Source organism: Parasteatoda tepidariorum, chromosome 3 (assembly GCF_982258835.1).
Source record: "Parasteatoda tepidariorum strain Cologne lab strain chromosome 3, Ptep-v5.0, whole genome shotgun sequence".
Classification (NCBI taxonomy): domain Eukaryota; kingdom Metazoa; phylum Arthropoda; class Arachnida; order Araneae; family Theridiidae; genus Parasteatoda; species Parasteatoda tepidariorum.
This window is the reverse complement of record NC_141757.1, coordinates 13219978-13292066: the sequence shown is the minus strand read 5'-3', so window position 1 is coordinate 13292066 and position 72089 is coordinate 13219978. Positions and strand designations below refer to the sequence as shown.

The following is a 72089-nucleotide window of genomic DNA, read 5'->3' as shown; positions in this document are numbered from 1 at the left end:
TATAATTTCTTTGAAAACACAATTATAGATTTGGCATCTTGGAGCAATTACTGAAAGGCTGTCAAATGACTTAACTTTTGACAGGTCAACATAAAGTTTCCCATGACTAAAAACTTGTTTAGTCAATACTAAACTGATTTTCTCAAAAGTCTGATCTTGTGACTTATTTACAGTCATGGAGAAGGCCAGCCTAATTAATTCCTAATTGAGTTTAAATTAAATATTATCGTGTTTTTAGGGCATGAAACTGAAGTGAACAACCTGATAATGCTCACTCTGGTTATTGTTTCCTTTTTTAAAAGCGCTATATGTTGAGCCACTTCATGTGACATTTGCCATGTGACATTTTTAGCAGTAATCATTGGCCGATTTTCTAACGTTGCCATTCGGGGAGTTGTAATGAGGCTTTTTTTTTGGTGCCGTGTAAGAGAAATATATATATAGATACATTATTTTGAAGTTATACTTCTTATGCGACTTCCAACAAGGTTGCGTTAAATGTTTAAAACTGCATTTTTATTGGCCGGGAAATCACGTGGTAGGATCCAGTTTTCCCTCATTCATTTTCATATTGTTTCTGTTCTCACTAGCATAAAAATAATAAAAGTCATAAAAGTATTGTTTTTCTATAAATATTTTAGTTTGATTAGATACACATATAATTTAATAGGGTAGTATTTTTTATTTTCAAACTTAGTGGATAACAATTGTAAAAAATGAGTGAAACCAATCCCACGGACAATGCGACGGATTAAAGGTTATGTCAAGGTACGTCTTTTGTGAATATCAATTGATTGTTAGGTTTTCTCTTTTCTAATTGCCATTTATATTTCACCAAATGCAGCCATGAGATATTAATAAATGCAGATATTAAATTATTTATTGCAAAATCTTTCTTGCCGCTATCCACAACAGGTTCACAAGCTCTGGCAGACGTTACTGGTGAAGAAATTGTTTATTGTGAGCGGCCTGTGATCCTTGCAGGAGATTTTAATGTGAATTTCTAATTACCTGAAGTTGAAACATTATTAACCTTCCTTAAAGACAAATTTGGATTGGAAATGATAAATGGTAGAAATGATCCAACAACCAAAGGGGGGACTACCATTGATGCAGTTTTTGCAAGAAATATTGAAAAAATAGAACTCAAACATTTCGTATCTTACTTTAGCTATCATAATCCCATTGTAAATGTTATAGATTTGGATATTTCTCCACTCGAAAATGATAATTAAAAGATGCGATCAATTGTGAATTGTAAGCATTGTTAATAAAGTTTGTCTAAAAGAAATATGAAGAAAATAGAAAAGAAATAGAAAAGAAAAGAAATAGAAGAATATGATTTCACTAAAAATAAATTTCTATCCCTTCCTATTTTCATTTCCACATTGCGAAGTTTAACTTCTTACGCGCGGAGGGACTCCACGCACTATTTATTTTTTCCTCTGTTACTTTGATAAAATCACTCAAATTCATTCACACTCGGTCACTTAAAATCTCATTCAATTAAAAACTGAATATAAAGTACACCAGATGCTGCGCTTGTATTTAAAATATTCAAGTTACAGTAATTTATTTTCCGAGAAGATACGTCAAAACCATAGCGCCATCAAGTCCCTTCCTTCTATAAGCTAATAGATCAATCGATTTTCTGTTAGAATTTTTTTTAATACGAATCGAATAAACGAATAATAAAAAAAAGAAGATATATTGATCGAGTACACTGTTAGGGCACTTCATGCATAAACTTGCGAATGCGTTATGATCGAAATGAAAACATTAGACCATTAGACCTAGTGTTGCATGTGCCAGTAAAGAAAGATAATGATGGCCAAGTTAAAGAATGGTTCTCTTTCCCCCTGGTGTGTATGCATCATTAAAGGACGATTCCAAAGAAGGAATCGCGTGATACATTTTTCTTGTAAGACAAAGAAGAAGAAAAAAAATCCATTCCAGGTATTTAAAGTTTAAATTAAAGGGCAAAATGTACATGCAACGACCATTTGCACGAAAATGAATTGAGGAAATGAGTTAGTTTAACATTTAGATGAAATTAATAAGACTATTAAATAAGATACAGTAATATCGATAAACGGAGACATAAGCTCTAATAGCACTTTTATACGGAGATGGGGGTTTGAAATTTTAACAAGGAATTTTTTTTTTCGAGACCTTGATATGTTTAAGAATTACAAACCTTTCAACAAATGCTTAAAATAAAATGTTTGTTTAACATTCATCCAAGACTTAAAAAAATAAATATTTATTTATTTTCATTTTCAAATACGGGTTTGAGTGGTTTATACAGAAAATGGTGCATAAATCTAAGACAAGATAGACAGTGAGAAGAACTTATAGTATGAAATAAAGAAAGACAAGATACATCCGATCAAAGATACATCCGTGGCTTCGCCGCCATTTAAACCAACTACAGTAGAGTCCCGATTATCCGAGTTATTGTGGACCACGACTAACTCGGATAACTGAAAAACTCGGTTAAAACGAAGAGTATAAAAAAAAGAAAGAAAAAGAGTTGGTATAAATGTAATAAATTTAAGAAATATAAAATTTATACGAGTATACCACATACAATTCCTATTATTATTAGAAAACTTACTTGAAAAAACTTAAAAAGTATACTTTGCGAGAATTAAAGAGTTTTTACCTCAAAGCCGGGTTAAGCAGCGCTTAATTATTTTAGCCGTAAACCCAAAAAATTGGGTCGGCTGCTCGACAACGGTTATAGCGAGCTGTAGTATCTCAGGGGATAGTTCTCCTTCCAATGAAATTTTCTGGGTTCTCATCCCACCGAGGGTTGGACGATACTTATTCCGCACCCGGCTCAAACTGACCACAATGCTGACGTAAAAATATCGTCAGCGGTAGACGGATCATGGGTTGGAGTCCCCGTACAGTCAGGCTTATCGTGGGAGGTTTTCGTGGTTTTCCTCTCCATGTAGCGTAAATGCGGGTTAGTTCCACCAAAGAGCCCTCCACGAAGGCAAATTTCTCCCAATCCAGGAGTTCTTCTGTCTTCTGGATTGAGTTCAAAATTACAAGGCTACAGAATTGAGCAGCGGTAGTCGTAAATTCGAAAATTGTGTCGGTTGTTCAACGCCGTTATGAAATAAAATAAAATACAATATTACAAATGAAGTTTTTCGGGTCCGTAAAGTTGACATTGCAAAATAAAAACAAGTTATTTGAAGAATATCCACAATATATCTTGCAGTTGAATAGTTGATGAAGTATAAGGAGAAAAAGTGATGATTATGCCATAGAAACAGATGTTATTTACACTCTATTTTGGTATTTAGAAAGGGAGCCGGTCACTGCAGCAGTAGAAAGCGGCTATGGGTCTTATTGAGCTGTCTTCTCTCACAGTTTCGAAAAGAAAAATTGCGCTGAAGTTGGCGGTTGGGTGCCTTAACAAATAAGATAGTAAAAGAACAAAAAGTCAATACGAGGGTTGCTATTTATATTTCTGGCCTAATAATGAAAAAACAAATATGTAGGATCGAAATTGGTTTCATTGTTTTTCAAAATATTCTCCATGATGATCAATACACTTTTGCATGCGTTTGAACCAATTTTCAAAGCACTTTTTCCAGTCCGATTGAGGTAACTCCAAAACATGCGTTGTGAATGCATCAACCACTTCTTCGGAGGCCGAAAATCGTTGTCCACGTAATTTATTTTTGATGTGTGGGAATAAGAAGAAGTCATTGGGTGCCAAATCACGGCTGTACGGCGGATGACCCATCAGTTCGATCTTTCGCTCCGTCAGAAATGCCTTTGTTTGAGTCGATGTGTGAGAGCTCGCATTGTCATGATGAAGAATGATTCGTCTATTCTTCTGCTTTTTTCGAATTTCTCTGATGACTTCTGGCAAACAAATGGTCGTGTACCATTCAGAATTGACCGTCCTGCGTTGCTCTAACGCCACTGTGGCCACATGACCGTTAATGCCGAAGAAACAGGCAATCATTTGTTTCGATGTGCTTCTTTCTCGAACAACTTTTGTTGGTTTTGCCTCGAATTGGAAGACCCATACAGTTGATTGCTGTTTTGTTTCCGGCTCATATGCATAGATCCATGATTCGTCACCTGTGTAGATGTTATACACAGCCTTTGATGTACCTTGAACGTATTTTTCCAACATTTCCTTGCACCAATCGACACGAGCCTTTTTTTAGCGTTTGACAGATTATGCGGGATCCAACGCGAACTAATTTTTTTTACGCTCAAATGTTCATGCAATATTTTATTGATGCTAGTCATACTAATGTCCAAAGACGCCTCTATCTCACGGTATGTCACATGACGATCTTGCTTTATCAGTTCACGCACAGCATCGATCTTTTCTGGCATAACAACGGATTTTGGACGACCTGCACGGGATTCGTCCTGGATCGAACATCGACCACGATTAAATTCGTTATACCAATTTTTTACAGTGCTGTAGGATGGCGCTTTATCGCTGAGTAAAGAATTAAGTTCATCGAAGCTCTCTTGTCTTGACAATCCACGTCGAAAGTTATGAAAAATAATGGCACGAAAATGTTCACGATTCAATTCCATTTTTTGAAAGAGAAGAGCTTTTCAATTTACTGTCAACAACACAAATGAAGCTATAATGGTAAATCGACTGCTGAATTTATGTTTAAAAATATCAAACTTTCGATTAAAATCGTCTGTGGTCGCCTAGCAACACTTACTGTTGCCAAGGCCAGAAATATAAATAGTAACCCTCGTATATTGATCAATAGGATCAATTTTGAGGTCTTTGAAAATTTCTTTGTTACGGATAAACCATTGAGCCTTGGTGAGTTAACGCAAAGATTTTGTTTTGGTTAGTTAGTTAAGTTAGTTTGGTTAGTTAGATATTAAGTTGGACCCAAGCAGAGGATTCATATGGTCTGATCACATACAGTTTGTCTAAAATAAGAACTCCTCCAGACATTCGTCTGAACCTGTGGCGGTGACTATGGTAACGAGGTATGACTATTTCAAGAAGGGGTGTGGAGTCCCTGTTTTGGAGGGGTTTCGGCTCGGGTTGGCGAGAGAAAGGAAATCTCTTCGGTTTATTGTGTTAGTTTTAGAGTGAAGTTCCCCTCCTTAAAATGAGCCCTTCTTGTTTCCATAGCACCAGACGGCCTCAAACCTTGCGGCGAGAGGAGCTTAGACAGACTATAAACAGGTATTGTATACGTTTTAGTTTCAATTGCATATTGGAGTTGTAAAGTATGCCTGCAGTTGCTTGTGCTTTGTTTATAATATTCTGTACATGATCATTGCAGTTGAGAGTTTATCCAAGGTATTTGATTTTGTTGACTATTGAGATGGTTTCATTGAAGAGTTCTAATTGGTTCTGTGGTAGGATATTGAGGGTTCTCTTCTTATGTATTATAAGGAGCTGTGATTTCTGACAGTTGACCTGAAATTTCCAAGCTAGACATTATTCTTCTACCTCGTAATAATTTTTGCTTCTATAACCTGCTCTTGTATATAAGATTGAGTGAAGCAAATATTCACAAAGACCTCATGGTTCCGACCCTATCACAATATATTCATAAATAAAATGCTGATTTCTTCGACAAGGCAAACAAATTTAATGCAACTTTAACCAGATATTTAACTTTGAAAACTAAAAAAAATGTATAAAATACAGACCAATAGCCGCTCACTTTACATCCGACGCCTCATATCACAATCATCGAAATAAATAAAAGCTTTATCAAATTTCTTATCACAGATCCGATCCACCTATTACATCAGTTTCAACAACTACAATATTGAAAGTTCTATCAAGTGTTTCCCCACGTTGACCATCAACCAGCATCCAAAACTCAAGTCATACATAATTTAGAGCAAGTTGCTCCGCTTCATTTTCATTATTATTATTTATTCAAGCAAAGTGCTTGAATTCAAGCAAGTGCTTGAGTCAAGCAAAGTGCTTGAATTGGCAGCAACCACGTTGCCTGCTAACCTCAACGAAGCCAAACAAAATGACAAATACTACACGATGAATGGGATAGTGGTCGCTTCGCGGCCCAGTAGCCCAGATCCAAAACCAAGACAAGACAAAACAAGACAAGGCAAGGCAGCTGTGTCTAGATCGCGATTCGTCAAGTCTTCTGATTAATCCCCATTAGTAATTACATTTGAAATATACTGCAGATATTATTGGTTTGAAGAATTTATTGATCTAAGATCGAATTTCAAAATGCCGAACATAAACTTTTAAACTAAGGGTTACTTTAAAATCATTAACTGGAATTCCTGTGTTCTCCAATCCTGTAAGATTTAAGTGAAGATGATATTAAATCACTCTATCGATTCTGGCATTATGCATATTGGATGAATACCAAAGCTTTGAACAAAATGCAGAGATGCCAACTGCTTCGGACACGCCAAAATAATTTTTTAAAAAAACGGTAAATAACTACAAAGTAAATTTTGCAAATATTTGACTATTTTTGATTGCTTTTTAAAAGGTATAGCATGACATATGTACTTTACTTACTTTATTTATAAAAAATTGGGCACCTGGGCCGCGCAGCGGCCCCTATCCCATACATCTAGAAATTTACATAAGTTTAAAGTGATAACATTTTGAATTTAGCAGTCGATGTGGTAGCTAATACAAAATTACAAGCACTTTGCTTGGGTAAATAAACATTTGAATATCGAAACTAAAATTGACACATATAAATATAAACATGATTTGAAATATATATATATAGGTTGACATATTTAAATATAATTGATATAACATTTGAATATCGGATCTAAATTGACACATATAAATATAAACATAATTGGAAATATATATACGTAGGTTGACATAAATAAATATAGTAAATATAGCATTTGAATATCGAATCTAAATTGACACCTGTTGACATATTTAAATCTAAACATAATTTGTATTACATATACATAGGTTGACATGAATAAGTATAAACAGAAATAGATAAATATTAAATTTCTACATTTAACTGGCACACGTTTAATTAAGATATATATCGAAAGTCTAGAATTTAGAGTTCAATGTTGAAATGAAAAATTCGGAAATGAGAAATAAAATGTCACTGAACTAGAGCGGTCTACCCAAGGATCCTTTGCAAAAGACGAATCACTTCTTCATTTTTTAGTAGGTCTTTCAGCTCTTTCACTAGTGATACAAGTCTGTGAGCCAATTTAGCTGGTGTGGAAGGAACAGCACAAGGGCCCTTCCTGCTGGGGCGGGCTTTGCATCCCGTGTAGTTTGCGGTGTGAATTTCTCCACAGTTGCAGCACTTTGGTGGTGTGAGTCTATCCTTACGACATTCGAAGGATCGGTGGTTATCAGCGCATTTCACGCATCTGGGAGGTGCATTGCATGTCCGTTGAGCGTGGCCATATTCCTGACAATTAAAACACTGCAGCGGTCCCCGACCGCCACGAAAACGTTCTACTCGGACTGGAATCCGCTGCATGTCTGTGATGGTGAAAATTTGCCGGTGATTCTCCGTTACTCTAAGGATTGTAAGAAAAAGTGGGAGGAGCCTGTAGGTCCCGCCGACTCTTCTTTTAAACTGTATTACGTTGTGGGTTTCGATGTTTAATTTCCCTAATTCAATGGAAATATCCTCTGTTTTGAAGTCAAGTGGTAGTCCACGGATTAAAACTTTTGTAAACTTGTTATGTAGAACTTTCACTGAAGTTGTGGGTGGATCTGGAGCTTTGTTGAAATACTGTTTGCATTCTGATGGTGCTAAGATAGTGGAGGTCTCTAGCAGTGAAGAAGAGCAGCTATTTGTAGTCGTGATTGCGTAATTATCTTTAGCTTTTTTGACATCAGCTGGCTTTTTCTTCTTTTTCCTTTTCTTTGTAGGAGGTTCTGTGTTGCTTTTGTAAATACTTTCTGAGTCAGAGGTCTGTTCCGTATACTGGTCTCCGTCGTTGATTTCCATATCTGGGGCGTCAGCTGAAGTAGTCGGCGTTTCAGGCGTAATTTGTTGAGGTACCGGAATTGAATTGGCCGAATAATATGGTCTTACAGCTCCTTCGGGCACTTTAAAATCGCTGAGCGTGCAATAACTTCCTCTTTTGGACCAGCAATGGAAGTGTCCATATTCATCTTCAAAAATTTCACCGGGCTTAGCATCTGGCTTTATGTAGTTGGGATATATCACCGGTATTACAATTCTCTTGATGAGCGTGTGAGTAATCTTGCCGCCACGTCCACAGCGCCGAGATAGCATTTTTGCAGTAATTAAAATGAAATGGTCAAATCTAAACTTTACCTCCTTTGCTACATCCAAACATAATTGCAAGAGAATGAAATACGTATTACTCACTCGAAAAGGAAAATGGTCGATCAGCAGTCAGCATGAAATGGTCCGAAATCTTGAATGCAAGGTCCATGAATCCCGGTCGATGAGCGAATGACAAGGCAGGTCGAAGTGATATCTGTCCAATCTTGCATGACGTCAGCGAATCCAACTCCCTCAACACCCATCATTTACCGCATGACATATGTACGATAAAGTGGTGAATTATATAAGCCTACGAATTATTTAGAAATAGTGGTGGATAAAAATACTATCTGAATCTATTAAACCAAGAATCGCAATTGATAAACTACCACATATTTGCTGTCCGGAGTAAGTTGGCATCTCTGAAAATTTATTAACATGGAACTTTGAACGGATAAATCCGAGCAACACTAAAATCTAGATAAGAGATAAGTTAAGTTTCATTTCTTCAGATGTGTGTTGGATATTTAAAAAAAAGACCTTTAACAACGCATTAAGCCAAAGAATCCTACTCCATTGAAAATCTTTGTATATTAGTGCAATTATAGTGTAAATACCAGGTCGAAAAATTTGATGGTTAATTTCTTAGGGCAGTGTTTCCCAAAGTGTGGTACGCGTGCCACCAGGGGTGCGGGAACAGTTTAGCGGGGGTACGCATTCTCATGCGAACTATCTTGCAACAAGCGAAAATTTGAAAACTTTTTATTTGCAAACAAAGCTAGCCATGAAAATTTACGATTACGTAATTTTCTATTAGCTATTTTTTGCAGAGTGAACAGTTAATAATTAGTGATGTCAACAGCCAGTTGTGATTTTTAACTTTTGTGCAATTTTTTTTTAGTAAAAAATACATTCATTTTTTTATTAGTGGTACACAGCGTTACAAAAAATTTAGAAAGGGTACACAAAAGTCATAAGTTTGGGAAACACTGCCTTAGGGTGTAGGCGGCACTCGACGTGAAACCACGCGATGAGGTTCAGGGTTGTTCTGATTTAACAAAATAAGATAAGAAGTAGGGGAGAGTCGGGTAGCCCCGCTCACTTAAGGAGTATTGCTTATATTTCTGTATAATATTGAGTAATAATCAATATTTTGGTATGTTTCTATTGTTTAATCATCTAATTAAATAATGCAAAGAGAATAAACCAAAAAAAGAATAGTTTAACTTTAAAAAATAGAAATTTAAAAAAATATGTTTTTCAGCTCTTTTCAAAATGTGTCGGGTAGCCCCGCCCAGTTACAAAAATTATGTTTTTTGGCTGTTTTTTCAGGTGTAAATGAAAATGACCAATGTATTGACAATAGATAAACCTAATTTATCATTTTTAGCACAAAATTGTTTTATTTATTACATATTTATATACTTTCAGTGAATTCTATCATTTAATAACAACAAATGTCATACTTTTTATTATTATTAATGTATATTAATATATTATAATATTAATACTTATAACATTCAAATTTGAAGCAATAAAATAATAATCTTTGCAACCGTACATTTATCGACGAAATAAAATTGAGCTGTACCCGACATTCATGTGAGCGAGACTACCCGAAATCATATTTTTTTCGTAAATTTGTAATTACTCGAACAATTTTTCACATATAAACTTCTTTCTTTGTGCAAATTAAACTTAAGACTACATACTTTAATGCTGTATGTATAGAAAAAAATATTTTTTTAGTATTAAAATGAAGTTTAATCGAAACATTCAACCATTACCATGTTACCAGCTGCATAAATACTTGAAACTTTGAAAATAATCTTTTTTTAATATAACAATTTGTGTCTGATGGCCCATTGACTTGAAAAAATATTCTATACATATGAAATTGACAGTGGGCGGGGGTACCCGACACTCCCCTATACAGCAAAAATTTCGAAAAAACTCGTAAACTTTTGTTTTTTAAAAAACTTGAATGTAAAAAAATTAAATTATTGATCATAATTTAGTTAATTTAGAATAATTATGCTTATTTTAAAAGTTTTAGCCAACTTAAATTCATGTTTTTTTTCTCAGGTTTTCATTAAATTTGAGTACGATGCGTGAAGGGATGATATCAATTTTAAACTTTTTTATGCCTTTTTTTTTATTTTTTTATGTCTTTTAGTAATATTTATTTATCCAAAAACAAATAGACAAACTCTTTCAAAATTTGATTAAAAACAATGGATACCCAACTAAAGTAATTAAATTCGTCATAAAATCATTGAGTTAATTGCATATTATTGTAAATAAATTTACTAAAAATTTTCTTTGTTAATTTATATAATTTCTCCATGTGCAAATCCATTTCGAACAAATCCGTGGCTAAAATTATTTACTAAAAAATTTCTTTATTAATTTATAAAATTTCTCCATGTGCAAATCCGTGGCTAAAATTATTTACTAAAAAATTTTTAAAGTAGGAACGCACTTTAATACAAAATATAATACAAAATATAAATAAGAACGCACTTTAATACAAAATCCCTCTATTTACGCTTTTACCTCAATTTGCGCACCTTGTTTCTTATTTTGCAATCTGGCAATATTGTTACGAAAATATTTTAAATCATTCTTGAAAAATTTCCCTTTCATGTAAGTTCATTTTAATTCACTACTCGCTTTATAGATTTCATTTCATATTTTATTCTGTATGTTCTTTATATTTTATTTTCTGTTTTTACGTGATATTTTTATTTATTGTGTTCTATTTTATTTGTTGTAATTTTTTTTGTGAAATCTTTTTTTGAGTGCTCCTCACACTTTTGTATTGATATATTTTACTTTGGCTATATTGATACAATATTAGAAAGCACTCCTTTTTGCGGGCATAATCGTGTGAGCTGATAAAAATATTATATCTTTTTTTCTCTCCGGATTTTCATTAATTTCTTTTCCTTTTTTCGGATTTTTTTCCGGTTTCCTATTATTTTTATTTCCTCCCCCCCTTTTTTTCATATATATATATATATATATATATATATATATATATATATATATATATATATATATATATATATATATATATATATATATATATATATATATATATATATATATATATATATATATATATATATATATATATATATATATATATATCTATATATATATATATATATATATATATATATATATATATATATATATATACAAAAAGGCTCTCAAAAAATCCACCAAAATTTTTAAAGTGGGAATAAAATTTATATGATAATAAATATTCTTTGCTTTAATATAATTGATCATAGAATTTTCATGATGATTTAAAAGATTTGGGAATTTATTGCGCATATACAATTCTGACATGAATTATGAATATTATCAAAAATGAATATTATCAAAATGAATATTATCAAAATTGAAGTGGCTGTGAGATTAGGAAAACTTAAATTTTTTTGATGAGCAGTTTATTATTACTTTGATATTTTTGGCGAACCTTTGGGAGGAAAAAAATACTTGCAAATTAATGGAATTGCATCTTGTTGCTATGATTGATGAACTGAATTACTAAAAGTAAAATAAAATTAACGTGTTTAAATTTCACATCTGCCCCAACTTTTATTGAAAGCTGGAATGATTTACGCCAGTGGCAAGAAAATGCTAACTAATGGAAAGTGAAAGAATTTTGCAACAACTTTTGTATTATCATGGAAATAGCACATAAGCATTTCACGTTTTCAAAAACTTGTTTTTACACGTCTCGCGTACTATGTGTTAATATAATATATTTTCAACTTCATTACAATAAAATTAACATAATTTTATTTTTGAAATACCATGCGATCTCTGTTTTACAATCATTTCTGATGTATAAATATAAATTTCCAAAAGCTCACTTAGTTGTCTTTTATTGTAAGTAAAAAGCGTTAATTTTTATTTTCGTAAAAAATAAAAATCAGCTCTTCAAAAATAAATTAATTAAGAACAGTTAAGTGTTTAAAATACCTAACACTCTCAAAAATCTGAACGTACTTAACAAAATACAGATCAATCTAGAAACTCAAAACAATTTTTACATTTCCTCTGTACTTTCTGTTATTGATGTAAACAGCGGGGGGCGCTGAAGTAGCTCCCACAATGCACTGCGAGCGCAGGGAAAAATCAATTACGGCGCACTGTCAACTAACAAGATGGCTGTGGATTTTGTAGCTACGTATAAAATATTAGTTTTAGGAGATAGTAATGTGGGTAAAACTTGTATAGTTCATAGATTTTGTGATGAAACTTACTATGATACATATATTTCCACAATAGGTAAGCTTAAATAGTTTATGAGCATGAGCATCTATTTAAAACATTGCATGCATAATGACATTGGAATACTGAGAATACTGGACAACGCAGTCCAGTGTGAAAACAAAAACAATCTTTCCTTCATAATGTTCGTTTTTATTATTTTTCTTAAACAATTTTAGATATATACTAAAAAATTAATAATTCTCAATCTTAATTCTGCTTCAAATAAAATGGAAATTTAATTAAAAATTATAATTTATATTCATTAAATGAAGCTTGTTTTCTTGCAGCTTATAAACCATGCATGCCAAAGTGTTATCCTTATATTTTTTTTTTTCAAATGGAGAAAAATGAATTGATCAAAAAAATATGTTTATATGGTATCATGATTATAATTGTTAATGATTGGAATGAAGTTTTTGTTCATTTTTCGAACAAGCACTCAGAAGCTGTAGTATCTTTAATGAAAATGTAAATCAGATCTGTTACTTATACAGAAAAATTAAAAAACTGATAGTTAAAGCTACCGTTTCTTTCCGAAAGAAGTAAACTTTGTTATATTTCTGTCACTACCACTACTTAGCAACAATTATGATGCATATAATTATCTGTCTGTATTCTTTCAAAGCTAGACCATTGCAATAATAATTGTAAATAATGAATAGTTTAGCTCTCTTGGAAAGTAAAACGTAGAAATAAAATACTCAGACTACCACTTTTTTTTACAAACAATAGACAGTCGTGCTTAAATATTACGAAAAAATTTTTACAAAATTATTGCGTTTAAATGGAATAAATAATGGTATGTTTTAATGAACTATGAAGTTCATATTATACAAAAATGAATAATAAATATTATATGTTTTAAAAATATGCAAGTCTGTTGCACACATTTTTTTTCACTATAAATGATAGTAAAAAAGAAAAGAAAACAGGGCGATATACATGCTATGTTTTACAGATACAATTACGTAATGTAGAGATTACAATTTGCTCTGGCTTGTAGGCATATTGTTTCTAAAGGTAGCATAATTTACGTTTTAATGTGTGATTTTTCAATTAGTAAATTTAATAATATGTCACACTTGTCAACTTCTCCGTTCTTCTGAGAAATTTTTATCTATTGATAAAAATTTTTCCAAAACAAAATTCAAATTAAATGTAGCTACCAAACAAATTGTAAAAATAAAATCTTCCAAGAAAATTTGGAAGAAAAGGCGGCCACAGGCGACTAAAAATCTAAAACTAAATTCATTTTTACTTATTTATTTATTATTCAAACTTAACTACCACTATGACTTGTATTTCAAATTATTCATATTCAGAGCAAAGCATTCTTTACATTTATTTTTAATGAAAAAGTATGTCATAAAAAGTTGTTAATTATAATTTCTTTTTATAAAATTTAAAATTTTTTGTCTCCACTTTTTGCATATTTAGCCACCCGTGTCAACCCCGGAAAGAATTGGCTGGTATGATATGTTATTTTGACCACCATTATGTAGAAAAAAGTAAAAAGCTCCTACGAAAACGATCCAATCAGATACTCACAATATTTGATGCTGTTGCGATTTTCTAAAAACTCTTTTTTTTTTTTTTTTTAACGAACAGAATTTTTTCAAATCTGCGTTAGAGCTTAAGCATTCGCCTGTATGACCTTATATATGTCTTTTTCAACTTTTCTTTTGTGTTTACTCTGTATTTTGTCTGTCCTTGCCGCGAAGTGCTTGAGTTCTAAAATTTGGACATTGACTATGAGGAGCTATTTTTGTTCCCAATCCGAAAAATCATTTAAAAATTTTAATTATTCTCTTTTTCTTCGCTTTCGCTTGACATTAGTAATTTCATTAATAAAATTGCAAACGATTCTGTTTAACATTTTATCGCACGTTCTTTGGTGTTTACTTATTTTTTACAAGTTCAGTCATCAACGTGAATGTCGTGTGGATCGACGTATTGTGCGCCAGAAAAAAAAAATGGAGCACCCCGAATAACTTTTGATCCTAATGATCGGATCTTCACGGTCTAGGACTCAATCTTAACGATTCGTGAGGGTGACCTTAGATATGCACATTAATTAGTGCAGACGATATTCTAAGTTACGAATTCAGACGCAAAAAACTACTTTCTCTGAATAACGGTCTAGGACTCAATCTTAATGATTCGAGATGGTGAATTCAAATATGCACATTAATTAGTGCAGACGATATTTTAAATTACAAATTCAGACGCAAAAAACTACTTTTTCTGAATAATGGTCTAGGACTCAACCTTAATGATTCGAGAGAGTGACTTCAAATATGTACATAAATTAGTGCAGACGATATTTTAAGTTCGGATTTCCCCCAAAATGTACATCCTTCCGCAGTCTGTGAAATATGGTTTCCACAGTTTGATCAGAGGAGCGATCCAAAGTTTGAAACCCTTAATGTTAATTTTACTTTATACGTATTCCACCATATCTCAAAAATTTTTAAGCGAAGTGAAAATTTTTTGCACATATTCATAAAATTCGTTTGTCGATAATTGCACGGAAAAATTTAATTTTAGTAACTTTTTATTATTTTATTTAGTAATAGTCGAAAAATTTGAAAATAGTTAATGAAAAATCGACTTTTAAATGCACGGCTTTCTTAAAACTCTTTAAGGCTCTTTTTAAGGAACAGCTGTTTAAGAATTTTACAATTGTGAGCAAAAAATAATGAAATTCACTGATTAATTCGTATACTTGAGGCCAACCCCTCGAACTATTAAGATAGAGTCTTAGTTCGTCAATATCCATTCCCTTAATTGTAAAGGTATTCTTATTATTTATTTTATTTTTATTTATTTACTAGCTGAATATCAGTAATAAAATAATGAATAAAATAAATAAAATAATAAGTAAATCAGTGCGGGGCAACACTACGAAATCATACTCTAAACTGAATGGCATATACATTTTTAAGGTAAATAATAAATTAGAGAAAATAACCTAAAGCGATTTTATGAACATGGGTATGTTTAATATAGCAGAATTGTTTTAGTAAGAATCTTTTTGAAAATAACCAAAAACAAAAAGTTTTACGAAAATAAGTGGTTTAGCAGAACAACAGATGTCACTTTTTCGATGTTTTTACGTTCCCTGTAAAAAATAATCCAATCAGTCACAGTTTATGTGAATGTCTTAAACATTTGCGATGGAAAAAAATTTGTATCTCAGGTTTGATAATCTCTTGTTATGACTGTTTAATTGAATGCTAAAACGAAAAACTATCTGTGACACTTGATGAAAGCTAATTCTGCTTATCTTTGTCTTACAATAAAGCCTTCAATTATTTCAATATTAGCATTTACCTGCAAAATATTACAAAATAATTTTTATGCATTCATATTTATTAATTAATTATTATTAATTATTATTAATTAATTATACAGGGTGTTCCGTAATGATCATCCTTAACACCTCACGAAATTTCTTGCGTTCCCTAATCTGTTGTAGGTAAGACTGATCGATTTCTGGATTAAATAGTTGTTGCTGTTGTTGTTGTAGTTCATTTACGTCGCACTAGAGCTGCAAAATGGGCAGTTGGCGACGGTCTGGGAAACATTCCTGACGATGATTCGAAGACATGCCATCACAATTTTGATCCTCTGCAGAGGGGATGGCACTCCCGCTTCGATAGCCCAACGACCTGCGCGAAGTCGAGCACTTTACTGTAGAACAGTTTAACGAGGACCAATACCGTACACCCTCGGTCCCGACGCAGACGGATCGAAGTGGTCACCCACCCGCACACTGACCGCAGCCAGTGATGCTTGACTTCGGTGATCTGCTGGGAACCGTGTCTTAACGATCATTCCACTACGTGACCCGGATTAAATAGAAAAGAGTTGGAAGTCGATAATAAGTCTTATTTTTTGGGTGGGTTGTTCAACTACGGTTATAAAATTAAATACGACTTACCTGGGCTGCGGAGGCTCAGGGGATAGAGCGTTCACCTTACAATGGCGTAACCTGATAGGTTTCTAGGTTTTCCTCTCTTTGTAGCATAAATGCCGGTTAGTTCCATCTAAAAGTCTTTCGTGAAGTCCATTATATCCCAACTCTTGATCTGGGAGTTCCCTTATCTTCTGGGTTGGGCTCAAAATTACAGGACTAAAGAGTTGAACATTGATAGTTGTAAACTAAGAATTGGGTCTGCATTTTAATGCCGGTTCAAAATAAAATAAAAACGTTCAAAATAAGATACTAATGTTCAAAATAAAATAAAACACGCACCTCCAATTTTCATCAAGTAATCAAATTGTTTTTATGTTAGTGATATTGATAGATTTCAATAGCACTATTGTATTTGTTTGAATTGAAATTCGCCACACCTAATATCCATTTTTTAAATTACATGTTTGACACCGGTTATGAAAATTCATATTAAAAATGGTGGTTACAGAACACCTAGGATAAGAATTTTATAATATTTTTTTTTCTTAACAAAAGGCATTCGAGTAAATAATCAATATTAATTATTAATGAACTTCGAATTATATTTAATTGAATAAAAACGTGATTCGCTTCAAAAATATATAAATAGGAAATAAATAAACTTATTTTTTTTTTTGAAGAGTGTGAAGTTTTAAATCAAGTAATATCTTACCCCTTCACTTTCTTGGGATTAATTTCGTATCATATATTTTAATTAAAAGAATCTATACCTGCTAAAAAAACAAACTTAAGTTGAAGGATCTAGAAGAAGTTCAATAACTTCTGTGTAATAAAGTTCATTGATTTTCGTTTCGTTGGTAAATGATTGGCGCAGAGATAAATGATCCAGTTCTCATTTTTGCAGAAGATGAAACCACCATTTATTAAATTCGTTCTTGCATTTTCATCTTGGATAGTGCAAGAAACTTTTAGTTTGGGAAGAAAAAACTGCAGCGCCACCTATATCTACGATTCTTCTTTACTTTATGGGTTCCTTTCAAAAAAAAAAAAAATGAAATTTTTCTGAAATTGGTTGTTGACACCAACCCAAACATATACAAAATAAAGTCCGATTCGTTATTTCAGAAGCATTTTTTTTTAAAGTTTCTCTAGAAAGAGTTACCTAATAACTTTTAGAAACTTTTAAATATTCAATGTTGATACACTTTGGTGGAAGGTGGAATTAGTGATTTTATTTTTCGACCCATTTAACCCAGTAGTATACCACGCGATATAGAGGACGGAAATCACTCCATCATAGAACGTTAAAGGTTGCTTATCTCTGACCGATTGTGTTTAGCTTCTGTTTCGGTTTTAACCGGGCAGAAATAAGCAACCATTAATGTTCTACGGTGACGTCACTTCCGTCCCCTATATCGCGTGAAATGCTGCTTAACCCGTTTAGGATCGTGAGCTCGCGATTTTCCCTTCCATGGTATCATATATAAAAACGAGCCTTTCGTACTGTAACGGCCCAAACTCATACGGGCGGGCTTGTCTCAATTCGGTACTCTTGTATTACGTTTCGTATTAGTACAAAGACGTTCTCTTTAGAAACGTGCGGAACTGGGGATGTGCTTCTTTTTCCTTTCCGAGGGTCAAGCATGGGAAAGAGAGATTCTTTATATCAAAGAAAAAATGTGGAAGCACACGTGTATTGGCATTCATTTTGCTGACACAAGAAAACACCATTACATCAACTTATTGCTAACAGAAAATACATAAAATTTTATTGCGACTAGTTTTTTTTTTAGTTTTATTTACGTCGTACTAGAGCTGCACAATGGACTATTAGCGACGGTATGGGAAACATCCCTGAGGATGATCCGGGTGGCTAACACCTGTAAAATTTGTTGTATTGATGAGCATTTAACATTGTTTTTCCAATCTCTGTCGCCAGGGAAAATAAAAATGCTACATTTTAAATGCTTTACACAATGCGATGATTTTAAATTATATACATATATATAGTCTTGCCGTGAAGAATTATCTGTGCCTTAGAACGGACAAATATCTTAAATATTTTAAAAGCTATTAAACTTTTTTTAAAAATCACCAATTTTTCCATCTATAGTCTGTTCAACGAGAACTGATAGTGAAAGTAAACAAAGCGGCGTGCTATTTGGCGCAATACAGTTGTCTACTTGGCACCGGAATAATGACAAATAGCGCCAACAGTCAAGCAAAAACTCTTATTTTTTAGAGGGTGTTTGTTTTGCCGTGGTATCTTTTTGCAGGTGTGTCATGAGCAATATGGAAAATAAAGTTATGGATTTAAGTCCTCCTAAAAATCGGCAGCAGAAATCTTTTCATAAGTAAAGCTGAGAAGGAAATAATATTGAACATCTATAAAACAAAAGTGCATTCAAAACCAGATGTTCCAATCATTGATGTGGCTGACCATGCGGCTTCTGCATCGGGAGTTAGCACAGCTTCTGTTTTCAGAATTTTTAAAGAATATAAAAGGGATGGTATATTACATTCACCGAAGAGGACTAAATCTCGTAAAACTTTTTTGGATAACATTGACGATTTTGACAAAAATGCTGTAAGAAGAAAAGTTCATGATTTTTTCCGCCGTAACGAAATTCCGACAATAAACAAAGATCTCAAAGCTGTGAACGATGATTCCATTTTACCAAACTTTAAAAGCACGACATTTTATTCCCCGTTAAAAAAATTAGGCTTCAAACTTAGGCCATTTAACTTTTAATAAATTTTTAAAAATTTTTAATTATGAAATTAAAGAGTATTTTTTTAACATATTCTTTCAATTCTATAAGACTTTTACGATGGAATTATAAAAGTTATGTTTTGCATAGATATTTATGCAAAAAATATTAAAACTAATTTAATCTAAACTTTTTAAAAAAAAAAATGCATTAAAACTATTCTTAAAACAAAATTATGTGTTTACTGAAACAATTGGAAACGTATTTTTATGTAAATATTTTAATTTTGCTCTTTCTTATCTAATTTTATGGTATCAAAAACCAAACATCGTTTTTGTTTTTCTATAAAAGCAAAAGCTCTGTCGATTCAAATGAAATCGCCCATTCAGTGAAGAAACCGTTGAAGTGGCAAACCTTGGCGATCAAACAGCAACCCTTATGTTTACTTCCACTATCAGTTTTCGTTGAACGGACTATAGATGGAAATTATCAAAATCACTGCCCTGTTCTCAGTTTTTGAAAATTTTTATGGTGGAAGTTTTTAAATATTAAAAAATTAGACCACAAACACTTTTCATTTTTACAAAACTGTGGCTTTTCTCCATATTGACGTTTTGCACCATTTTCAATATAAGCGCTGGCTTTAGATAGGCTAAGCTTAGCCTAACAGTCATAAGTAACTGTTGCAATCTCATTTCATATGATGACACAACCTTCAAAAAAGATCATTGCGACTAATAGGTTGTGGACTAGAATTGTTTAGTTAACCCTAAAAAAACATTAAATTTTTTTAAAGGTTTTTGTGTTGGTTATAGCTAAGGAGACAGTGAGAGGCGAATGAGAACACCCCGAATGCTTGTCTATGAAGATCGAATTTTTGCACTCAAAGAGGAGGTGGTTTACAGATGCTGGGGAATGACGATGTTCACACAAAGGGGAGACCACAAGTCCGATCTTGTTCGAAAATTGCATTTAATGGACTTGTGTTACTTCGGACACACGAGATTAAAACATCGAATTATCGGTTTAGAAATTGGTTGAGAGAAATTTCTTTTTAACTGGGTGAGAAAAGGGGAATCGTTTGTAGCATTTCGAGTTGATCCAGAAATTATTGGTTTGAGTCTAAGCGTGATAAGTATGAAAAGTCTTCGGGAGAGATAAAAAGAACGGCTCGAGGTGATTTTTTTAGCCAGTCTATCCGTGGTTTCATTAGGGGGGATGCCAACGTGCTCTCGTAACCAGGCAATCGTTAGAGATTTCACGGTGACACTTAGTACACTGAAGTGGTTCATAAAAACCATGTAGTTTAAGAGACCATGTAGTTAATAAAAATAGTCACACTGGGGCCGGGATAGCCTGGTTTGTAGGGCATTAGGCCCTTGTCCACGAGGTTGTGAGTTTGACTCCTGGTGTAGTAAATGGTGATTGGTGCACGTTAAATGTGTTTGGACGCACATTCCTCCATGTCCTCGTAACAAATCATACTTTAGGGGCACTGAATTGCAGATTGATAGTTCTCAAATTCCGGTCAAAATTACGATCTGTGGATGGGTCCGCCACATAAACGGGTTGTGACGTGTGTATGCGACATAAGTCGAATTCTTTGCCATAGATGGCGCCACTGGAAAACAAGCTGAAGTTCACCTCCTATACCTTGATGACATACGGCTACAACAACAAATAATCACAATGTTTATCCCACTGCCCTTGAAAGACTACTACGGTAGCGAAATGATAAGTTATGCTAAATAAGTTAAACTTTGTTAGCAAGTAAAATTTTCCTGGTCCTAATTTTTCAACAGGGCACGCGGGATCGCTTTCGAACCTATGTCAAATTCATAATGGATTGCTAACGTTGCAAATCGAATAATAGAAAGGGGGTTATACACAAATTAACGTTTTTAGCATCTTGGAGAGAGTTGCATCACTACAAAAATAGGCTTCATTGCATCATAATCTGGTTTGATACATTTGTTTGGCTTGAATAAAATAAATATAATTATAACAAATTAAGGGAAATTATAGAATTGCCGGAATAGAGATTTGAGCTAGCTGCTCTTCGTTCTTCGATATTTTGTCGAATTTTAAAAATCTGTGTATAACTGCATCATTAATTTTTGACGATATTTAAACGCTTTTTATACAGCAATTTAGTTTATACGATATTAGCTTAGTTATTATTTAGTTTATAGAAATTTGAGTTTTCGACACTATTTAAAATAGTCTGATGGTACTTCGGTAAAAGCCCTTCCCTTAAAGGATTTAAAGACTAATGCAATTTTTCAACCGATTACTTGCTCTTTTACAGTTTAAGTGCTCTTTCCAAAGACGCTATATTTATTTCTGCTATCTTAAAACATTTTTATATTCTTACTACTTTTTATAAGCGAGCAAAAATTTTGAAATGATTTGGTTACCAAGAAAATTACTATGTTTATAAAAGGTTTTAGAAAAGTATCATTATTTTGTTGGGAGCCATTTAGTTTGATTTTCGAGGAATAAAACTTCTTGCATTTGGCTTGGAGCCATATGTGCAAGGAGTAAGGTTACTGCGTAGATAAAATTTACGAACTCATAAAATATTCAGATAGTAACGCTATATTCAAATGACTATAGTAGTGCAATAGTGGATTCAAGCATTACTGTTTGGGTAGTTTTGGGATAATGTTCTTTTTTTTAGATAATAGTTAGTAACGTAAACATTGCTCTGAGAATTTTTTTTGCAGATTATATTTTATGAAACTTTTTCTTCCTTCTGAAAGTAAAAATACTTTTTTTCCTGTGTGCTCACGCTTAGCACCCATTTTAAAAGAAAGGTTTCTCAATACAAAAAAAGTATTTCATGATTCGGATTTACTGATATAGTTCTGTCTACCTATAAATATATTAATATTGTAAATATTTATATTCGTATCTGAAGTCTCCTTTTCTTTAAGGTGCTTTTTTTCATGGGTTGTTTTTAAAAAGTGCTAATTTTTCCCTTTTCGAAAATGATTTTTCTTTACCCTGTTGATTTTCGCCACGTATTATGCAAAAGCACACTTTTCACATTGTTCCATTCAACGTTTTCACAAATCATTCAACCACAATCTATTTCGGCATCTGTCCATAGCGTATGAAAGCGCAAATCATTTTACTTGGATGTGATGAAATACTTGGGAGCCCGCATGTGCGTCTCCTGAGCTGAGTTCGGAGAGATTATTGCACAATCATGTGCAACTCTGCTGCATTTTGCAAGATATTCTCAATTTCAGGCTCCATTTTCCATCCTCTGATATCAAACCAAAAAAATCTGTTTATCATTTTATAATGGCTAATATAATCAAGAAGAGTTTTTTTTTGTCAGAAACTAGTTATTTTAACATGATCATGTCTTTGAAAATTATTTCGCATTTTGTTAATGTATATAGTGCTTAAAAATATTTTTAAGTGCTTAAAAAGTACTTAAAAGGAACTTATTTTTTGTTGAAAGATTTGGCTACGCACCCTGAATGATGTCCCTTGGATATATTTTTTTACGACGCTCTGATAAAAAAGGAAAATATGTTTTGATCTTTTCTGTTATGAAATACCGTCGTATAATTGCGAAACATTTTTTTTAATCGAAATTATATTTGAACTAAAATAAAAATATAAAAGAAGTTTGAGAAACAAATTTTATTGACATTTAAAAATGTATCAATAATTGATTTTGTAAAACGAGAAATTCAATGATGAATAATTGCTTATCTTAGATCTAAATAACTGCAATTTAAAAAAAATATTGTTTGGAGGTGAACCGTGTTTGGAAGATTTCTCCTTTAACTCAGAAAGCGACACCGGTGTCCCATTCATAATTATAAATTATTAAAATGCTAACTATAATATTTCTCACTTTGTTTTATCTAAAGTAATACAAAATAATGAGAAAAATGTGAAAAATATGTTTAGTGAAAAAAGTATGGAAAATACGTTTAATGAAAATTTTGCGTAGAGGGAAAAACAAAAAATTTGATCACTTTTTTTCATATAGGTGATTTTCATAAATAGACCACTTTATCCCGGTTGACATAAATGCCATCGGGATATCCAATCTCTGTTTTTTTTCCCCAAAGAAAATTTATCAACAAAATTGGTTTCGTCAACCTTTCGCTGAAGATAAGCCCCCTTTTGGTCTCTCTATCTCTCTCTCTCTGTATATATATATATATATATATATATATATATATATATATATATATATATATATATATATATATATATATATATATATATATATATATATATATATATATATATATATGTTTATGTAGAGAAAACATGGAAAAAATTACAGAACAATGAAAAAAGGAGGGGAAATAATAACATAAATAACAAGAAACTGGAAAGAAAGAAAAGAAATGAATAAATATCCGGAAAATAAAAGATATAATCTTTTCATAAAAACTTATTATTGTTTTTCTTAATTTTCTTCTTGTTTTTTTTCTTCCTTTTTGTATTTATTTATTATGCTATATATACATATATATAGTCAGCATTATTTTATTTGAAGCATTAAGAGGTTTACGAACACTTAGTTTTATAATTTATAAACATCTCGCAAAAAAAGAAACTCAACTTTTTAACCACATTGCATTTTTTGAGATAATTATTTTCGGAGAAAAACAAAAAAGCGGGTAGCTACACAAACTGGGCAAGAACCGTGGAATTCATATACAGGGACTGTGCAAAATTACGGTGCATTTCTATTGTCTATCTGTGGCAAGAACTCCCCTAACAATTCGTTTGTAGCAGTGGCGGTGACTATGGTTACGAGGTTTAACTAATTCACGTAGGAATGTTGGGTTAATATTAAAGAAAGAGGTTTTTGTTGGGATCAACGAGAGAAAGGGAATCGGGGGAGATAGAAGCTTTCCTCTATAAAATGCGCTATTGTTTCCATAGCAGCAAAAGGCCTTAGACGTAGTGGCGAGGGGAGTTCGCTCCATAGACAAACTATATACTACCTCTATGTAAACAATATTTCATTTCGCATCAACTGTTTTGTAAGAATTTACATGGCAAAACTGTTGGCCCAATTCGAAAGATCATGTTTGAAGTTTTTGAAAATGGCGTTTTCTTTTATTCAAAAAATTTGAATCGATCAAAATGAGAAGGCGAATTTAAATAACTTCTTTCTTGCTTTAATATCAGCCATTTTGAAAGCATTCTAAAGGATTGCAACACTTATTAAAAAAAAATACTTGTCTAATTATATTAATATTGAAAAATGAAATAAGTTTAAAAGTTCCTTCGCTCATTTCGGTAGATGTAAATTTTGCATGAGCAAAAAAGGACACCATTTCTTAAGGTTTCAAACATCATCTTTCAACTTGTACCCTATGAAGTCTTCCAAAACATTTGCTTCTAAAATAACGATTGTTTACATAGAGTTAGTATAGAATCATTTCCATATTTTTGTCCAACCCCTGTAAGTTGTTTACTTTGTTTTATATTCAAATAAGAAACTTCACAGAATGTAGAACTTTATTAGACTAAATTTATTTTGCATGACAAAAGAAGATCATCTCATATGCAAGGTCACATTTTCTTTTCTTTATGAAGTTAGCAGAAACTTATCTAGAAGGTTTAGAACACTTGGAACAGTAACTTATCAAGTTTAAAATTTCAATTAGTGTTTCTTAATACAGTTTAATCATATTAACAGGGCGCGCAGCGTTTTTAAAAAGTGCTCCAAGGTGCTTATTTTCGATTTTCGTTTCTTAAAAGCCCTTAAAGGTGCTTTTTTCATTGGGTGTTTTTAAAAAATGCTTAATTTTCCCTTTTTCGAAATGAGATTTTTCTTTTACTATGTTGATTTTTTACTTCGAATTATGCAAAAAGACACAGTTCACTTTGTTCTATTCTACGTTTTCACAATTAATTCAACCCCAATCTATTTCGTCGTATTGTCAGTCCGTAGAGTATGAAAACACCGTTCGTTTTACATGATTCAAACTTTCATGATTTTTGACAATTAACAAAAACGCAATGACAAAAGTTTTTTTTTTCTGACGTGGCGATTAAAACAAGATGAAGCCGTCAATTGTCAAAAACTTTCCTACCTTGCCTAGTTATGATATTTTTTTAAAGTGCTTAAAAATATATTTTGAGTGCTTGAAAAAAGGTGCTTATTTTTTGTTGAATAATTTGGCTACGCAGCTTGATTAATTAGATTGAAAATTAAAAAGTCTGATTGGTTTTCATTTTGCAAACTGAATTAAAATTGCATGTACAATTTTGATTAATGCACCTAAGCAACTAAACAAAAAACACAGATTTGAAAGCACTTATTTTTCTGGTACAAATAGCTCAAAACATGGGAAAAGTGCTCTGAAAATTAATTTGTTATAAACATTAATCTAAGAAATTTAGAGGTAATCCATGCTCAATCGAATGTTTCTAAGCATCTGAGATATTTAAATATTAATATTAAAGTGGCAGCTAAGATAACAAAATTTTTACTCAGTTTAAACTTGGTTTAAAATGAATATTTGACCTGCGCGCGCACAGATAGAAGCAGGGTCTTGCTCAATGGATCTAATACATGCTCACTGGAATGTTTGTAAGCATCTTGGATATTAAAATATTAAAGTGGTAGCTAAGAGAACAAAATTTTTACTCAGTTTGAACTTGGTTTAAAATGAATATTTGACCTGCGCACGCACAGCTAGAAGCAGGGTCTTGCTCAATGGATCTAATACATGCTCACTGGAATGTTTGTAAGCATCTTGGATATTAAAATATTAAAGTGGTAGCTAAGAGAACAAAAGTTTTACTCAGTTTGAACTTGGTTTAAAATGAATATTTGACCTGCACACGCACAGCTAGAAGCAGGGTCTTGCTCAATGGATCTAATACATGCTCACTGGAATGTTTGTAAGCATCTTGGATATTAAAGTGGTAGCTAAGAGAACAAAATTTTTACTCAGTTTAAGCTTTGTTTAAAATGAATATTTGACCTGCGCACGCACAGCTAGAAGGCGGGGGTCTTGTAGAGATAACGTAGCAATTAAATAGCAAAGCTGAAATATGCTTATTGATTTTGCTGTGTAACAAAATTTTTCTGTATTTAAATTAGTAGTAAGAGCAATAGATACTAAAAGTCTTTTTTTTTTTCAATTTTGTGAAAACAACACTTCACAATTATTAAGCCTTTTTATATGATCTTTAGTTATTTCAGTGTCGTGAGGGGAAAAATATTTTTAAGCCTCACTTATTAAATGACAAAGTCGTAAAGCAAACATTTTGATACGAAAAAAAAATCGTACGACAAAAATAGAAAAATTGACTGCTATAGAATAAAATGTCAAGCTAGTGAGCAAAAATTGCCGGAAATCTAACTTAAAATCCTCTTTCACTAAAAAACTTTTCAATGATTTATAATTATACAACTTCGGTTAATTATTAAATTACCTCGTAATGTTTGTTTAGATTTCAAACTTAAATTTTTCAAATCCATTACAATTTTAATAAACATGTTCGTCCCTAAAGCTCTTTTCATATTATTAAATTACCTCACTTATTAAATGAAAAAGTCGTAAAGCAAACATTTTGATCCGAAAAAAATCTTACGACAGAAATACAAAAATGGAAAAATTGACTACTATAGAATAAAATGTTAAGCTAGTGCGCAAAAATTTAATCGAACTTAATACCCTCTTTCATTAATAAGCTTTTCAATTATTAATAATTTGACAACTTCGGTTAATTTTTAAATTACCTCATAATCAAAGTTAAATTTTTCAAATCCATTACCAGGGTCTGTCCAGACATTTTGTGAAAGGTCCTGTTTTTGTAAAATTGTGAGAAAAAACTACTCATAATTTGTGAATATAAAATAAGCGGTAGACGGAAAAAAAGGTACGGAAAAAAAGGTCCCGGTAAAAAAGGTCCCTGGAAAAAAAGGTACGGAAAAAAGGGTCCCTGGAAAAAAAGGTCCCGGAAAAAAAGGTCCCGGTAAAAAAGGTACCTCCATAGGGAAAATCTGTAGGGATATTTCCCCTCTCGCTTTCTGGGCAGCATGAATGCTTCTCGCTGTTTCAATGAATATTCTTTTTATCTGTAATAATTCAGATTAGATCATTGAGGTAAGGAGAAGGGTAAGGGAGGGACTTATGGGCTGGTTGTATTACGCTTTTTTTTAAAAATTTTATTTCATTTATTTATTCTTCTTTGATTATTTTTTAAAGCGGGAAGATACTGTTTAAATTTTTCAATAATGTTTTACTTTTTTTTTGTTAATTTTTTTAAGTGAAAAATGTGTTACGTATTTTCTATTTTAAATTATATTTTGTGAAGAAGTTGCTAATGTGAGGCTTAAAGCGGCCAATCGGGGAAGTTTGGAGAATTTATGTGTTGGATGTTTATTCGTGATTGGAGGTGAAAGTATTGGTCCTTTTTAATTAGTTAAAAACACGCGACACGAAAAAAAAAAAAAACATGCACGGAACAGCAAAATGCGCTTCAATCTAATCTTCTCATTTCAAATATTTTCCCCTACAGAATTTTCCCTTCACAGGTACCTTTTTTACCGGGACCTTTTTTTCCGTACCTTTTTATCCGGGACCTTTTTTTCCAGGTACCTTTTTTTCCGGGACCTTTTTCTCCGTACCTTTTTTTCCGGTACCTTTTTTTCCTAGAACCAAAATAAGCGTTAAGTCACATTCTTTCAACCAGGGTCCTGCTTTTGTGAATTTGTGCAAACAGGGATCTGTTATTCCAAAAATTGCTAATACCCTTTTCAAGAAGTTTTTAAATTGTAAGTAGATACAAGATTATGCTCAACAATTGCTGATACTAAATTAGAGATGCGACATACAAATAGTTGGTATTTAGCCTATACTGCTCACAGCAGAATATTCATTTAGGACGAATAATGGAAACAAAATCACTCACATTTTTAATAATTTCAATTGACATATTTTAAATATTACAACTTAGTTATGTATCACTTCTAATGTGTTACGCGTAAAGTAAACTTAAACAATTCTTAAATTTATAATATTTTATTTAAAAAATTGCCTGAAATTAATTTTTATTTACATAATATTCTATTAATTAATTTCATGAATAATTATAAATTGATCAATTATTTATTTAAAAAAAATAGATCATTTAATATCAATAAGAATGTGCACACGATGTTTGTAAACGTAGAAATATTTTCGTAGAATACTACAAGTGGAATTTAAACTTAGGGAAACTTGGAAAACTTCTGTTCTAACTTGGAAACTTCTAAAACTTCTTTTTTTTTTCTCTTGTGAAGGGTTTATTCGATTAACAAAACAATAATGAAGATAAACAATTTTGTGAAGGGTCCGTTTTAATGAAAAGATATTTTGTGAAGGGTCCGTTAACGAACCCAAATTTCTTCTAAACAGACCCCTGATTACAATTTCAATGAACATGTTCTTCCCTTCTAATTATTGAATTCCCGAATTTAACATCATTGACTTTTTTAATAAAATAAACTATTTTTTGAAAGAAAACTACACACGAAATTTCGTTCACCTCATTTAACAACTCAAAAACCTATTTCGTTATGAATACTTTAACCACTCAGGCATTCTTTTTCAATGTAATGAGTGACCTTTAAGATTAATCAGCAACTCATTAAACTCGTCATGAGTAAAGTGACATTAATGAACGAAATACCACAACAGGGAAACTAATGAGGTATTCGTTTCGCAATTTTCTTTCCCGGAGTTTCCTATTTTTGTTGTTACGGTGAAAGTAGTCGCAACTTTCTAAAGCCCCGAGTACCAAAATCGATGGATGATGTAATCCCTGGGAGGGAAAGGGTTTTTCCCTTTACCCCCTCCGGGTGACTCATCCTGGAATCGGGAGAATTAGCTCCGATGACGCCTCTTGGCGCAAGACGTGTCTGGATTTGGGAAAGGTTATTTTATTTCTCCTGCAAAGTAGGGTGTTTGTGTTCTTTGAAAAAGAATGGGAATAGGGCGAAATAAAAAGATAACGTACATTACTTATTTTATCTGATATGATATCCTTGAAAGATATTTTCCTAGAAATGAAAACAAGGTATCGATTTTTTTTCTAAGGTTAATTTAGTAAACAGTTAAGGTGCTTTTAACACATTGCATGCAGGCAACTTTCACAATAAATTTACAAAAAAATATAAGTCAGCTGTTATAGATTGTAATCCCTGATAGAATTCTCTTTAAAAAAAAATCATGTACTGATTATTTCAAATTAACCTAATAAATTGTTTAGGTGCTCTTAACGCATTTCACGTCAGTTATATATATATATATATATATTGGAAAATATTATAGAACAATGAAAAAAGGATTTTATTTTTTATTTTTTTCATCCTTCTGTTATTTTTTTCATGTTTACTCTACATTTTCAGCTTATTTCATGAGTTCTATTTACTTGCAGCTTATGCGCAGCAAATAAAACTTATTGTTTTTCTTAATTTACTTCTTTTTGTATTTATTTATTATAATATATATATATGTATATATATATATATGTATAAATAAATAAATAAATATATATATATATATATATATATATTGGAAAATATTATAGAACAATGAAAAAAGGATTTTATTTTTTATTTTTTTCATTCTTCTGTTATTTTTTCCATGTCATTTTTTCCATGTCATGGTGTTGTGGAGGAAGGGACAGTTTTTTCAATTAATGAAATATTTAATAATTAAAATGAATTTTACTTGTATGATGAAATATAAAAAAATATGAAAATTATGAAATATTCAGGAAAATGTGGTCCCTCTCTGCCCTGTTATCCTGAACATCAGCCCCGCCTGGGCTATGCTGTTCACTGTTCAGCAATAATCGAAAAACTGAGTCTCTTTCGACTTAAAAGGAATGGTGGCGGAGCGGGGAAGTTGTGGCGCTGAGGGATGAAAGACTGAGTTCTCCTCCCCATCCTCCACATATATATTAACGCATTGCATGCTGGGAACTTTTTCAATAATTTTCCAAGAAATTATAATTCAGCTTTTACAAATTAAATTTGTAGAAGTCGTGGGAAAGATTTTAATAACAGTGGAGCAAATTTGATGCTTTAGCTACATTATCAATTAGAAAAAAGGCGTGAAACCAAAATAATTTTGCGATTACTTTTAAAATTTTTGCATGATCACACATGGTATGGTCAAGCATTGGTTATATGATCACACATTTCGTATGGAGAACGCACGTTTTCATTGACATAACTTCGCGTAACCCTTAGACAACGTTTAAATGTCTATTTCAAATTTCGATATAAAAAATTAAATTTATATTATAAAAGGATTTAATACATAAACATTCTAATTTAAAAAAGATTTTAATTTAAAAAAAAACCCGCTCGCAAAAATCTTTAAAATGGTGAAAAAAATTATGTTTTTGTCTCTGCTTGGACCCGATAAAATACTTTATTTCCACGTGCATAATTTGAAGACTGAAATTTAATTGAAGTGTTGAATACTTTTTTCCAAAAAATATTATTAACTAGGAGGCTTCTCCCCCTGCTCGCTGGCGCTCGCCAACCCCCGGAACTGCTTTCGCAGTTCATTTCGGATTGCTTCGCAATCCGATGTTCGCTTTGCTCGCTCATTAGATACATTCTTAACGTCTAGCTTTTGTATACTTTTTTGAACACTGAAGTTCCGAAAACTTTTCACTGTAGAAAATTCTAAACCCGTGCATTTCAATATTAATTTGAAATTGAAAACAGTTCGCATATTTTTCTTAATCACACTATTCTAAATTTCAGTTGTTGAGAAAAGAAACTTTTGTAAGTTTTGTTTTAAAGTCTTTCCCACCAGAGGGCTGAAACCATGTGTTGTAAAACAATATGAAATAGTATTGAACGCAGGAAGTAAAGCATCGGCTTCGATGAAGATAATTTTGTGAGAATTTTTTTGATAATTCGGTGAGAATTCACCCGATTAGACATATGATTCTCACTACGTGCTCTTGCGCGCCGAATCCTATCAATTAAAAATGAAAACTGTTGCCAACGCGAGAAAAGAAATATCATCGGTTTTATTGATGCATACGTATTAGCGTTTTATATAATATAGATAATTTATTAATATTTTTTGAAAAACATTTAAGGCCATCAGTTGAACACAGGGATACTACAAACGACTAAAAATATAAAAAGTTGCAGAAACCCAATTCGTTTTTATTTATTTATTATTTCTTAAATTAATCAATCAAATCTACGCGTGTGATTTACAATTCAATATTCATATTCAAATTAAAAACACTCTGGCTCTATAGCCAGATTAAAAGTTTGCTACAGCATTGATTCGCTCTTGTCGGCTACTGTGGTTCTTTTTGTTCTGTTTTTCAACTTTTCTTTCTCGCTCGGCTGCTGTGCTTTTCTCGTTTTCTTTCTTATTTGTATTTTTCCGTTTTTCGTTGGCAACTTAACGTTTAATATTTCAAATCACTTTTGTCTCTTTTCATTCACGCCTGGTAAATCTTGAAAACGGGCGCCTATTTTTGAAGCGCTTGAAACATATCGACTTTCATTTCTTCTTTATGTATTTTTGAAGCCAAGTTTTTAATCAGGTAGCATTGATACAACTTTGACTGTCGCGATTTAATTTCAGTTTCATGAACGCCGAGTTACAAATTTTAGGCAAACTCATATTATCTTGTTGTGAACCCAACAATTACAGAAAGAGAAATTACATTTCTATATTAAGGCGAATATAAATTTTCAAATAAAGTGAAAAAAGAAAGAGTAAATTTCGAAAATAGTGAATGTTGATAAGAACGATATGTGGCATGAAAAATGGATGTTTTGTGGGTGTGGGGTGTTTTTGCTTCAACAATTAAGTTGTAACCCTTTAATGCGGATGGTACACTGGTGTAACTTTCATACATTTCTTTTTTCTGATTCTCTAATTACAAACAAAAATATATTTCGGTATTTTTTAATTATAAAAAAACAGTCTCATAGTAACTAAAAAAATCTATCAAATTATCGGAATTATATTTGCACTAGAATATAAATCCCCCCCCCCAAAAAAAAATAGCTTGAAATATTTTTTTTCATTTATATTCAAAACTTTTTCAATTATTGATTTTGCAAATTAAAGTAATTTCATTGATGATTAATTGTTTTTGTTAGATCTAAGTAACTGCAAATTTGAAGCACTATTGCTTGGAAATGAGCAGAGTTTGAAAGAGTTTACCTTTCACGCACAAAAAGATACTGTATTTCATAACCTAAATATGATATTTTACACTTATTTTGACCTAAATTAATACAAAATAATGAAAAAAGTATGAAAATATGTTCAATAAAAATTCTGCGCCGAAGAGAGAGTTCAAAGAAGTGGAGCAAATTTAGCTAGTATCTCATTTCCTCGGTTCAAAAACTTCTAATATTTGGACTTCCTATCAAATTCTAAGTAACAAAATTTAAAAATACCAATTAAGATTTTTTAAAAAATATCTCTTTAAAAAATTTGAATTTTTTTAGCTCTCAGATGAGGCTGAGAAATTTTCTTAAAAAGAATCTTTTTTAAAAAGTTTTGCTAGCTAAAGCAAAAACACGCTAGTAGATGCTTCTGAATAAACAATGACATTAAAAGTTGAAAGCATGAGATGTTTGGATATTTTAATATTCATAGATAATATTCATATAATTGAAAGATCTAGACTCAGACACTTATTGGTTAAATGTTTGTTAAACAATGCTTTCATAAATATAATTACTTATAGTTTAAATTAAGACTTTTAAATGTTTATGAAAACGTAAAGTTAGGTTTAAATACATTATTATAATGCTTTTCTAAACACTTTTTTCAGCAAGTCTATATTTTCTTATAAGGTCTACATTATTTAATGGAATAGACGGGGAATTAATTAATAAAATATGAACAAATCAGACGAAAACAGATTTTTTTTTACAATTGTGAATAGAGTATGGAAATAGTGAAACACATCAAATTATTATAATCGAAGCGTAATATTTGTATTTGAATGGTGTATTGTTTCAAGTTATTGCTAGCAAATTAGTAAATGAATTTTTGTGACAATTCTTTACGTCGGTTGTCTAGACGGGTTTTTTTTAAAAACAATTTCTAAAGAGTTTGATATAATCCTTCAAACAACAGTTATTGATTTTCATTAGAATTAAAATTGAATTTGATTCTTGATACCTATTTAAAAGACGTGGAATATGTTAATGGAATTTTCATATTAATTTTTGAGAAATAATATTGAATTGAAACTTCAGAACTAATTTTTTAAATTTATAACATAAAAGTATTTCTTATTTATATGAAAATAATTTTTAAATATTTCAAGAGTTTTAAATATTTTTATTCATTAATTTTAAATAATATTTTTAAAGCATTTTTGTAAGATTTTTTTTTCTTTTTATTTATTTATTTATATATATATATTTTTTTTTATATATATTTTTTTTATATTTCCAATGAGCTGCACAATCGGTCTTGCCGATGAGCAGACCTAGTGTGTTCTCCAGAGGTGGTATCCATTCTTTCGGGACCACCACAATGGGTGAGATACCGTTGGTCAAGTTAATTTGGACGTCTAGTTCCTGCCACACTAGATGGCAGCACCGAGACTCTATTTGGACGCTAAAGTGCACTAGGAATTTAATTTTGCCTGAAATGCCAAGAGCCAATAAGGCACTTCAGGGATCTTTTACATGCCACATAATCATACGACGTGACCGCTGAGGATTTTCTGCATCCCGAAAATCCGGTGTCTGGGCCGGGGATCGAATCCGCAGACTTGGGCTCAGATGGCCGACGACAAACCAACTGCGCCACCCAGCCACATTTTTGTAAGATTAGATTGGCCTTTTTAATTGCTTTAAACAAGGAAATCAGTGTTTAATTCTTTAAACAGTATAACCCACATTACTATTTTATTTTACTTTACTTTACTTTACTTTACTTTACTTTATGCTATGCTATGCTATGCGAGGATAAAACTTATGTGGATGATCTTTGATGTCATAAAACATATTACAATAGTTCGTGGTTATATAAAACTCATATTGATGGTTCTTTGCAATTAGGGACAACGTCCCAATATTGCGCGATGATAAAACTTATGCCGATGGTCTTTGATGATATGAAACCTATACCGTGGTATTATAAAGCAGATTATTCATAAAGATTTAAAAATCAGACAGATGGCTCTTGTTTATATGAAATATATTACTATAGTTCTAGACCAGGGGTTTCCAACTGGCGGTCCGGGGGGCTGCATCCGGCCCGCTAGGCCTTTTTTGTGACCCGCTATTTAAAATATATTATTTGTCATTTTTTTGAGGACGATTTTCGTAAAAAATCTATATGGGTTTGAAATACTTTTTTCGTTAATAAAAACCTAATTTCTTCGTTTCTGTGAAATTTAAAACACACCAACGATGCAAAGAAATTTATTTCTCAGGTTTTGCATCCAAGAAAATATTTATTCAAATACAGAAATAATCGTGTATGTTGCTCTTTTTTATTTCATTTTTTTGTATTTTGGAATATAATTTAGCATGTGCGTATTAGAAATTTTCTCGAAGAAATTCTCCGATTTAACTTTTTTGAAACCACTCATTTTGGACGAAAATATTTACACACACATTTGTAAATTTTAAATTTAAATTGTAAATATCTATTCTCTGGTGGTTGCAGCAGACAAACCTGAATTTTCTCATTGAATATTTTGTGTGCTACTAGGTAAGTTTTAATGCCAACTTTTTTAAAGTTTTATATCATAACAATTAGATATCTGTCGCACATTAATTGTTTAATACATAGGTGCATATTAAAGCTATTGTAGCCCAAATTTTTATTATTAATTTAATATTTTTAAAAATATTATTAATATGAAACTAAATATTTTTAAAAATCTACTTCTTATTTTAATTTGTAATTCAGTACTTTTGTTTTGTGCAACTTGGTAAAAATCTGACAGTAATATTTAATGTTCCTTAAAACATGAAAGAGTCCTGCATAAAATTATGATAAAGTTACGGCCCGCCATTTGATTTGTGTTTTTAAATGTGGCCCCCGGCCTCATGTAAGTTGGAAACCCCTGTTCGAGATCGTCCTTGATTACATGAAATGTATTGCACAATAGTTCTAGATGGTCCTGGATTACATGAAATATATTACAATAATTGATGATGATAACTGAGATGTGTCGATTATTTTTTTTGCAATATTAAACGTATATTACAATGAGTTTTAATGTTATATTTAAAACATTCTTCGATTCCCCAGGATGTAAAATATTAATTTTCAGTTCTGCTTTAGGAACAAAAATTATTTTTTCTTAAACTTATCAAGCCTCTTTATAGTTTAAACAAATTCTATCTTTTTATGTAAACCATAAATTTAAAAACTAAGTTTAATTTGTCTTTTACATATTTTTTTGTTTTAAATTCGAAACATATTAAAATCGGGCCTCATGCTTCAAGTTAACTTACTGACAAAAGAAGAGAAAAAGCGTTTAAGTAGGTCAAGCAGACAAAGAGATTGAATATTAACAGCATACATTACAATATAAATAGAAACCCAGACATGTTGGACAAATTAGTTACTAACCACTTCGATGAATAGTTAAAGATTCAGGTGTTTCTGGTAGTAATGAAAATGAATAAAACAGGAGAAATATTTTGCAGACGACAATAATGGATGGTGCACTCAAATAAGGGATTGGAGTTACTACACTGAAACGAAAAAAAGTTTTTATAAACCCTGTTTTTCAAAAGGAATAAAAAGAAGAATATCTAATTTTTGGAATCTTAAATGAAAAACGTGGGGCTGTTCATTTTAAACAAAGTTGGGAAATTTAAAGTTTATTGCAAAAGACCTAAGTATTTCATTATGAGTCTGACAAAGATAAAAACAATTTTATTCTGTAATTTTTTGAAATTTGGCAAATTTTTTTATTTTGGCTGCTACAGTGTTCTCCCTAAAAGTCTTTAGAACGATGGCCAGCCCTGCCTGCCTTTTGATGCGTTTTTTTTCAACTTTTTGTAAGAATTAGCCGCCATCTTATAAAAACACTGCCGTTTTATTCATATTTTATTTTTAAAAAATTAATTCACTGTGTAAGTAATAATTTCATACTGGTAAAATTATCAGTCTTCATAAGTTCAATTCTGATTATTTTTTTTAGGATTATTCTCAACTGGTTAATTTTTTATAAGTTTTTCTTTTTTTCGGGTGTATATTAAGGAATTTTTTAAGTGATTTTAAAATTATTTTTTAAAACTGCTTTTTTTAAAAAAGGCAATTTTAAATGTTTATTTTCTCGTAATTTTCAGTTTAAATTATAGAAAAAAGCTTTTAAGTTGTTTATCCATAATCATTTCTTTTTCAGTTCACTTTTTTTTAAAACAAATTGTGCATGGTGACTTTCTTATAGCATGCCTTTAATTATTTTTTTATAAACTACATGTTTATTTCTTATTTTGATAATGATCGAGAGAGTATTACTTTTTGAAATATACACATGAAACAGTATAAAGGGCCAATTTAAAGTTTGTTGAGGATAAAATGCAGTTATTACATATTATTACACATTTTGATAAATGTTTACAGTGTGAAGTGCCCTTTCAAAACTCAAAGTGCCCTTTTCTGTGTGGAAGTGCCTTGCCCTTTTTTATTTCTAGGGAGAAATCTGCTGATATATCATTTATTTGTTAGAACTTCAAAAATAAAATGTTAAACCACATCTTTCTTTTTATTATAATCTTGAACTAGAATGATGATAAACCATAAACAGTCAAAAAAAATTTTTAAACATTTCGAAGCATATTACTTTTTTTTGATGAAACATAATATCGATCAAATAAATTAATTCCAACAAATTAACACCAATATCGTTAATTAGTTGGAATTTTGAAGAAATAAAAAATTGAATCACGTCTTTCAGTTAAGTTTACCTTTTAATTAGATAAGTTAAGATAAGTTTACCGTCACACTAGAATGATCATTCACTTTAATTCGTTACTTTAAAAAAATGCTCACTTTAATTTGTTAAAACTTTTTAAAAATGATAAATAGAATTAAATCTTTCAGTTAAGTTAAGCCAGGGGTCTGTCCAGACATTTTGTGAAAGGTCCGTTTTTCGTGAAATAGTGAAATAATTACCCACATTCTTTCAACCAGGGTCCGTTTTTATGAATTTGTGCAAATAGGGTCCGTTATTCCCAAAAAAACTTTTTCAAGGAGTTTTTAAATTGTAAAGACATACAAGATTATGCTCAACACTGTAAAATTATAATTAAAAAAATTAAATTTTAAAAAATAAACAACAATTGCTGCTTCTAAATTAGAGATGCAACATACAAATATTTGGTATTTAGCCTATACTGCTGAGCGCAGAATATTCATTTCGGATGAATAATGGAAGAATCGTCTGCCGAAGACAAAACTTTATTCGTTTACATCCATCTTTTTTCTTTTCTGCCCTGGAAAGGGTTTATTCGATTAACAAAATAATAATGAAGATGAACAAATTTGTGAAGGGTCCGATTAAAAGAAAAATCATTTTGTGAAGGGTCCGTTAAGTTAAAATATTTTGTGAAGGGTCCGTTTTTATGAAAAGATATTTTGTGAAGGGTCCGTTAACGGACCCAAATTTCTTCTAAACAGACCCCTGGTTAAGCGTTACACTAGAGAATGATCATTCCCTTTAATTTATTGCATTAAAAAAATGCTGTTCACGTTACTTCATAAAAATTTTTAAAAAGTGGTAAGTTGAATTGCATTTTATAGTTTATTTTAAACTAGAATGATACTTCCCAATATAACATTCTGAATAAGACTACTACACTGGTTTAAGAGAATTTGCAGACTTGGTCGATCATCTGCAGAATTACAGGACCTATTTTAATGAAATTTGATGTGTAAATACAGTGATACAATACAAAACAAATAACCATTCAATAATTGTAACACGCATGATCATGCGTAACACTCGCTGGATTCGGAAGGTATGAAACAACGGTTGCAGAATGAAGGGGGGGGGGAAATATATGTTATTAAGGATAAAGTCCCCTCTTATAGATAGATATACAGACCAGTGGCGTAGCGAGCTTAACTCGCGCCCGGGGCACAATACCTTTTTAGCGCCCCCCCCATTCGAAAACCATATAGTATTATATATAAAATATACTCCCGAATTATTAAATAAATAATGTAAAATAAATAAAGTCATAGGCTCAAGCTAGACTTTAAATTTGAGACAAAAAATGCAGTTGAGAAAACAAGACTAGATTCTGAATTGTATATGATCATCTAGAATTAGTTCAAAAGATACATATTATTTATTTTACATATTTATAAAGAAATATTTTAAAAACACGCAGTAAAAAAACAATAAATAAGTAAATATTTATTATCTCTAAAGGGATACATATATTTGATAATAATATGATTATAATAAATTAATAAAACTAATTACTATGTATAAATTTTCCTTGCTTTTGATGTAGCAAATTTATCAATAATATCATCAAAGTTGATAATTACAAATTTGTTTCTTTCCACACTTAATGTTAGGTCACTTAAACGATCTTGTTCCTTCGTAGATCGTAGATATGTCAAAATTAATTTTAATTTGTTGAATGAACGTTCGCAGCTAGCAGTTGATACTGAGATAGTCAGAAGTACCACTCTCAGATTTGGAAAAACATCTTCTCCATACGAGATTATGAAAGTACGGAGTTTTAGGTTCAATTTATTTTCTACTGCGGAGTAACATTTTACAGTCACATATTTCGATAAAAAGTTCTATTCCATTGAAATCTGTATAATAAAATTCGCCCAAATTTTTGCAATTTTTTTTCAAGGTCGTTATCAACACTATCCTCGTTTAATAAATTTTCAATGTCTAGTAGAAATCCAAATTTGAAATTAAGGTCACTTAATCGTGTAGGTACATATTTCTTGTTGCAGGCGATCAAGAACGCTTTTCGTAAAGCGAGAAATTTCACTTTCTGTGGAAAAAACAACATCTTTAGCCAATTCTGCGAGCATTTTGCGGCGTCTTCTTACACGTATTGTTGCATCAATATCCCATTTTTCACAAAGAGACTTCGCTTTTTCTATTGCCTCTTCACAGAGCTTGTCTCGAATTTCAGGTAGTTCAGTCGCTAATGATTCAAGATCATTGAACCCTTCTCTAAAATTCATTCTAGGATCTTGTAATCTGAGCTGCACACGATCAATCCTCCTTAAGATTTCATATTAGAAATGAACTAAAGTTATGAAACTAAAAGTTAGTATATTTTGAAACAGAATTGTAGCTTCACTTCTGGTGTCACTTGTAGTGGTAGTGTCCTCTGCTAATTTTTCAAATAGTTCTACTATATTCTTTAGCCCATTGATGATAACGCTAACAGCTTGCATTTTGCAGTTTTTGTTAAAGCATATTTTAATAATTCCCATTGTAACGTTGAACGTGAGAAAAACAGATGTATGTTTTCTGTGGTCTGCAGTTTGTTAAAGAAATTTCATCGGAATTAATTATTCTATAATTGTATTTTTGATCGAGGCTGCATCTTTAACATGTATTTCAATACCCCCCCCCCCAAAAAAAAAGATTTTTTGATGGAAAGTTTTTTATTCATAAAATCAACATCTACATACCTAACGACTTGGGACATTTGTTCTCGATGAGAGATGTCAGGAGTTGAATCAAACTAAAGTCCATAATATTTATTTCTTTTGATAGTTCATAATATTTTCTTATTAGTTGATTTCGAACTGTAGATGCCAGAAGATGAATGAATTCATTTTGGATCTGTGTTGACAAATATGAGACAGTTTTTGGAGTTTCTGTGGCATGTTAAAGATGATTTGCTAATAGCGGATCAAACTGAGCTACAAGTTTAAGTAAAGATAATAGGTTTCCAACTTTTGTACCAACTTGAAGTGCTAGTTTTTTAACATGACTTCATTATTTGTTTCATTACTTACCAAGAATGCCTTGAATGCGCGAAATAACTTAAACGTTAATATTTCGAGTATTTCCCTAATTTGTTGCAGACTTCCACAACCTGTCGTAAGTATCAAAGATACGTACAGTCATGAAAAAAAGTATCCGGAAGGTAACAAATAAGGAATCATTTATTTTTTTAATATAGATATTTCTCAGGCACACAACAAATACGGTGTTTGCGTTCTTTCCTAGAAACGGCAAAACGCTGTATTTGAAGTGTGTCTCCTTACGATCCTTTAGTTGTTATTTTCCGGCTACTTTTTTCCGTGTACATATAAGTACATTAGAGTGTTATTGTTATCGTTTTAACAAGCGTAAGCTACATTGCGTTTATGGAAATAAAAATAAATATTGTTCTGAAAGAAAGAATGTTTGTACTTTGTAAACTTCAAATACATTGCGTTTATGGAAATAAAAATAAATATTGTTCTGAAAGAAAGAATGTTTGTACTTTGTGAACTTCAAATATTTTTTATAACATATTGTTTCATCAGAGAAATCAAGAAAGGAGATAATTTCTGTAACCACACAGCGTTGATGCCATAAGCAAGTGCTTGTCGGACAGTCAGCCCTGCCAGTAGACAAGACGTGCCATTTCTATTATGAATATATTATTACACTTTAAATTAGACTATTAGTGTTCCTTTTTATTTATGAATTAACATTTATTATATTACACTGGCACTAAAATTAAAATATATTTTCCAGAAACCAATTATAATAAAAATAAAAATTATCCAGCAATTTTTTGTTTTGCGGACCATTTGGCGCCCCTTTGTGAGTAGCGCCCGGGGCATGATGACCCCCCTTGCCCACCCCTCACTACGCCACTGATACAGACCTTGCAGTGTGATACTTGAAATAAGGCAGTTCATCATTTCCTGTGGCAATTGTCCTGAATTGTCCAGTGGCAATTTCATACCTTCCGACTCCAACGAGTGTTACGCTCAATCATGCGTCTGTATTACAATTGTTGAATGGTTATTTGTTTTGTATTGTAACAATGTATGAACATATCAAACTTCATTAAAATCGGACCAGTAGTTCTAGAGATGATCGACCAAGTCTGAAAATTCTCTTAATTTCCTACAACAGTGTAATTATATTGAATATTTATCATGCTAGAAAGTGTCAGTTTGGTTCTAATTGACAAATATAAACTATCTCATGGATCAATGGAGCTGTAACTTTTACATAAATATATTTTTTGTATCCTATACATATCCTAATTTTCATATATATATATATATATATATATATAATATATTGTTTCCTAAAACCATCTTCTTTGTTTAATGTAGGTATAGATTTTAAACAGAAAATAGTCAACCTTGATGGTATGCCAATTAAACTACAGATATGGTAAGATTATTTTAAAAATAACTTTTAGAAATGAAAAAAAAATTTTTTTAAATCAAAATTAGATCTTTTCGAAAGCATTTAAGACTGTAATTTTGTATTAATTTTATTTTCATTGTACATAGGGATACAGCTGGTCAAGAAAGGTTTAGAACGTTAACAACTGCCTATTACAGAGGGGCAATGGTAAGATTTATTTTTATTTTAACGTTTTATGAAATGTTCCATGGTTTAACGTTTATGAAAATTTATGAAACATTTAATATTAAAAAAAATGCACATAAGGATTGCGAAATAAAATTTTTTTTCATACGATCGAGAAAAAAAAACAACTTCGTTCTTGATTGTTGACATCCTTCTCCCAGAAATAACAAAATGGTATCGTCGGATACCACGTGATGAAAGCGGAGCCAAGTGTCAACTCCTGGTGAACAAACTTTACCTGCGAAGAACTGTTCTCGCAACTTGTGCTTGCGACGAATTGTGCCCGCGACGAACTGTCGCCTCAACGAATTAAGCGCGATGAATTGTCCCACGACGACTTGATGCGACACTTTTGATGACGTATCATATGTTTCAAACGCTGCGTATATTTTCCTTTTGAAGAGCTCTCGCCTCCTAATGATGCAACTCGGGTTCAAATCCGATCGATACGAATTTCACAACCGGCTCGCACCTATCACACAGTGCTGACGTAAAACATCCTCACTGGTTGATGGATCATGATTTTGAGTCCTCTTGCCGTCAAGCTAACCGTGGGAGGTTTTTAGTGGTTTTCCTCTCCATGCGACACAAACGCGGGCTAGTTCATTCAAAAAGTTCTCCACGAGGGCAAATTACCCCCAATTCTCACTCGAAGTGTTCCCTTGTCTTATGGATTGGGTTCAAAATTACAAGGCTACGGAGTTAAGCATCGATAGTCGTAAACTCAAAAAATCGGGTCAGCTGTTTAACGACTGTTATAAAATAAAAAATTAAAACCAGAAACAGTTTAAAACTCATGAAAGCTAATTTTTAAAGGATTTAATTTATCCATCCTCTGTTTTCTGTACTGGTAAATATTTTAATAAAATGATAACGATGGCTATTAATATAATATTTTTTGGCTGTTGGGTCTAAATTTATTTTTAATTGTTCTAAAACTGTCCTCCTTTGCTGCCTTCATTAAAAAAGATTACGTCTAAAGAAGTTTCAATTTTATATTAAAAGTACCACGCATTCCCTTTTTCATAATTTAAACAAAATTATTGCAGTAAAATAGTTAAAATGATAGTATTTTACTAAAGTCTTTTGATGTCAGTGGCGTACGCAAGGGAGGGGTTTAAACACCCCCCTTGAGCTCAGACAAAATGGCAAAAATAAAAATTTTAGTAAAAATTATGCGAGCTATTATTTTTTAAGACTATATATTTTTATGTGCCTTATGCCTACTTTTTTTTCTCATGGTATTTCTCAGATTACAGAAAAAACATTTACTATAATAGGGTTGTACTTTTGAAACCAAAATCACGTGATATATATATATATATATTTGCTGTTCTTGGATATTTTGGATGTCAAAAGGCAAGAATTTAAAAATTTTTAATTACTTTGAGAAAAAATCACGACCTGAACTTAGTGAGGTGACAGCATATAGTACCAATGTAAGTTTTTCTGTTGTACAAAAATATGATACTTCCGTTGAAGAAAACGTTTCTAGCATAACAAAATCTGATGAATGTGAAAATGGCCCTCAAAGTGTTACTTCCCACCCATATGACATTGGACTTTTTTCAGAAGATATTACATTATGTTCTTAAACATAAAAAATCATATCAAAATTCAACTAAACAATGTTGTTTAAATAAAAAGACAAAATTGTCTAGCTGTCTAAATTAAGGAAATAATAGTGCTGTATTACAGACTCGAATTTCTCTTAGTAGTTTCAGAAAATTATGAACACCCCCCTCGAAAAAATTCTGCATACGCCACTGTTTGATGTTCTATTATAACCGTCGTTGAACAGCCGACCCAATGTAGGGTTTACAGCTACTAATGATCTACTCCATAGCCTTGTATTTTGGAACCCAATCCAGAAGACAAGGGAACTCCTGGATCAAGTATGGGGAGAAATTTGCCTTCCTGGAGGACTTATTGATGGAACTAACCCGCATTTGCGTTACATGGAGAGGAAAACCACGAAAACATCCCACAGTTAGCCTGACTGCAAGGGAACTCTAACCCATGATATGTCTACCATTGAGGATATTTTACGTCAGCACTGTGGTCGGTGAGAGCCGTGTGCGGAATTCGAATCGACCAGCTATCGCTGTGATCGAACCCGGGTCAACTCATTGGAAAGCGAGCACTCTATCCCCTGATCTACCACGCCTCTAAAGTCTTTTGATAGGAGTGAGCAAATACATTCATAAACTGAGCGCACACCTTCATACAAATTCACAAGTTCATTCATGTCACAGAGCGTGCTCGAGATATTATTCTGTGAAATTTACATTTTTGCGAAAATAAATTTAATATTTTGGTACAATAATCTTAAAAGGATTAACTATCAAAAAATACATTTCAATTTTTCTTACTGTGTTGCTCTCCTTACTGCAAATATAATTCTAAGACATAATTAAATGTAATGGATGTAATTAAAATTATTTTAATATTTGTTTATTTTTGATTTTAGGGAATTCTTGTTATGTATGATGTCACAAACATGGACTCTTTCAATCATCTCTCCTATTGGTTTCGAAATGTCGAGGAGGTAAATTATGGAGTGCAAAGATATTTTATCATAAATTATAACAGAATCATCACACAAAAACCATAGTGTTGTTGATATAAATATGTACTAACTTTCATTCTGTAGTCACTACCTTTTTTATATGTATAGTTGTTCGAACTTTTGTCGGAAAAAAAAACTATTTTCATTAGCAATTAGGAGGATGAAATTAAAATCTTATTGAAATGTGTCGAATTACTAGTGAGTCTTGTGGCAAAATTGCAGCGACACGGCAACATTGCCGCAGAACGTTGCAGAGCTCTTGCAGAAAGGTTTTCATTTTGAAAAGTTAAAAATATTACTTTCTTTTTCTACAGAAATCTTAATTTTTGCTAATATATAATAATATTTTATTTATAATATTATATATAATATTATATGTAATAAATAATATTTTGATAATATATAATAATAATATTTTATATATAATAATAATAATATATTTTAACAATATTTGAATCATGCATTTAGTATCATAAATCAGTGTGATGTATCGATAGTATATTCAGCAGTGATTGATATTGATTTTATCGAACTTATTTATCTTGCTCAAACACGTTGAAATCATTATTTTTAAGACGTTGAATGCCATGGGGGTCACCGGTGACCGACAAAACCAAGATTATTCAAAACACATAATTCGAGTAAATATTTAATTTTTTTTAATATTATTATCGTTACTAAAATGGTTTGAAGAAATGAATGCAATATAGAACACACAAAAATAGTTTTGTTTATGTACACAGAGATGCCAATCTGCTCCGGACAGCGAATCAATATTTTCAAGTGGTAGTTTATTAATTGTGATTCTTGGTTTAATGAATTCAATTTCGTAGATTTTTATCCAGCACTATTTCTAAACAATTCACCACTTTTTGTCATGTTAAACCTTTTAAAAAACTATCAAAATCTGTCTAATATTTGCGAATTTAGTTGGTAGTTATTTACCGTTTGGCTAGACAGGCAAGCCAATGTAAAATTGGCGTGGCATTCAACATGTTAAATAATAAAAAAAATTTCATGGACATATTTTAATGTTTGAGTTGTTATGATGATTATCGACGTCTGAATCAGACGCGGGGGCGTAACCTTACGTCTGAAGTTCTTGCGTGTCTGTTGCATTTAACCAGACACGATTTACAGATGAATGAAACTGAAAAAGTATTTTGCGAAGATTGATTAATACTTATGAATTGAGCAGTGGTTTATGCATACTTAAGGATATCTGTAACAACTCGAATAATATAATTTTATTATGAATATTATTTCACAAATACAGAAAAATACAGAAGCAAATTTTCCTAAGATCTTCAATATCCTCAGGTATGCCAATAACTTAAACAAATTCTTCCTAATGGTAGTGGAAAATATTTTTGTGTTGCGGAAAATGAATATGGTTAAACCAAGGAATAAATAATATATTCTTATATATTAAATTATTATTAGAGTAAATAAAACACCATTTGGAAATATTTTTCAGCTAAAATGAAACGATTTTAACTCTACAATATTACAGTCTTAATGGAGTTGATGTGTTAGGTTGGCAACTAAGTTCCCTCAATTTTTTTTTAATTTTGTAAAAGCACGGTCAGAACAGTCCTTGGGGTAACAATAATTATTTTTAAATTTGGCGAGTTAATCATGAACGGTTCTTCCAGCAATAGCACTCTCTCGTTTCACAACACAAATGTGACGAGTAGCTTTTGCGCCTAGTCCTGATTAAAAGCAAAAAGTAGATGGCGAAAATGATTTTTATCCAATTTATTTTAATGCTCTGAAAATTAACGTTAATTAACTCGGAACAAAATACAAAAGAACTATTTCTACAGAACAAAACATCCTCTTTCAAACGATCGAAAACATTTAAGGCGCACGCATGGTACATAGCATTTTCAAAAAGTGCTTAAAGGTGCTTGTTTTTTATTTTAGTTTTTTAAAAACCGTTAAATGTGCTTTTTTTCATTAGATGTTTTTAAAAAGTGCTTAATTTTCCCTTTTCGAAAATGAGACCATGTCCATTTCGCCACATATTATGCAAAATCCTGCTTTTCACATTGTTCTTTTCAACCACAATCCATTTATAGCTTATGAAAGAGCCAATCATTTTACATGTTTGATGAAATACTTGCGAGTCCGAATGTGCGTGAATTGAGTTGGATATGGTGAGATTATTGCACTTTCATGTGCATCTCTGTTGCATTTTGCAAGATATTCTCAATTTCAGGTTTCATTTTACACCCTCTGATATCGAACCGAAAAATCTCTTGATCATTTTATAATGGCCAATATAATCCAGAAAAAGCGTTCTTTGTCAGAAACTAGTTATTTTATCATGAACATGTAAAGTTTTTGAAAGTTATTTTGCATTTTTTTAATGTATATAGTGCTTAGAGTACTTAAAAGGTGCTTAGCTTTGTTGAAAGACTTGGCTACGCACACTACCACGGAACGTTGAAATTTAACTAAACGGTGTTAACTTTGTTGACGACTCAGTAGAAGCTTTATTAGCGTAATTAATTTGTTCTTTAATTTTTTATAGTTGCAAATAAAACAAGAGCACACTGCCGAACAGACGCAACCTTGTTTGTGCTTTCTTGTATTAAACGATCAAAGAAAAACTATAACAACAATTATTAGAATTTCATTACATTTATCTACAATTAATGTTTTTTGCTTTTGTTGACAGAATGCCTCCCAAGACGTTGTTAAAATTCTTGTAGGCAACAAATGTGACAACTCTAACTTAAGAGTGGTTCAGCAAGAACAAGGAAGAAAGGTTTGTCACCAAATATTTTTTATCTTCAATACTCTGGATTGTACAAAATATTTCTTTAAATTAATAATTTTATTAATTTTGCACTGTCACTTATACCTAAATCATTATTTGTTCTTAAATTGGTTGAGAATTCCTCAGGTTGAGGTTGAAATTTTTAAATTTCATTTTTCCGATACTTTTTTTGTTCTTAAGGCTGTTTTTCGAAGTCCCCGTCGTCAGATGAAATGATACATTTTTATGAATAATATGCTATATTTATAACAGCTGTGAGTTTGAAATTATTGCCCATGACTGTTAAGTCGAGTTTAGCCTATCTAAAGACAGTGCTGTCTATGCTTATAATAAAAATGGCGAAAAATGTCACTATGGAGACAAGCCCCAGTTTTCTCAAAATAAAATGAGTTAGTGATCGAATTTTTTGAAATTTAAAAACTTACTCTAATGCTGCATTACCTCGAAAATGTGCGAAAACTGATAATAAGCCAGTAATTTTGATAATTTTCATCCAGGTGGAAAAATGTCGCCAAATTGGCGATATTTAAAAATGTTTGAAAAATAACTCTTAAAATATTTAAGTTATTTGTCTGTTCTAAAAACCAGATAATTCTTCACGGCAAGATTATACATATATTTAAGAATTATCGCATTGCTTCAAGTGTAAGGCACTCAAACTAAGACTTTTTTTTTATTTTCCTTGGCGACAGGGCTTCGAAAAACAGCGTTAACACTTTTTTGATGACTGCATACCATATGATAGCACTATACTGCCATGCAATTGGGAAGATAAAAAAACGTCCAAATTCTTTCTGGTAGACTTTGAGAACAGCGACTTGACAACTATTTTTTCATCCTTATTAGTGTTATCCCCAAATGGAATTTCAGAAAAATGATGCAATAATAATTATAAAATTCTTATTCAATATCTAGACATTAATTTGAAAATTTCTTTTTGAAATGTGTAGCTTATTATACAAAAATAATAAATACATAATAGACCAAAACGTCAAATTTTCTTCGTTTAGTAATATGAGGAAGCAAGGATTAGATTGTGAGATAAACAGCTCTAAAAAAAACACACACACACGCAAATAATCGAATACAGATATTTTTTTCTTTGCCGTATCGATTGTTGTTCTAAATTACAAAAAATAATCCATGATTTTCACAATTTTCTCTGCAATACATTTATCAGAAACTAGTTATTTTATCATGATTATGTAGTTTTTGAAACTTTTTCTAAGTTTTATTGATTTTATGTTTATAAATTCAGAACTTTAAAACGATGGGAGAAAAATTATTTTTATTACCTCACAGATCCTAATTATGACTTTTTTTTTTTGGAAAGTGATTAAAAACATTTTTGAGTACTTAAAAGGTGCTTATTTTTTGTTGAAAAATCTGGCTACGCACCCTGTTGAATCGACTATTAATTAAATATTGAACGCATATTTTGTGATACTTGCAAAATCTTCTAATATGCTAATCATTGTAAATTCAAAAATGACAGGGATTTAGCAATCATATACACTCATTAATAAGGCGGTTTTATTAACCAATTACTTTCAAAAGGTCAACTATTAGTAGCAGCGATAGTTATTTTCGGAAATAATTTACGTAATTATTCAATGCTATCATTAAGAACGAATCTAATGACACTAATATTGGAAATATTAATGATATTAGTCATTTCTCGTATTAATGTTAGATAATGTTTGCTTTGCGTGCATGCTAGGTTGTATTGCTTTTGAAAGCACTTATTTTTTTCACGATTTTATTTGCTTTTTTTTAACAATCGTGTATTCATATTTTAAAACACTTAATGTTTTATTTTATGCATTGTCCATACAAGTTTTAGGAAATTAAACTGCATAGTTATGAGATTTTTTTTAATTTATTTTCCCCTCTTAATGATGTGAAAAGTTCTTTTCTTCTACCAATTGTTGAAACTTGATGTATGACAATATTTTACTTTGATGCATGGAATTTTTTTCTGAATAAGATATCAATGATTGCTATTTTTAATGGCAAAAGAGAATGGAATAAGATATCTGTGATGATACTATCACAATACCCTCAGCTTTCTACCTTTTGGCATTTGCCTAAATTTATTTTATCACTTTTGCGACTGTGCCTTGCACCTAGTTTTTTTTAAAACTGTGACAGTGAGCCTTTCTATGCTAGTTGCCCAGATAACGCTCATATTTGATTTGTGTTGCTGCACAAACGAGGTGAGCTGAAATATATATATATTAATTTTTTGAGACAACGACAGAGCATGCAGAGAAGGCGAATCAAATTTTGAAGATAGAGCTGACCTCGTTCGTAGTGACAACACAAATCGAATGTGAGCGTTTATCCGGGCAACTGGGTTAGGAAAATTCACGGTCACAGTTAAAAAAAACTAAGTGCAAAGCCTCAGTCACAAAAGTAATATTAAAAATTTAGGCGAATACCAAAAGTTTGAAAACTGGGGGTATTGTGATAGCATCATCACAATATCAATTTGCTATCTTTAATGGCATTAGATCATTTATATATTATTTAAAATAATATAAAAATATATTAAAAATGAAAATTAATTATAAAAATACATAAAAAAATATATTGAAAATATATTTTTATCCAATCAGGAGTAATAATTTTTAAAAAAAATTTGATGTATTAGGTCTAACTAAATTTTTTTTTTTTTTAATAACCGTTGTTGAATAGACGACCCAATTTTTGGGTTTATGACTTCTAATGCTCAATTCAGTAGCCTTGTAATTTTGAACCCAATCCAGAAGACAAGGGAACTCCTGGATCAAGTATTGGGGAGAAATTTTGCCTTCATGGAAGCTGTTTGGTGGAACTAACCCACTTTTGCTTTACATGGCGAGGAAGACCACGAGAATTAAAGCCTGACGGCAAAGGGACTCTAACTCGTGATCCGCCTACCACTGAGGATATTTCACGTCAGCACTGTGGTCGGGGCAAGCAAGATGCGGATTCGTATCGACAAGCCATTGGTGGGATTCGAACCCGGTTCACCTCATTGAAAGGTGAACGTTCTGTCCCTTGAGCCATCACGGCTCTAACTGAAAGTTAAGTTTGTCCTTAAAAGTACGCTCCCCCTTTTACAGCAACACAAAAGATTCTTTTATAAATTGGGTTTCTTTGGACGAGCGGTATTGCCCGCCAAACGCTGTGTTTAACACGGAGGCAGCGATCTCGAATCCCGCCGTCATGCTAGATGCATCGTCTCTGTATTGTGTTATTTGTTCTTCTACTTTAAACTTAAGGCTTCTTTTTTCATCGCATTCCCAAATAGTGCTTCTCATCGGCATATTTTGGCCTAGCGGTTAGCGTGCATGACTCCTGGTTCAAATCTCGCTCAGGACATGGATGTTTCTCTCTGTGTGTTGTCCTCTGTTGCGTGTAAGTGTGACCCACCCTATAAATCTGCGATGGCTCAGGGGATAGAGCGTTTGCCTTCCAATGAGAGCGAACCGGGTTCGAATCCCAATCGATACGAATTCCGCATACGGCTTGCCAGTGCTGACATGAAATATCCTCTGTGGTAGACGGATCATGAGTTGGAATCCTCTTGCCGCCAGGCTAACCGTGGGAGGTTCTCGTGGTCTACCTCTCCATTTGACGCAAATGCAGGTTAGCTCCATCGAAAAAGTTCTCCACGAAGGCAAATTTCTCTCAATACTCGATCCAGGAGTTCCCTTGTCTTCTGGATTTTGTTCAAAATTACAAGACTAAGAAGTTGAACATTGGTAGTCGTAAACCCCAAACATTGGGTCTGCTGTTATAAAATAAAATATAAATCTGTGGCGTGGGTAATGTTGCTCGTCTTCGTGACTCTGTTCTCAAGGTGATCACCAGGCAAAACAAGATGAGCAACACTTCTGGCACCTTTCCGATAAGTTCAGTGCGTACCGTTAACAAAAATAATATATTGTTGATAAAGAATCATTATTTACTTAATCATGTGAAGTATTCTTAATAATACTGACTTAAAAATTTATTCCTACTGTTTATTACACTACTTAATTGATTCGCATTTTTGCTTAATATTGTTTATTTATCCCTAAATGATATTTATCTAGCGGGTGGACGCTTAAATAGGCCCCATCGAGCAAGGTTGCCATTTTGTAGTTTGTTTGTTTTTTAAACAAAATTGTGTGTTCAATTTAGTGTTACCATTTTTTAAAAAAACGCAACGGCTTAGTTGTAACTTGACAAACAAATAATGTTATTATTAAACAAATATTTAATTTGTAGAAATAAATTAGATATTATCATTATTATAAATCAATGCTATTACAATGTTAAGTCTGCAAAAATTTGAAGAAAAAAAAAGTTTTCCTCCTGAATTCTACTGTGTATTCGAAAAAAACAACGAAAGCGCTTCACGGTTTATTCCGAGAAAAGTTGTTTGACTACTATTTACCTTAGATTGCTAATGCTATGAAAGCTAAAATAGAATGTCAAAAACTGATAAAACAAAAATTATTTTTGAAAAAATATTAAATTCTTGCAATATGTAGCTTACCATATAAAGATGCAAAATATATTAAAATCTCAAATTTTGAATTTTATGTCACTTACAAGGGAAACTAGGGAAGTGTGACTCGCCAATTTTGAAATAAACTAGTGGGATGTATGCCTTATGAGGAATAATTTTAGGGGGCAACATTCGTTTCGGCCCATAGAAGGTCTTGTGAGAGATAAAGAATAATTCAATATATGGAAAAATCGGTATTTTATTACTTCAATGCAGACTATTAGTTATTGTAATTGTCTCATAATCCAATTAATTTGTAATTAATTGGATAATTAGTTAATTTTCTAATTAATTAATTAATCAGAAATTATTAATTAATTAATTGATTTGCAATTACATACTCCAATTAATTTGGAAAGTTTTTTGAAAAAAAAAAAAAAGAAAATTTGATGTCAATTTTTTTTTTTTTTTAAATTAACCTAACAGGTTTTTCTGAAAAACTGCAGATACATAAAATTTTCAAAATCAATTTTAACAATAAATATGCATTATATAGTACGTGAAAGTAATTAATTATCCAATTAATTACAAATTAATTAGAGTATGAGACAATTACAATAACTAATAGTCTGCATTGAAGTAATAAAATACTGATTTTTCTATATATTGAATTATTTTTTATCTCTCATAGGACCTTCTATTGGCCGAAACGAATGTTGCCCCCTAAAATTATTCCTCATAAGGCATACATCCCACTAGTTTATTTCAAAATTGGCGAGTCACACTTCCCTAGTTTCCCTTGTTAGTTAATTTTTCAATCATTTATGTTCATTTTAGATCTATTTAATATTATTTATCGTTTCAATTCATTATAATTCTCTAATCTTTTCATAAATAATTAAATTATAAAGTTTAATTATTACTTTAGACGCACGATTTTATTAATTTATACTTTTATTTTTATAAAGATTGCTGAGAGTTGTGATGTACCGTTCTTCGAGTGCAGTTGTAAGGAGGATGTGAATATTGATGAAATATTTTTAACAGTTGCTCGCATGATTAGGGAACAGAGAGAGAGACGGGTAAGAATTTTATTTTTTTAAGGTTCTCCCACTAAAATATATGGTTATTCTCTTCTTATAACGGGTATTTATCCGTAAACTCAATGGCAATGTTCTAGATTAACGTGTGGGGATAAAATTACTAATCTTGACATCGACAGGAAGACAGCCACCACTCTCGTCAGACTAAGAACAAAACATTATAAAAACATTAAAATCTCTGCAGACGGGACTAGATAATATCAAAACCGTGGCAACTGTCTTAATGTTGAACTCACGCCATATCATGTTTTTAACTGCGCTGCAGGCCTACACCTCTTATACCCTACAGAAGAAGATTTATACTCATTTAATGCCATAGAGATAGCAAAGACTATTCAAGCACACCATGAGATATGATTCAAAAGAGGATACGACGCCAACCAATTAACATGTGGGGACAGTAGATATCGACAATGTCGACCTTCATCTATGTAAAGGTACCCCCAACTTAGGAATCGAGTTAACATGCCTTATATACTAGTGAATTGGAAGGGTCATTTTGTTGTTGTAGACACACTACAGCACTCCCCCACCAGAATTATAGTTGTGATAGAATTCGATGAACTGATACCACTAGTTGTTCATTGCTGTTTTTTGAAGAACCGGGAGAGCTGTTTTAAAGTCCCCGTGCTTTTAAATGCTGATCGTGAGAGCTGTATTAAGTTCACGGTCGTGATCACTCCTGTGTTGTCGTTAGCAGTCGAGTATTTAAAGGCCGACGTTGTGTGTGATCGAGACTGAGTAGCATCAGCGCGAGGAGGTGGATAATGTCGCAGTCACAAGTCAACTGTTTAATGTGAACCATCCATAGAAGTAGGCGTGGTCAGACCGAAGTTGGCGTTTCTGTCAATATAGGCGTGTTCATATTCGAAGTGTGAATTTTCCGTCAAGATAGACGTGTTCACATCTCGTCCGGGTCACCAATGTGGGATAGTAGATATCGACAATGTAAACCTTTATCTATGAATCACAATGGAAACCTTAATCTATGACACGTTTTGCACTAATACCAACTTTAATTCTTACAAGCGATAGTGAAAGACTTACTGATAAACAATTCTAGATTAAATTAACTTCTCACAAATGAAGTGGCTTACAATAATTTTCGTTTCTGTAACTTGTTCTTATATTTATTTATATTTAGTTGTAGTCAAAATAATTTTTAAATAAAAATTACATACAGCAGAAAATTAAAATTTTTTATTTTCCTCATTTCACACGATTTTAGAAAGCGAGCAAAAAGAAGGCAGTGCAACGTCTTTTCAAGAATTGGCGATGTTGATATTCGTTCGCGCTGGGAGCTTGGCATCCATTTGGCGTGCACTTGATGCAAACAGGCTCTCTCCATAGAAATAAAGGTTTTTTCTTAATTTGCAACAGGGTATAGTTTAAAAGAAAATTTATTGCCTAATATGAGAGAATTTGGTAACATTCCATTTAGGAAGGCTGTAAATAACCCAAATACCTATATTATAGGTACTTATATTAGTACATTAAGTACTTATTACCACAATTAAGTATCGCTTGATTTATTTATGGTTCAGCGATAATTCAACCTCCCCTACCTACAGTCTTCAGAATTAATAGCTAATTCTTTAACTAATAATTGCAACTTTTTTATTTCAAGAGTTGTTCTAGAGACGCGATAGTTCACCTCTCCCAATGAGGTAACCCAAGTTCAAATTCCAGCGATGTTTTGTCGATACAAATTCCGTTCCCGGCTCGCATTGATCACTGTGCCAACATTAAAGCACCCTATCAGTTGTAGGTTCCGAGGTTTTAATGTCCCTGTAACGCAAATATGGGTAGGTTCCATGTAACATTACTAAACAAAGGCTAGCTTGAGTGAATGGTAGATCCAGAAGTTCTGTTGTCTACTGGGTTGTGTTTAAATTTAAAAGTCCTAGCAAAAACTTTTACCTTGGCTTCTGTTGGGCCCGAAATTGGCTCGATATCAGTCCTATAAGAACATGCACTGAGGGACCAATATTGGGATGTCTAGATTTTTTAATATTGGTCCTGAAATGACCTTTATAGGGCCTACATTGGCCAATATAGGACCTACATTGGTTAAATAATGGATATAAGATATAGGATGAATTTGACGATTCTATATAGGACCGATATTGGCTGTAAAGTGGCTGTATAATATCGGGTAAATCGGAAAATTCTATATAAGACCAATATCGGAAAAATAACGTCCCTTTCAACAATTATTGAGCCAAGATTCGTGAATATTGGCCCAATGTGGGCCCAAGTTATTTTGCTGCTAGGGAGGCTACGAATTTCAGCATTGATATTCAGGGGTCTGTTTAGAAGAAATTTGGGTTCGTTAACGGACACTTCACAAAATATTTTTTCATAAAAACGGACCCTTCCCAAAATAATTTATCTTTTAATCGGACCCTTTCCAAAATAATTTATCTTTTGATCGGACCCTCCACAAATTTGTTTATCTTCATTATTGTTTTGTCTCTCGAATAAACCCTTCCCGGGGGAGAAAAAAAGAAAGACGGTTCGAAACGAACTAAGTTTTCCAAGTTTCCCTAAGTTTAAATTCCAATTGTAGTATTCTAAATATTTCTATATTTACAAACATCATGTCTTCATTCTTATTGATATTAAATGATAATTTTTTTTCGTAAATGAATAATTGATCAATTTATATTTATTTCTCGCAATTTTTTAAGTAAAATATTATAAATTTAAGAATTGTTTAAATTTACTTAATGCGTAACACATTAAAAGTGATACATAACTAAGTTATGTTATTTAAAATAAGTCAATTGAAATTATTAAAAATGCGAGTGATTTTGTTTTCATCATTTGTCCGAAATGAATATTCTCTGTTGAGCAATATAGTCTAAATTCCAACTATTTGTATGTTGCATCGCTAATTTAGTAGCAGCAATTGTTGAGCAGAATCTTGTTATCTATTTACGATTTAAAAGCTCCTTGAGAAGGTTTTTTGCAATAGCAGGACCCTATTTGCACAAATTCACAAAAGCAGGACCCTGGCAGGAATGCGACTTAACGCTTATTTTATATTCACGAATTATGAGTAGTTTTTTTCTCAATTTTATAAAAACAGGACCTTTTACAAAATGTCTGGACAGACCCCTGATTAATGATGTGATGTTTGCGTGTTTACTCAAAATTTTGTCTAAATTACGATCGCATCAAACTGACGCATATCCGTAGAGATAGGTATACCACAAAGAGGATTTCAATATTTCAACGTTTTTGAAGGAAATAGACTTCAATATACAGGGTGTTTTGACGGACCCATTTTGATGTTTAAAAACTCATAAAATAATAAAGATAGATCAAAATTAATAACATAAATGGTTAGATAGACTCAGAAAGTTTCATGGCCCTTGTCAATGAACTTCCACGTGTGCCCCCTTCGTCGCACGGAGAATATCAAGTCGATAGTCAATTTCACGCCAGGTAGCGGCAAGCATGTCGGCATCCACAGAGGCTATTGCGGTTGTAAGGTCATCAATGTTCGACACGATCCTCCTGTCAACATTGTCCTTTATAAATATACCCAAGGAAAAAAGTCCAGCGGCCTTATATCAGGTGATCTGGGTGGCCAAGGAATTGGACCTACTCGCCCAATCCATTTTTCTGGAAAATGGTCATTCAAAGAACTACGAACGATGATACCCCAATGAGGTACCCCCGATGATACCCCAAAGCTAGAATTACAACCGCAATAGCCTCTGTGGATGCCGACATGCTTGCCGCTACCTGGCGTGAAATTGACTATCGACTTGATATTCTCCGTGCGACGAAGGGGGCACACGTGGAAGTTCATTGACAAGGGCCATGAAACTTTCTGAGTCTATCTAACCATTTATGTTATTAATTTTGATCTATCTTTATTATTTTATGAGTTATTAAACATCAAAATGGGTTCGGGACTTTATAAACACCCTGTATATTTACCTCATTTAATGGATAAAACTCATTACAAGAGATAAAATAAAAATGCAAACGAGTTTTGTAATTTTACTTATAAAATTCGAAATGCGTCAAAATGACGCATCCCGTAAACCGAGTGTTAATGGAGTTTTTTATTTTTCAGGCGAGTAAATTTGACGAGATAGAAAGGATGCAGTGGGACAAAGCACACCTGACTCAGGAGAAGCCACAAGAATCTTACAAATGCAGTAGTTGTTGATGAAACCGCCTTAATTTTCGACATTTCTGATCATAATTACTCCAATATAGGCTCGAGCTTTTAATTTTGATTTCTTTGACCACAGCAAAAAAGGCGCCGAGATATTTGATGTAATGTTTCAGCAGTATTAATACTTAACTGCATACTTCCCCCTTTGAGGAAGAAGCTCGCTCACTTATTTATTCTTTTTAAAAGATGATTGACCAAAAATGCTTTCCTATGGAATATTCTTCTTTTCTACATTTCTAAAAAAGAAAAATGAATTTTTGTATTGCAATTTATGCCTGTCCTTTCTCTTTTTAAGAAAGTGTTTTAGGTTATTAACCCTCTGAACCGGAAACATTTTTTTCGTCATCAAAGCTGGCAACTTGTGCAGTCATTGAGGAATATTTTTAAAAGTGGTTGTTAAAATAATTATAGAAATAAAAAGATTTATTAAAAATTAAGTCACTTTGCTCATATTTAGATGCATAATTCCCTAACCTATAGCAGAGCTACTATTTATGCAGGTAATATAGTAAAAAATTAGAAATAATTATCCCTCATTATCACCTCTTTTTATATAAATTACATATTTATTTCTTGTAAAAACGCGCTTAAGTTAATATATGTTATTAATAGTAATAGTCGCAGATACTATTGAAATTGAAATTATCTTGCAACCAGTATTTTTTTTTATCTTACCTGCAATCTTTATGACGTACGATTGAAATATTTTTTTGTAGCAGCAATTATTTTCCAAACCTATATAAACATTAATATATCTACCACTGAAAAATATTAGCTCAATGACTAAAACAAATCGACAGTTCTGTGTAATGAATTAAAATGCTTCTGAAAATAGGTGAAAATTTTATACTTTCCAAAAAATTTGCTAATTTTTGCATCTAAGTATCTCATTTTTCATAAATTGTTCTTTAAATTTTTAAATTATATTTTGATGAGTAAAATGTGCTTAAGTATATTCCGTTCATTTTATTTAACTTCTATGTTTCTTTTTACTTTTTCAAAGTCAGTTTTTGATAGCAGAAACTTTAACAAGTCAATGAAGTTCAACTGTTTAATTCTTCTCGCCAACATCTCTCACTTTTGGCGGGAGATTTTTCTCAAACACATAAGGAAGTAGGAAAAATTATACTTTACTGTTTTATTTTTAATTTGATAAATTTTATTTGTCTTGACCACCACTATATAGAAACAATTTAAAAAATATATTAAAGGCCTGTTGACCAAGGCTTTGAACTTTTTAAATACTATATTTTTAAGTTAAAATAAATGTTAAAAAATTTTGATTGATAAGCTAAATTAAGCAAATTAGCATAATTTTAAGTATTTTAAGTATAATTTAGCTAAGACTTTCAAGTTGATATGTATGGTTGCGCTTTTTTTGTTGTTGTATGGTTGCATTATCAGAAAAAACTATTTCGTATTATTAATGGCTAATATGTGAAACACATATTAGCCATAAATATTGAAATAAGAATACATTCGAAATAAGATCATTATTATTCGCAAATAAGAAAATTATTTATTCCCGTTTCTTCACCTGCATTGCAAAGGTTTTAAAGTTATTACAATTGCAAGCAGGAATTGTTTTACTGCTTGTAACTATAAAAACATGTTAGGAGTTTTATTCATATAAGTTATTAAAATGTAGTGGTGGTCGAAAATATTGTCTGCTTAGTTAAATAAAAGATCAATTTTGCTAAAAATAAAAAAATGTGTTTAAGATAAAAGTATTAACGTATACATTTTGCTACTACTTAAAAAAAAACGTTTCCAGAAAAACTCTTTAAGATACAACAGCCGTAGTAATTACTGCTAAAGAAAATATCACAATAAAGTAATCAATGAACTCTAGCCTTATATCCAATTTTTTTTCTGCTTCATAAATGGAAGTGATAATGCTAAAAGAGAAAAACATTAACTGTAAAGCTAATCAAGGTAAGCAAGCTCGCAAAAAGTAAAAGATTGTGATATAAAAGAAAGGCCTAAAATTGGAAAAGTAACATGGTTTAAAGAAAGATTGAGAACAAAAACTTTGTTGCATTGTATTAAACAAATAAATTATATAATTTTCAATTTTAAAATTTTCCTTTGTCTAAATCAAAATAAAATAAAAATCAATTGCGTAACAACATGCTGTCAAGCGCAGTTTTTTTTTTATAGATCTTCTGGAATTTTAAGGAGAAGACAAACAAGATAATAATTGAAAAGTAAATAAATTATGTTTGCAAATTTGACTTTTTTTAGACAAATTATGTATTAAACTACTAAAATATAATAGAATCAAATATATATAATGGATACCAATTTAAAATTTGGAGAATTTGCCAGAATTTAAACATTTCGCTTGCAATCGTGCTTTTTTTTAATGTATATAAATTATTGTAGTTTTGTTATTAGTGACATGTACTTTTTTGGTAATGAAAGGAAAATGATGCAAAAAAATTTTTTTGGTGTTATTGACAAAACTGAAACAAAATTGACAAAACGCTGCAATTTTTGAAAAACAAATTCGTTTATTTCGATTTTATATATTCGTTTCATTAAATTTCGTTAGGTTTAGTACTTAATATAAGGTTCAGTACTTAATATAAGGTTTAGTACTTAATTTTGTGACCCTAGTTGTTTGAATTCATTAAATAAAAAACTGTTTATTTGATTCTGGGGTATTTTTATTATTGATTTTGAGCATTTTATCAGGTGTAATTTTCTATCATTTGATTTACCAACATGAGAATTTTCATTAATGATTTTGAGTATTTAATCAGGTGTAATTTTCTTTACTTCTTCTTTTATTCATAATTATTTTTTGATTTACTGACATGAGAATTTTTATTAATGATTTTGAGCATTTAATCAGGTGTAATTTTCTTTTCTTCTTTTATTTTTGTTTGATTTGCTAGCATGAAAATTTTTATTAATGATTTTGAGCATTTTATCAGGTGTAATTTTTCTTACATTTGATTTACCAACATGGGCATTTGATTTCATGATTTTGAGTATTTTATCAGATGCAAATTTTATTTCATTTGATTTACCAACGCGAAATTTTTCATTAATGATTTTAAGTACTTTATCAGGGATTTTTTTTTTTTTTTTTTTGCTGAAATGAGAACTTTCATTAATGACTTTAAGAATTTCATGAGATGTAATTTTCTTTCATTTGATTTACCAACGTAAGAATTTTTATTAATGATTTTGAGCATCTTATCAGGTGAAATTTTTTTTATATGCTTTACCAACATGAGAATTTTCATTAATAAACTTAAGTATTTTATCAGGTGTAATGTTTTTTTTTAACTTACTGGCATGAGAACTTTCATTATTGATTTTGGAGCATTTTATCAAGAATAATTTTCTTTTATTTGATTTACTGACAATGCAGTCAGCGGTTTCTCTTAGAATTCCTATTCTTTGGCCGTTGGAGTTTATTTTAACGCACTATACAAAAGAGAAAAAAATAAGCATTAAATTGAATACAAATATCAGTTATTGATTAATCAATTAAAAAAAAATTGCAGTGTTTCTTCAATGTTTACTTTCGTCGCAGTGACCTGTTTATATTTCACCAATTAGTTGCGCGACTTGTTAAATTGTGAGAAAGAAGCTTTTATCATGGTGAAAAGTGTATATTTGTAACAAAACTTGCTTAGATGACTTGGTTGATTTCTGAAAGGCGATTCAGACTCTAGATTCTCAAAGCATGTATAACGTATGAACATTACTAGATTTAGCTGTTGTTTACTGCAATAGATCCCAAGAATTGTATAATCTGCACCAACGGCATTGTCGATTAATTTGAAAATTTAAAAACAAAATATGAATGATTGTTGTGTGTATTGTTCATAGCGCGCATGACAAAACTTCAGATAGAAGTTCAAGTCTTGTTTGTTATGTTCTCTTTAAAAGCTCTCTGTGTTGAGCTCTTGAAATATTTCTTCGTCGTTTTTTCGATTTGAATAATAAAGTTCTGTTGAATAAATTGTTGTTCCATTTATTGCATATTTTTACATAAATGTACACTGAAAATATTTTAGTGTACTTCACACCAAAAATGGAATAGTGTCAGTACACTAAGGAACAAGTTTTTTCTGTAGTGAATCACCAAGAATGTGTTTTTGGACTCCTCTGGGTATCAAGTAGATGCCAACATTTTTTGTATTCGGTAGCACTAAAATTTATAATTGCGGAAATATGATACGCAGTAAATTAATTTTTACGATGCAATGTAAAGTAAGAATTAGTTTGGGATGCATATTTACACTCATTTTAAAAATAAAATTAGTTCGTTAATCATCAAACATACACCAAGGTCAGAGAGAATATTAAGACGAATTCGAACTAGGCTTAACAGATCAGAAGCAAATCGATATTAAATGTTAATTTTTACGATGCAATGTAAAGTATGAATCATTAATTTAGGATGCATATTTACACTCATTTTAGAAATACATACATTTAGAGAACACAAATTTAGAAATAGTTCATTAATCATCAAACATACACTAAGGTCAGAGAAAATATTAAGAAGAATTCGAACTAGGCTTAACAGATCAGAAGCAAACAGATATTAAATGTTAATTTTTACGATGCAATGTAAAGTTAGGATCATTAATTACACGCATTTTAAAAGTAAAATGAGTTAGAATCATTAATTTACACTCATTTTGAAAATAAAATTAGTTCGTTAATCATCAAACATGCACTGAAGTCCAGAGAGAATATTTAGAATCCAAACTAGGCTTAACAGATCAGAAGCAAAAAGATATTAAATGTTAATTTTTACGATGCAATGTAAAGTAAGAATCATTAATTTAGGATGCATATTTACACTCATTTTAAAAATAAAATTAGTTTGTTAATCATCAAACATACACTAAGGTCAGAGAGAATATTACGAAAAATTTGAAATAGGCTTAACAGATCAGAAGGTAATAGCATAGGCATTTCATCGAACAATTAATAACAAACTGGTAAAGTATGAAATTATTTATATTTCATACCTTGCCTAGGCATTCTGCAGAAAGACTAATAAAAGAAACATGTAGGTATTCTATACACATTGACTAATCAAAGCAAATAATAATTCTCATATTCCATACTTAGTACAGAGATCATTTGAGTATAGAAAGTCAAAGCATTCCTATGGAATGATTGAGCAAAGTATCTAATAATTGTCATCTTTCCTACTCGGCCTAAAAAAAGCCAGGCATTTTCTAAAATGTCAGTAATACATATATTAACAGAGACACATGCGATCATTTATTTCTACTTAACAGTAATTGATTAGAAAAAAATTACTGTAAATTAAAGTTTGCATAATAAAATAAAATTAATTAAAAACTAGCTCCACTGAAGAATCCTCCTAAAATAAATTCTTAAGAAAATATGAAAGAATTTTTCCTCTTTCTGCAGCCCATTAATTTTCTACAGGTTTTTAATCACGATTAACTTCGTAGATAATTTTTGCTTGCTCCCTTATAGTTTGTATTAGCACAGAATTTAAATTAAACCTGAAACTCTTCATCGCTTCGGAAATTTTTATTGACGATGAGTTCTTGTTTTTAGCAGTCACGATTACGATTCAAACTTGTGCAATCATCCAGCACAGATCTTCAATTAAAATTATAGCTCAAATGTTTAATTAAAATCTTCGAATTCAACTTTGAAAACAGCTATCACCAAAGAAATTATTCAGTTTTCTAAGAGTATACTTTTAAGTAAAATTAACTTTCAGTTAAGGTAATCTTTTGTATTTGTCACATATTTCATGCAATTTCGAAACCAATAACATGGTTTCCTTTAGTCCCCCCTTTTTAATGTTTTTACTTTTTATTTTATTTTATGATCTGTTTCTACATGTTATTTTTACTTTTTATGATCTATTTTTATGTAGTTATTTTATAAAAAAAATTTTTGAGTGCTCCTCACACTATTGTATTAATATATTTTGCTTTGGCTTTATTGATACAATATCAGAAAGCACTCTGTTTTGCGGATATAATCGTGTGGGCTGAAGAAAAGATTATATCTTTTTTTTCCGGTTTTTTAATTAACATTTCATTTTTTTTTCTTCTTCTTTTTAATAAAATGTTGTTTGTTATTTTTTTTAACTTATTATTTCCCACCCCCTTTTTTTCATACGTCTATAATTTTTCTTTGTTTTATTCTTCATTTTGAACTATTCATATATATATATATATATATATATATATATATATATATATATATATATATATATATATATATATATATATATATATATATATATCTCTTCATATATATATATATATATATATATATATATATATATATATATATCCTTTTTTTTTTCTTCCGGTTTTTTAATTAACATTTCATGATTTTTTTTTTAAATTTTTTTTTTATTTTTTATTTATTATTATTATTATTTTTAATTAACTGTTGTTTGTTATTTTTTACTTATTATTTCCCCCCCTTTTTCATATGTCTATTATTTTTCTTTGTGTTCAAAATGAAGAATAAAACAAAGAAAAATTATAGACATATGAAAAAAAGGGGGGGGGGAAATAATAAGTAAATTTTTCTTATTATTTTTCTTAACTTTCTTCGTGTTTTCCTGTATTTATTTATATATATATATATGTATATATATAGAAAAAGCATGGAGAATAATAAAGATTAATGAAAAGAGGAGGAGAAAAATTATTAAAAAATTCTAAAAAATATATCTAAAAAAAATTATTAAAAAAATTTAATTGCTGAAAAACAGGAAAATAAAATAATAAAAAGATATAATCTTGTCATCAGCTCGCACGATTATATCCACCATAAGGAGGGCTTTCTAATATTGTTTTAATATAGCCAAAGCGAAACATATCTATACAATAGTGTGAAGAGCACTAAAAAAATGAAACGAAAATAGAACACATTAAGTAAAAAATATACGAAATGAAACATACCAAGCCAAAAACAGAAAATAAAATGTAAAAAAAGTACAGAACAAAACACAAAACGTAATCTATAAAACGAGTGGCGAATTCAAATGAATTTACACGCATCGGAATCTTTCAAGAATGATTTAAAATATTTTCGTAATGAGATTGCCGAATTACAAAATATTAAAACAGAAGCTCAAATAGAGGTTAGAAGAGTTAATAGAGGAATCTTTTATGGCGCGTTCTTACTGCAGTACTGGAGGGAGCGCATCTGAATTGTTAGTTAACTTGGATTGGCCCAAAAATGGATGTGCGCAAAGCAATAATATCATACTGGATAATCTAAAGTTTATAATAAATAAGGTTGAAATTTAATTCTTCAATTTTAATGATTTTAGAAAATTAACATATATTTAAAAAAAGAAATATGATTTATCCAGTTTGCACAGGTTTTTAGTCATGGATTTTCCCGAATTGGATTTGACCATGGTAAAAATATACATTTAGTTAATAAAGAAGTTTTTAGCAAATTATTAACAATATATGATTTTATATGGAGCTTATCAATGATTTTATATGGAGCTTAGTTAATTTAGTTGGGTATCTAGACTTTTTTATCAAATTTTGAAAGAGGCTGTCTATTTTTTTCTGAATAAATAAACATTACTACATATTCCTTTAATTCTGTTTCATTGATTAAAAATGGTATTTAAATAAAGGTTTTTAGAAACATTAGAATTCCAAGTAATTAGTTTATTTACTCTAAAATTGAAATCATTTCTTATATTGGATAAATTAACAAGGCAGATATTTTTTTTCTTTTCAATCCCTAAATCCAAAAATTAATATTATATATATATATATATATATATATATATATATATATATATATATATATATATATATATATATATATATATCATGTTCTTGTACATTTTGACAGTAATATAAATAATTGGTACTTTAAAGCTGTTTTTTATCAATAAAAACTCTAAGAGTGGGGTCATGATAAACCCTTAAAAATCGAAAAAATAGGGTAGTAAAACCGTTCGACAAAAAATATTTGATCTTGTAACAAAAGTATAAAACATACTTCTGAGTGAATTTATTCTAAGAGGAGCAAATTAATTTTACTTGCTAGCTCGTAAGATGAAATTTTTATAGCTTGTTAGTTCAGCAAAATGAATCAGCCAACTGTTGTTGTTTCCAAGAATCGTTATCCAAAATGGTTGTAATATGTCAATTGAAAAACTCGTTCTTAACTAAAAAGCAGGATTCGTAGGGAAAATTTTAAAAAATATTGTCGATTTTGCAATAAAAGGCATGTGCTACCACTAAGAATACGAAATCATTGATTTCACAACCTGATATCAGGATATTGTATTTATTGAGAGTAGTTTTTTATTAAACTACATATTATTTTCCTACTGTTACTATCACTGGGAAAAGCTTTGTTTTCCCAGTAATCTATTAATCTCTGGAGTCCTCAGTTGAAGATAATTCTTTCACAAAAGATAAAAACTATTATTAGCACAATTATTAGGTGAGTTTTTATCTTGTTGAAACAAAACATGCATATCTACCTCCGATAGATGCTTTTTATGAAGATGCTGTGTTGTGTGCTTTCGGAATTTATTTATATAACACAAATCTCATATGAATACTGTAATGACGGAATAGCGATTTTTTTTAAAGTATTATGTAGTAGCTTAAATAAGAAAATACCCACTCTTTTTATTATAGCACTTTTCACAATATCGCTGTTATAAAGAATAAACTTTTCCGGTGGCAATGATATTCTTTCTACAATTTAAAAGCATAGTGGTAAAAAAACATTGTTATTTTGCAGAAAATGATTCCTCAATTAACAAATATTATTCAAAAACGTTTTCTGACATTAGTTTAAAATTTACAAAAGTTGTAACGGTATTTTCCTGTAAATTATTCATTTACCCCTTATTTAACGGTACAGTAATATTTATTTTTTATTCCTTTAATCATTATTCTCTATTTCTATTACTTGTCCAGTGTTGATGATTTTAAAGAACTAAATGCTAATACTGCAAATGTTCTTTAATTATATTATAAAATAATCGCAAGATATTACCTTAAGTGTATTTTTTTCCCATTAACATGTTTAGTTACCGTTTCACAATAACAAAACGGTGAATAAGTGGTAATTACATTTATGAAGCAAGGTATTTCTGTGTATTGTACAACTATCAAGTTGGAATTCCGAAAACTTACAACGAACTCACCTGGAAACAGTACTAAGAATCAGCTTAAAAAGTGTAAGCTAAACGCTATATTCACGCGCCAAACCACTAATCATATGTTCACCTCGTTTGTTCACACTCCATTTGGAACCCTTTAAAAAATCTTTGTTAAGCGTTTTCTTAATTTTTCTTTATTTATAAAACATTCATTAGCTCCAAGCGTTTTGTAGAAATCAATCTTCCTTTTTTTGTTTGAAAAATGTCAAAGCATAAAATTTAAGAATGCATGAAAATTTTTTTACAAAAAATGTAGAAATTTGACCTACTTTCAAGAATAATCCCATTTCGTTTTTGATATAATGATTGAATAAATATTATTTTACTAAACTTTTTTTCTTTTTCTATAATTTAAAACAAAACTACTATTATTATTTTTTTCCTATTGTACTGAACATTTTAGTGGCTCCATCTATTTATTCCCAGTTGTACTACTGGCTCGCTCGTGTTGAAATAGTCATTTTCATAATTTGTTATTTTTTAGCATGTCACTGTCACTGCTTAACTTCATCAAGTCGTTCACGTTACAGGAAAGGATAACTTAAAAAAAGCTTAATTGAATTATAAATGCATTAAGAGGCCCAAAGCCTTATTATACCACCCGACAGAAGTCAACTGCGGTAGGAGTGGGGGTGAGGACGGAAAATTCTAATTATGCTTTTCATCTTCTTAAATTAATTTACACAGTTACATTGATTGTTGATATTCCCTCTATTTCGTAGCATTTTTCAAAACATGTAAACTGTAGGGCGTCATCCGATCACAAATTGAAGGTGTGTGGTATTTGATATTTTCTTATTTTTGGTATTAAACATTTGTTTTTAGATTTTGTATAAATAACCTTGCTTGTACGTAATTTATGTTAAAAAAAAAAAGAAGTCATTTTAGAATCATCAAAATTGATTTTCATTAGTTAAAACATCTAAAAACAGACAAATGCACAGTTTTAAATTACTTATTCATAATTTTACTACTTTACACTTATGAGAAAAAATCCATAGAAGTTCTAAAAATTATCAAGTATTCTAATTCAATACGGCAACACCTTAATTTTCAATCTTTTCTGAAAAGTATAGAGCCGTAGAGCATCGGTTCCCAAATGGGGTTCCGCCGAAGAGTTAAAGAGGTTCCGCGAGTTAGCACTTTTTAAATTGATTATTACCATCCAATCTATAATTCTACATTTATTTACATTTTCGTTTGCCTTTATGAAATAGTTTCAAGTAAAATACCAATGAAATAGAAATGACATTTTTTCGAAGGAAATATCTTTCTGACAACACTATAAGGAACTAATAATGAAAAGAATAAGCATTTATAAAATATTACATGAGTATTTCCTATCGAGCTTTTAAATTCAAAATAAAATAAAAATTCTTTATTAAAGAAATATACTAATATACTAAGAATAAGAATTTATAAAATATTACGTCAGTATTTCCTATAGCGCTTTCCAATTCAAAATAAAATAATTAAATTCTTTAATAACGAAATATACTAATATACTAAGAATAAGCATTTATAATATACTAAGAATTCGCATTTATAAAATATTATGTTAGTATTTCCTACCGCGCTTTTCAATTCAAAATAAAGTAATTAAATTCTTTATTAAGAAATATACTAATATACTAAGAATAAGCATTTATAATATATTAAGAATAAGCATTTATAATATATTAAGAATAAGCATTTATAAAATATTATGTTAGTATTTCCTACCACGCTTTTCAATTCAAAATAAAATAATTAAATTCTTTTATAAAGAAATATACTAATATACTAAGAATAAGCATTTATAAAATATTACATTAGTATTTTCTACCACGCTTTTCAATTCAAAATAAAATAATTCTATTCTTTAATAAAGAAATATACTAGGAATAAGCATTTATAATATACTAAGAATAAGCATTTATGAAATATTACATTAGTATTTGATGTCACGCTTCCAATTCAAAACAAAATAATTAAATTCTTTAATAACGAAATATACTAATATACTAAGAATAAGCATTTATAATATTCTAAGAATAAGCATTTATAAAATATTACATTAGCATTTCCTACCGCGCTTTTCAATTCAAAATAAAATAATTCTATTCTTTAATAAAGAAATATACTAGGAATAAGCATTTATAATATACTAAGAATAAGCATTTATGAAATATTACATTAGTATTTGATGTCACGCTTCCAATTCAAAACAAAATAATTAAATTCTTTAATAACGAAATATACTAATATACTAAGAATAAGCATTTATAAAATATTACATTAGCATTTCCTACTGCGCTTTTCAATTCAAAATAAAATAATTTAATTCTTTAATAAAGAAATATACTAGGAATAAGTATTTATAATATACTAAGAATAAGCATTTATGAAATATTACATTAGTATTTGATATCGCGCTTCCAATTCAAAACAAAATAATTAAATTCTTTAATAACGAAATATACTAATATACTAAGAATAAGCATTTATAAAATATTACATTAGCATTTCCTACCGCGCTTTTCAATTCAAAATAAAATAATTTAATTCTTTAATAAAGAAATATACTAGGAATAAGTATTTATAATATACTAAGAATAAGCATTTATGAAATATTACATTGGTATTTGATATCGCGCTTCCAATTCAAAACAAAATAATTAAATTCTTTAATAAAGAAATATACTAATATACTAAGAATAAGCATTTATAAAATATTACATTAGTATTTCTTATTACGCTTTTTAACTCAAAATAAAATAATTAAATTCTTTAATAAAGAAACATCCTAATAACCAATCTTCATTTTTCTGATTGAATATTTTTAAAATAGTCTCTTATAGGTTATAACGTCCGCCGAGAAAAGGTGAATTATTTAGGGTTCCGTAACTGAAAAAAAATTGATGACCGTTGCTGGAGAGTGCTACTTTATAATCAAATGCCTTTTTTTAATAAATAAATAAATAAAAAGAACTAATGAAATGAAAGTTGAAATCCAAGATGGCGAATGAAGAGGCCTCACACTACTTTAAGATGTAGAGTGCAGACTTTATTTATAACCCGATGTAGTTATTCTAATTCAATACTGTTAATACAATGTAATTATGTTAATTTAAGCTTGTTAATCCAGTTTTAATTAAATGAAGAGCATTTAATTTTATTCAACTGTTAATCCGATTAAACTAAAACAGTTCGTAATTATGAAACTGTTGATTTTTCTAAAAACCGGAAGAACTAACTCTTCCGTGAAAAGAAACATAAAATATTGTAATCGCAGTCATCGTCGCGTGTGAACAAATTAATTTGAGTTATTGAAATGAGAAGCAATCCTTGTCATTATTTTACGATTAATCGATTAAATAATGTAGCATAATACATAGCAAAACTGTTCCATATTTTTTGGTTACATGTTCTCTCTTTTTTGGTTTATTAAACAATTTTAAAGATACAGTCAAATCCCACTATAGTGAGCACTGTTTACAGTGAACTCCCAGATATAGTGAACGAAATGTTCGCTCTCCTGCCTTGATGGCACGTATGATGTTATTTTTTGTGGATATAGTGAACCAAAAAAGAGAAGAAGTTGGATATTATGAATTTTTTTCTGTCTTCGACTGATTTATTTTCTTCATTTTTTTGTAATAATTTTGAAATCTCTACTTCAAAATCAATACATATACCGATTTTTAAAACCATCTGCAACATGTAATGTAGCAATAAGCATTTTTTCTTGTGTGCTTCATTATTGAATTGGTTCAGCATTCAAAGAAGCCGCAATCTTCCAGTATCTGGTCAAATGCTTCTAGTCAAAGCCGATGAATTTGCTTAGCGAATAGGGGAGACTAATTTTATGTACTCGAATGGCTGGTTAGACAGTTTTAAAAAGCGGAAGAACATAAATTCAGGAAAAATTATCGGAGAGTCGGGAAGTGCTTCCCCATATCTGATGTTGAGGATTGCTCATCAGCAGAAGATTCCTTATTTTTTTTTGTACGCAAGAGGAAGAGTAATAAAATATAAAAGTTAACGCATTTTTTGTTACTACGGATTATTTTTCAGTCATTTTCGTATTTAATTTTATGGGTCATTTATTTAAATAATGTGTAATAAAAGGAAGGAGTGTGGAATCATTAAGTAAAATTTTGCTTGCGGAACAGATGTAGTGAAGTGAACTGAAATTTCGTTCACTATAGCGGGGTTTGACCGTATTTACATTTTTAATTAAAAAATAAATAAAAAATGTCTTCTACTTTTTCAACTGTCTCTTGCTACTCGACAGTGCTGTTTAAATATTCGAACACTTTGTCTAGCATTTTGTTTGAACACGTTTCGAATATAGCTCATTGCATGTTCACATGTTCTGTCTTTTAATTAACAATTCTAAAAGTTAAACGATTTCCAAATTATTGAAAATAATAAAAAAAAATATAAAAAAGTTGTCGGCCTTAAAATAATAGAAAATGTCTACATAATAATGAATATCTGTATAAAATTATAAATGTCAGTAAATAAGTATCATCCAAATTAGCATCCAATATCCAAATTATTAAAAATAATTGTAAGAAAATGTAGGCCTTTAAATAATAGAAAATGTCTGTATAATAATAAGTATCCATATAAAATAATAAATGTCTTTATATTAGTATCATCCAATATCCAAATTATTAAAAATAATATAAATATTGTATATATAGTCTTTTTCAAGAGTTTCATATTGTTCTATACTGTTCTTTAAATATCTAAACATTTTGGAACATTAAAATTTTTGTTAAAGTTTCATACATATTTTTAAGATTATTAGCAGAAAATTAATTTTCAGTAAACAGAAATTTAAATTTAGAGTATTATAAGCATAAGTTTATTTATGCAAAAAAAAAAAATTTGTAAAAAATGACCGAAAAGATGTATTTTACATCTTTTCGCACATTTCATAAGACCTATTAAAAGTATCTCAAACAATGAAGTACATAAACAGCTGTTTTCAAGACATATCAAACTGAACAATGTCGATCTCATTGTAGAGTTTGTCATCTTTTAAATACAATAAGATTTATTTTCAATTGTTGCAATTTTTAAACTGTTTCTGCTTGCGTCCACATTAAAATACATTTCCTCTGTCTGAAGATGTCATCGAATTTTAAAATAGTCTTCATTGTCTTTTTAAATTCGCTTATACATCAAAGTAAGTTCAAAATATTTATAATAAATTATAACGAAACCTATCAATGGTATAGTTTTTTCAATTTTGTTGTCGTATTATTTCTAAAGCTGACAGCATTAAAATTTAGTTATAGAAAAAGTTTTGGATACAAACTAGATTTGTTTGCAAAATAAGCCCTATGCATATCGTCTAGGCATTGCGTATGGTTTAGTATCACCTTTCTTGCGTTTAAGTGCACTTGTCTACTTCCTACAATTTCATTGAAGTGTAAAAATGCGTGGCAGTTCTGCATTTTTTCATTTTTTACAAGATACTATGATGTTGAACCGAAATATCACACCGTTTTTCAGGATTTTCTGATAGATTTCATTTTTGTATTGAAAGTGCTGATAAAGCATATGCTTTTCTATTTTATTCTTGGATTTAAAATTTCAATTTAGAATAATTTTAACCTTCAGTACACACGAAAGAGTAAAGTACAGAGCAACAAAAAGAGACTTTTTAAGGTTCGCCTTTTTGTGACCACTTTGTTTTTTATATACAAGTATATTAAAATATATATTAAAATACAAATATATATTGAAATACATATTTAATAAATATTTTTTTTAATATAAAAGATATTTTAAGAGAACTAAACTACTTAACATTGCCATTTAATATAAATAAACATTTCTGGTTTGAAAATATATTTTGTTCAAAAAAAATTTGATTTGTGAGTAAAATTATGTTCAGTAAAAAAAAAAAAAAAAAAAAGTGTACATATGCATTACGTCCGAAAACTAATGGATAGAGCGAAGCTACAATTTTTCGAATGTAATTTTTCTGGTCGGCTAAGCATGTCCCACAAGATATGCTCGATTGGATTCAAATCAGGTGAGAATGC

At 30.6% G+C, this 72089-nt stretch overlaps 2 protein-coding genes across 3 annotated transcripts in view; both read left to right on the top strand.

Annotated features, from left to right (window-relative positions):
* Positions 1-12384: 12384 nt before the first annotated feature.
* Positions 12385-60837, top strand: LOC107440188 (uncharacterized). 2 transcript variants are annotated; one of them, XR_015432426.1, is made up of 8 exons: positions 12385-12548; positions 41465-41525; positions 41648-41708; positions 44197-44274; positions 46979-47068; positions 52529-52642; positions 56754-59623; positions 59716-60837. XR_015432426.1 is itself a non-coding variant. In XM_016053041.5 (7 exons), exons 1-7 carry the CDS (start codon positions 12425-12427, stop codon positions 56847-56849), a joined length of 624 nt encoding a protein of 207 aa, XP_015908527.1. In that variant the 5' UTR covers positions 12385-12424; the 3' UTR covers positions 56850-60837. The 2 variants fall into 2 exon arrangements, 1 of the variants encoding a protein (XP_015908527.1); XM_016053041.5 differs by having other exon boundaries at positions 56754-60837.
* Positions 60838-71139: 10302 nt separating this feature from the next.
* Positions 71140-72089, top strand: part of LOC122269214 (uncharacterized) — a 13217-nt gene continuing 12267 nt past the window's right edge. Inside the window, exon 1 of the mRNA XM_071187062.2 lies at positions 71140-71224. Coding sequence (XP_071043163.2) covers positions 71167-71224 — 58 coding nt within the window. The 5' untranslated portion in view covers positions 71140-71166. The remainder of the gene's footprint in view (positions 71225-72089) is intronic.

Bases quoted from the DNA above. Each gene is read 5' to 3' on its own strand.
- LOC107440188 (XM_016053041.5), top strand. From the start codon at position 12,425: ATGGCTGTGGATTTTGTAGCTACGTATAAAATATTAGTTTTAGGAGAT. The intron at 41,709-44,196 runs GTAAGATTTATT...TTTTGATTTTAG, and splicing joins CCTATTACAGAGGGGCAATG to GGAATTCTTGTTATGTATGA. The intron at 44,275-46,978 runs GTAAATTATGGA...TTTTGTTGACAG, and splicing joins GGTTTCGAAATGTCGAGGAG to AATGCCTCCCAAGACGTTGT.